The following is a 60022-nucleotide window of genomic DNA, read 5'->3' as shown; positions in this document are numbered from 1 at the left end:
CCACTGCTAGAGATACGCTATGATGTTAGCTGGTACATTATGATGTCACAATGTCATTGTGAGCCTGCATGTGTGCATTTGTTAGTGGCTCCACCCTCTCGGTCTGTCAGGCAACAGCGTTTTTCAAACATGAGTGGAGTAAGTCTCTGGTAGGAGGTGACTTGCTTTTTATTTTGGGAATCAGAACTTCAGATGAGAATTACTAGCCTAGTGAACTAGACCAAATTCTTGCTTTGCAAAGTTTGGTCTAGCAACGCTCCACTGGAACCTCTGCAGCCCCAACAGCATTCTGGCTGGCCAATCACAGCTCTCTAGAGGGGTTTCAAACACAAAGAGCTGTGATTGGTCCATAATGGTGGGCCAATCATAGTGCTCTATCTGCTCAGTGAACAAATCACAGAGCTTTATCCGCTTTGTGGGCCAATCAGGGCACTCTATATGCCTGGTGGGTGGGATGATGCAACGAGTGAAACAAGAGTATGTCACATTCATTGTCCAGTAGCATGTGGAGATCATTTGAAAGACAACGGTAGAACCCGCCCCAAAACCAAGAGCCGTCAATGGAGCGTTGCCAGACTAACACATTTATTTAGTCTGGCTTGCCAGGCTAGAGAATTACAACATTTAATTTTAAAATCTTTAGAGGCTAAACAGTAAAATGGCCTGTTTAGCAGCTTTGGAGTCCCTCACCCTTCTTCCCCAAACACTTAAGACAAGAACATCATGCAGAACCCTTTCTGACTAGATCAGGAGCATGACCTTAGGGGTGGCAGAGCTTCTGGTAAAAGGAACAGGTCAGACCTGAAACAGTCAGTTAGGGTGGAGCTAAAGGCAGTTTGTTCAACAGCCTGCTGAGAGGTTTCCATCTTCACGTGTTTCAGGTTCTGGAGCTTCTTCCTGTTCAGGTGAACAATCAGACAAAGTGGCTGCAAAAAACCGGAAGTGAGGGTCAGAAGATAAGCAGGTTAACTTTTCTGAGAGGAAACAGGTTTTTTTTTAAATATTCCCGAACACACATTATTACCAAAGCATTGATATGTGCTTAAAAGCGTGTGACACAAATGAGCTTCATGATGCAAAGGTGGAGAAAAGCAGCGCGTGAGGTGATTCAGGAACCTGTTGCCATAACAACTGGATGTTAAAGGAGTCTGACACAGATTTAAAGATGTCAGTGTTTTTGCTGTAAAACCCGGAGCTATGTTGAGAGGATGACATAACGAAGATTATAACACGCGCGGATTCTCTAGAGGCTCGGGACGCGTTTAGGCCGAACCGAACCGCTGCAGAGGAAACAGGTGGAGGATCTGCGCTCACCTGGATGAGGCTGAATCTTTGAAGCAGTCGAAGCTGAGCGCGGCGAGGATCCTCCAGAGCAGGTCCATGCCGGCTCCTCTCATGGTACCGTGCAGAACCCAGCAAGCTGCGTGCTCATGAGCGGCATGTTGGGAGAAAACAGCGCGAGGCTCTCTAAATCAGGACAAACACGAGACCCTTCTCCTCCTCACCCGGATAAATAAATAAAAATTCAATAAGTCCAACAATCTGCTCCCACGCGCTCACTGAAGAGGTTCCGTCGCCTTCATCGTCCTCTGCTGTCATCTGAAGGGAGGAAAACAAAGCGCGTCTCTTTCTCAGCTGCAGTCGATGCTTTCTCCTCCCCCTCCTGCCCCCTCTGCAAGGAGCACACATGAGGCCAATCTGAGGTGATTCGCCTGCGTTCCTCCAATGAGCTCCAGTGGTGCAGGATGATGCCAATAAAATACATTAAAATTGTATCTTATTAAACCAAACAGGTAGAAGTAATTATTTACTAGTTTGTTTGTTCATCTACTTATTTTTTACAAACACGTGCAACTCGCTCACACTGTTTACAGTGGGGATGGGGAGCTGCTGACGTCAACTGAGGCTATAGTCGGACGGTGGAAGGAATACTTTGAGGAGCTCCTCAATCCCACCAATGCGCATTCCGAGGAGGAACCAGAGCTGGGAGGCCTGGGGATGGACTGTCCGATCTCGGGGGCAGAAGTTGCTGAGGTAGTCAAACAACTACACAGCGGCGGAGCCCCGGGGGCGGATGAGGTTCGTCCTGGGTATCTCAAGGCTATGGATGTTGTAGGGCTGTCATGGTTGACACGTCTCTACAACATTGCGTGGTCATCGGGGGCAGTTCCTAGGGAGTGGCAGACCGGGGTGGTGGTCCCCATCTTTAAGAAGGGTGACCTGAGGGTGTGTTCCAACTATAGGGGGATCACACTCCTCAGCCTCCCTGGAAAGGTCTACTCCAAGGTACTGGAGAGGAGGGTCCGATCGATAGTTGAATCTCAGATAGAGGAGGAGCAATGTGGTTTTCGTCCTGGCCGTGGAACTGTGGACCAGCTCTATACCCTTGCAAGGGTGATGGAGGGGGCATGGGAGTTTGCCCAACCAATCCACATGTGCTTTGTGGATTTGGAGAAGGCTTATGACCGTGTCCCCAGGGGCACCCTGTGGGGGACGCTCCAGGAGTATGGGTGGCTTTCTGTTAAGGGCCATTCAGTCCCTTTACCAGAGGAGCGTGAGTTTGGTCCGCATAGCCGGTAGTAAGTCGGACCTGTTCCCAGTGAGGGTTGGACTCCGCCAGGGCTGCCCTTTGTCACCGGTTCTGTTCATCACATTTATGGACAGAATTTCTAGACGCAGCCGTGGTGTGGAGTGTGTCGAGTTTGGTGGCAGGAGAATCTCGTCTCTGCTTTTTGCGGATGATGTGGTCCTCCTAGCTTCATCCAGCTCTGACCTTCAGCTCTTGCTGGGTAGGTTCGCGGCCGAATGTGAAGCGGCTGGGATGAGGATCAGCACCTCCAAATCTGAGACCATGGTTCTCGACCGGAAAAGGGTGGCTTGCCACCTCCGGGTCGGGGGAGAGGTCCTACCTCAAGTGGAGGAGTTTAAGTATCTCGGGGTCTTGTTCACGAGTGAGGGTAGGAGGGATCGGGAGATCGACAGGCGGATTGGTTCGGCGTCTGCAGTGATGCGGACGCTGAGCCGATCTGTCGTGGGGAAGAGGGAGCTGAGCCAGAAAGCCAGGCTCTCGATTTACCGGTCGATCTACGTCCCAATCCTCACCTATGGTCATGAGCTTTGGGTAATGACCGAAAGAACGAGATCGCGGATACAAGCGGCCGAAATGAGTTTCCTCCGTAGGGTGGCCGGGCTCAGCCTTAGAGATAGGGTGAGGAGCTCGGACATTCGGGAGGGACTCGGAGTAGAACCGCTGCTCCTCCGGATCGAAAGGAGCCAGTTGAGGTGGTTTGGGCATCTGGTCAGGATGCCTCCTGGACGCCTCCCTGGGGAGGTGTTTCGGGCATGTCCTGCCGGCAGAAGGCCCCCGGGTCGACCCAGGACACGTTGGAGAAGTTACATCTCCAATCTGGTCCGGGAACGCCTTGGGGTCCTGCCGGAGGAGCTGGTGGACAAGGCCGGGGAGAGGACGGCCTGGAGCTCCCTGGTTGGGATGCTGCCCCCGCGACCCGGACCCGGATAAGCGGAGGAAGACGAGACGAGACGTTCATGTTGGCCATGAAATTGACTCTAAATAATGATGGTTATCTTTCTTTTAGTTCCGCACACATACAAATACATAATTTATTATTATTTCTCTCATTAAATAAATTCCCAGCTCACCCTCCGTGGATGGTCTCATCTTTCCAAGGTTGAGTCCTCTACCAGAGGCCTGGGAGCTTGAGGGTTCTGCGCAGCTGTTCCTAGAACTGCACTTTTCTGGACTGAGATGTCTGATGTACAGTATTTTCTGGGATCTGCTTTTGCCACTACAGTTTGGGGGTTACTACCCCGATGACCACAGGCGCCACCAATGTCTTCACTCTGAGATTTCTCAAGTTCTTCATTTTCCATTTTCTTGATGTTGCCATCACTTGGCATTGCCACATCAACCACAACGGCTGTCTTCTGTTTGTCCACCACCCAAAGTCAGAGACTCTTGGTCAGCTTACTTCTCACACCAAACCCTCTGTCAGGAATCTTGTTGTGACCTTTGACCCAGCTTTCACCCTGGATTCTAATGTCTTGTTCGCTCTTCCTTAATTCATCTCAGGAACATTGCTAAGCTGAGTCCGATTCAGTTCCGCTGTGAACTTGAGTTATCCACACCTTCATCGCCTCATGCTTAGACTACCACAACTCTTTTCACGTGTCTGAGCAGAACCTCCCTGAGCCGTGTATAGGTGGTTCAGAATGCCTGTGCTCGGCTTCTGACCAAGTCCTCCAAACACACCCACATCACCCCGCTTCTCCTCCAGCGGCTGCCAGTCAACTTCAGGGTTCATTTCAAGATCCTAGTTCTGGTCTATAGAAGAAGAAGAAGAAGAAGAAAAGATCTTTTCTATAGCGCCTCTCAAGATAAACATCATGAGGCACTTCACAAAAACAAAAAATGTAAAAATATAAAAAATAATTTAGAAAACGATTAAATATATTTAAAATAAGCAAAAATAGACAATTGTGATTAAAAATGTAAAGAAAGAGAGAGAGTGAATAGGAAAGAGGGAAATCAGTGGTCCTGATGAAGGTGGAATAGGTGGGGAGAGCAGAATAAAGAGAGAGTGGTGAAGAAGGTCATACAAAAGCCAGCTTGAACAAGTGAGTTTTCAGCTGCTTTTTAAAGGAGACCACTGAGTCCACTGATCTCAGGCTCAGGGGGAGAGAGTTACAGAGTCTGGGGGTCGCAGCAGCAAATGATCTGTCACCTTTGGTCTTTAGCCTGGTGCATTGCACAACCAGTAGGCTTTGATCACTGGGGCTGCATGGTGACACAGTGGTTAGCACTGTTGCCTCGCAGCACGAAGGTTGCAGGTTTGAAACTCGGCTGCGGCCTTTCTGCATTGAGTTGCGTGTTCTCCCCATGCATGCGTGGGTTTCCTCCGGGTACTCTGGTTTCCCCCACAGATCACAACATGCCCTACAGGTTTGAAATTGCAAGTCGCTTTGGATAAAAGCGTCTCCTAAATGAATAAACATAACATAAACATCACTGGACCTCAGGAACCTGCCTTACATGTATAGGGCATTACATGGACAAGTACCATCATACATTGTTGATCTTCTCAGTCCTTACACCCCCAGCAGGTCCTTGAGGTCCAGTAACCAAAGCTGGTTGTGCAGGACAGGGTGTGACACATTCAGACTGGTGCCTTGGAAATTTAATGAACAATTGAATACGATGAGGTTTTTTCCATTGTGGTGGACCATGTGATGCGGGATGTTCCAGGAGTTCATACTTTGCTCCTGATGAGAGGTGAGCTTTCTGATATAGCCCGCATCTACTAGTTTTTTGATCTCACCATTTTCTTCAGTGCAGAGATATGCGACTGGGGTTAATGAAACGTTTGAATTGGGCTCTAAGTTCACGTGACAGCTTCAACAAAAGACGTGAGGTATGAGACCAACATTCCAGCTCAGTTCGTCTGTCGTTCCCTTGCTGCTCGAGCATTCCAACGAGGGCTCAGACTTTCAGTGCGAAAAGGCGGAATCCATGGCTATCACCGCTCCTGACTGGTGGTTCAGCTAGGACCTCTTTGATATGCTGTAGTGCTAACTTAAGAGGTTGCCCATACAGCTCCGTTAGAGAAGCCATAGTCTTTGTGAAGGGAGTTTGACTATTGCTATATGAATCTGCTATGAGCAGAGCATCCTCTAGCTTAAGGTGGTCTACCAGTATCTGATACTTGAAACGCTCTGTTGCGTCTTTAGGTAAAATATTGTCCAGTGCTATTTTAAGATGAGCAAACTGCCGCGGCTCATCTTCAGCAAAGAGAGGGATGTGAGGCTTTGGTCCTCTGTACACAGTTTCTGTTGTGGTCACACCGGAAATGGGTGTGTATGGTGCTGCATAACAGGGAATGTCAACAAACCCTTTTTCATCAGGATAGGGATATACAACTGGCGGTGGAGGTAATGGTTCATTAGATGGAGGAATGGGACTTTCCTCGGGCCATGGCAAGTATGCTGGATTATCCATCTGTTTGTTGTAATATGGATTAGGGGTGGATGTACTTTCTGGATGGTAGTAAGGCACATATGACCCAGCCATATTATCCGGTTGCACAGAATGTCTTTCGATTGGAGGCTGAGGAGATGTTCTCAGAGAAAGCTTGCTGAGGATAGTACGCATTTCCCATCTGAGTTGATCATTGTCCTCCCTCATTTCCTGCAGGGCTGATAAGACTGATTCTGAGCTGACATTGGGACTCACTGGTCTTTCTGAAGTGAAGACTGGCGAAGGAGGTGGAAGAGTAACTCCTTGTGCGAATGGTTCATGGAGTGAACTAGAAGGGAGCTGGCGTCTCGGAAGGGTGACCATGAAAGCATCAAGGTAGTGAGGTTGACGTATTCCACGTCGAGGGCGAGCCATCATTGAGCTGAGGGAACTGAAGATCTGGCTCGAAGGACCATGTAAAGAAGGGTTTACCAATGTAAAAGATTTTACTCTTCAATCCCCTCTGGTTGTCCGGCCAGAACAATAATGAGAGACGCCAATTCTCTTCACACCAATCTTTATTGATCTTGCTTATGGTTTCTACAGACAAGGGAATGCACAAGAAGTGATTAAAGAAACAACAGTCTCATGGACGCATAAACCCAGAAAGAAACAGTGTCTCAAGGAAAAAAAGGTCAGAAAGTTGAGACAGAAAAAGATCACCATCAATCGATAGCTGCTACCTGCAGACTGGTAAAAACCAAACAAGAGAATGGCGCGGTAGAGAGTTAATTGGTTGAGGGGAATACTGTTGTGATTATTATGGGATGTTGGTGCGTTCAGGATCTCCGGAAAGGGTAAGACTAAACCTTGCTAACACACGGGCCAATTTGGTCCAAAACCTTAAGAATCAAAGTGGTTGTGAGAATATCAACAGGGCATGAAGATGGTTTCATGTTTTTCTGAATGAGACGTATGTCCTGGAGATGGTCAGGAGTAAAGAAGGACCATGATTGGGAGGAAGGTGGTTGGATGGCAAAACAGGAAGTGGATGAAGTTTAAAAACTTACCCTGATGTTTCTGACTTTATTCTCAAAAAATGCAAGAAGGTTGTTAGAGTCAGACCTTGAGAGGCATGTGAGGGGAAACAATCTGGTTTCTGGTGTCAAGGAAATTTTGAAAGGGATCTGCCCGCTGGCACTTGATGGTGGCCATGTGTTGTAGAGGCCCAAATCATGATATGCCACACTTCAACAACAAACAAACAAACAAACAAACAAACAAACAAACAAACAAACAAACAAACAAACAAACAAATAAATAAATAAATAAATAAATAAATGAATAAATAAATTTTGGGGTGATGTTGGGGTGATCACCCCACAATCATGATATAACTCACTTACCATAGCCCAGCCGGTTGTTTTGATGCAATATTTGTGGGGGTGCATGCTGCCTGTGAGGCAGGTCCCTAATAAATCATTTTTGTATTTAATATTACAAAAATACAGTTTAAAGTAACAATAGTTGTCTGGCACAAGCAGGGAAATTTCATCCTTACTTAGAACGTGCTGCCATCTGGTGGAACGTACACACCACAGATTTAGGACAGTTTTAGTTTATGTATATACAATTATGTATAAATTTGATTTCAATCAGCAAATTTGTTTAAAATGAATTGTTGTCAAATGACAGTGACACATTTATAGGATCGTTCAGGTAAACTAATATTTCTAAAAAGTCTAAAAAGTTTCTAAAACTTTCAGGGAATTCTCTAAAAGCTTCTTAGTTATTAAAAAAAGAAATGATATGCCAATAAATATAAAACAATAAATTAGACTTTGTTGTAAGTAAAGGGATATTTCATGTTGTGCAAATTTCATTTAATTGTTTTGAAGTAAATGAAAAATAAAATTTTGTTCTCACTTCTCACTTGTTTCTCCTGCATTTTTTAAAATTCATTGTCAATGTGCATCAGGATAATCAGAGATCTTAAACATCTGTTTCTCCACTGGCGTTCCTTTTTAGTGTTTACTTTTCTTGTGTTGGGTTTAATGTAACATAGTCAGGTGCAAAGAACCACTTCAGAGGGCAGAAGGGACACATGCAGCCCTGGAGCCACAGATTAAAGATCCTCTAACATCTCAGATTAAATGCTTTTGTGAAACCAGTTGTTGGGAGTCTTTAGGCAGAATTATGAGTGGCGTACAGAGATGGAATTAGTTGTTTATTCAATAATCTGAGGTTTAACAGACCTTCCAGGTTTAGTTTATGTGTAGAAGCTTTATCGTGGTAAATGGTAAATGGCCTGTATTTGATATAGTGCCTTCTAAAATCCTGGAACCCCCCAAAGTGCTTTACAACACAATCAGTCATTCACCCATGCATGCACACATTCACACCCTGGTGGGGATGAGCTACAATGTAGCCACAGATGCCCTGGGGCGCACTGACGGAAGCGAGGCTGCTGAACACCGGCGCCGCCGGTCCCTCCGACCACCACCAGCAGGCAAGGGGGGTTAAGTGTCTTGCCCAAGGACAAACATTGGGGTACGAACCTGCAACCTTCTGATTACGGGGCGAGCACTTAACTCCTGTGCCACCGTCACCCCTCATTGTACCTCAGAAACTCATGCAGGAGCTAACATTTGGCTCAATTGATCCCATTCAAGCTCAGACGCCATCGATTCTTAATGTGGCCACTAGATGGTGACAAAGTTCACTCTGAAGCCAAACCTAAGACTCACAGCACATCTATAAGGATGAGGACATCATCTTCACATAGAGTACAATAGTCAAGGCCTTTATTTCTTGTACTTATGATGATTATGGTTAACAGGAAATGAAAACATTAATTTATATGTCTAAAAAAAATTTTATGTAACGTAATCCTCTTCAACTGTGACTTTTTATGACCTCCCCTCTTTGAGGACAGTGTCCATTACTGTCTTCTGGTCATGTGTCTAGTCCTACTGAGACCATTTAGAGTAGGGTGGCCAAATCCTGGTCCTCCAGGGCTGCTGTCCTACATGTTTTAGTTGTTTCTCTGCTCCAGCACACCTGGTTTTAATCAGCAGGTGATCAACAGACTTCTGTGATGATGCTGAACAGGTGATTCAGTCATTGAATAAGGGTATTTTTGTAGCAATGAAGCAAAACAAATGCAATTTCTCAAATTCTGATTAAAATTCCTGCAAAACACAGTGCGTGTTCTGTTTTAGCACAATATGCACATGGATTATTTTTGAAAACTCACATCAGTGACTTCAGCTGCTTGAATAGGTGAGTCACAAATGAAGCTCATGCATCATTAAACCAGAAATAAGAAGCATGAGAGAAAGGTCAAAGTTCAGAGAGGACACACTCTCTAGGTACTGTAGCACAGGTTACACTTTGGAGGTTTATTTCTATCTAATCTGTGGATAGTTTCCTGAATGGCCTCAGTTAAAAGAAATAGAGCTTACATTCTAGGACAAATGAGATAAAGACTCCAGTCTCTCAGATTTCACAACAAAAAACCAACTTGAAAATAAAATCATCCATCCATTTTCTGTCGGAAGCTTCTTTCATTAAATTGTTGCCGATTTGCTGCAAAGCCGAGGCGACTTCAGAGTCTTGGTCATTCATAAGTGGACAGATCATGCTGGTAATGTGGTGAGACCATGTGCTTTTCACAAATTATTACACAGTGGTGGTAAGGGGGTGTGGGGGTGGTCTCTGCATTGTCACAAACTTCCTTTTAGCTTGGACACAACTAGCTTTTACTTACGCGCTCATGAAGCTTCGTTCACGAGCCGCTCCTAAAGGTGTCTGTCCTTCACATTCCCTGGGACTGTCCGGTGATCTGAGCTTCGGCTCTGACGGAGAATCTCCCAGAGCTCTGCTTTGCTTCGGTTTCCAGTCTCATCTGATTCTGTTTACAAAGCAAAACTTACTGTCCGTATTTACTTCATGTTCAGAATCAGAAGGTTTTATTGCTATGTGTGTGAGAAATCACAACATTAGGACATTTCTGCGGTACTTGGTGCAAAAAAGAAAGATAAAAATAAGAGATAAGTAAATATAGGAATTAAAAATATAATCATGATGAAAAATATATAAAAAGTGGTAATAATTAGAGAAAATGCTACTAAATACAAGACAGTGTAGGTTGAGCGGATCAGTTCAGGTACAAACACAACACAGGGTCACGTGACTAGAACCAAGCGAGTGGAGTGGGCAGACCTAAAGGATTGTCATTCACGAGTCCAACAGCAGAGGGGAAGAAACTGTTCTTGTGGTGAGAGTTTCTGGTCCGAATGGATCTGAACCTTCTGCCAGATGGGAGCAAGTCAAAAAGACTGTGTCCAGGGTGACACAGGTCAGCTGTTTCTGATCTGCACCCCTCAATGTCCTGGAGGTGTACAGGTCCTGTAGGGAGGAGAGTTTGCAGCCAATGACCTTCTCAGCAGAGCGTACAAAATGCTGCAGCTTCTTCTTGTCCCTGATGGTGGCTCCAGCGTACCACACGGTGACAGAAAAGGTGAGGATGGACTTGATGACTGTGGTGTAGAACTGCCCCACTGACTATGATGGCAGGATGAATTTCTTCAGCTGCCTCAGGAAGTTTATCCTCTGCTGGGCCTTTTTTATGATGGAGGTGATGGTGGGCTGCCACTTGAGGTCCTGGGTGATGATGGTGCCCAGGAAGTGACATGAGTCCATGATGGGATTGTCAGACAGGGTTATGGGGGAAGTAGGGCTGTGTGCTTCCTAAAGTCCAGAACAACCTCCGCTGTCTTCTGGGTGTTTAGCATCAGGTTGTTGTGGCTGCACCAGGACACCAGCCGCTCGACCTCCATTCTGTAGGAAGACTCATCCCCGTCAGAGATGAATCAGATGACGGTGGTATCGTCTGCAAACACGATGAGCTTGACAGACTTGTGGTTGGAGGTGCAGCTGTTGGCGTACAGGGAGACGAGCAGTAGAAGTGCAATATAGTTGCCAGCTGGGGCTCAGCAGACAATCCACCCATGACCAAGACATCACCCTCTGTTGCACCAAGGTGTAACCTTCATCCACAACTCTGGTGTTGCAGCAATATTACTGCCAAGCTTTGCGGCATGAAAGCTGCAAAATTCCCAAAGCCCCATGCAGCCATGGCTCTTTCATAAGACACACCGTGACGGCAGCATTACGCTGATTAGCTGGAACGTTGCATCTTATGAGAGCAGCTAATGCAGTGGCACTCAATAGGTGGTGCACCTCTTTGTGGCCCCCGACCTACCAGCACCCCTTTGTTTCCTTAAAGTCACAGAACTCTGAAACGACCCATTCTTGAAGTCACTGAAACTGTCAAGAATAAAGGTGCTGGAACTGCATGTGATAGTTATCAGTGTGTTTACATGCAGCCAGTAACCCTTTTAAAACCCGAATATTCACAATAACCCGGTTCCGCATGGCCATGTAAACACCGCCAAAACCCCGGATATGCTCATAATCGGGTTTTTAAAAACCCGGTTGCTACACCTGGGGTAACCCTTTTCTAACCCGAATGCTTGGTCGTGTAAACGCATATCGGGATATCCCCATCAATGCGTGTGTTCTGTGCATGCTCTGTTCGCAAGGAATCTTGGTCTTTTGAGTAGCGAGACGTCTTATATGCACCAGAACACCAGAAGTAAACAACAAGTTGGGAGCAACATGGCGAGTCGCGGCACAGCACCACACTTTTGGAGTGACGAGGAAACCTGTCTTCATCGGTGGGTCAATACCAGCACTAAAGCGCAAACAAACGCGGTCGCTATCTCTTCCGAACTGGGAAACATGTTGTTTTCACGGATACCGGAACAAGAAGAACTGGAAATGACGCATATTGCGTCTTGACGTAGTCCATACGTCCTGACGCTACCTCAACGTCCGCATTTAAATCGGGTTATGAAAGTTAGGGGTAACTCTTTCTATTTATGCTTGTAAACGGGTTATTCTGATCAACTCAGAAACCTGAATACCGACCTTAACCCAATCATAACCCGGATATTGGCTGCATGTAAACGTAGTCTGTGTGTGTGTGTGTGTGTGTGTGTGTGCGTGTGTGTGTGTGTGTGGGGGGGGGGGATCATGATTTGTTCCCTTTAAAAAACAACAGCAGTGTAACGATTAAATTTACATATTATTTCATAAACCATAAGATGTGAGATTCCGTAGGAAATATGAAATCAATCTTATGGATCTTTGGATAACTTAAACCAGAAGATTGGAACTTTTTATTGCAGGGATTATGTAACCACTTCGTATGAACTCAGAGACAAAAGAAAGAGAGTGTCACGGTCCGTGGTGAGCTTCCTGCATGTAACCCTGTTTTCCTCTGAGCATTGTTTCAGGTGGGCGTGTCTGAGTTTCCAGCTGCAGCTAATCCTGTCATCAAGGTCCAGGGGATTTAAGGAGCAGTGTGACACTTCACTTCGCCAGATGATTACTCTGTTTGGGTAGCTCCAGCATTTTACCTGTCTCGATCCCGTGGTTTTTCTAGTTCTTGTGTGCCTTACTTGATCTTGTGAATTTTTGCTGGATTTCCTGCCGCCAGAAAACCCTGACTACTCTTCCCTGCTCTGCTCCAGGTTTCGCTCCACACTCCACCATCTCCATAACCAGCTTGGGCTCCTGCAACCCAGATCACGCTGTCTCCTCCACTGGCCGCCCGCTCTCAGCCGCTCACCTGCCCTCACCAAACCTCTGCTCCTACCTCCCCTCTGGTTCAACAGTTACTTCACCTTCTGGATCCTTCCTGCTCACCTGGACCTGACCTAGCCCTCCCTGGGCCTCTCACCACTACCTACAATCAGTAAGCTCCCTTCCTAAAATTATCCTCTATCATTCCCAGCAAATACTCACTCTGTCTCCCTCCTCAGAATCTCCTCCTGGAATCTTGCTGCCAGTCCTGCACTGCGTCTGTTCCCGTTTTTCCCGTTACTCATTTAATTATGACGTTTTTACGTACTTACGGGTTCTCAGTGTTGTGATTCTGTATGTCGTGGGTCAAGAAACTGCCACCCACCATGACAGAGTCAAGTTTTAAAAGTTTAAAAGATTTATTACTAAACAAATTAAAACTAGTCTAACTTTAAACACTATAGTGTAACCAAGGTGAGGTTAGACTGAGAATGGTGTATGTGTGAAATGTTCAGAACCAGCAAATCCGGAGAAACGATTAGTTCTGATGGGAGTGAAGATGATGTTTCGCACTAAGCTTTTGGTTTGGAGATTTATAACACACATTGAGACGCCATTCTGCCGGCCTACGTACCCTTTTCGGAAGTCCCCGTTAGATCAGGAATGTCGAGGTCCAGCTTGACCGTCTCTGGAACCGAAGCGGTAGGAAAAGCAACGGTTGCTGACCAGACCAGTCTTTGAGATACTTCCGGGTCACAACAGTTTTATTGGCATCTAGCGAGACCCAAAAGGGTTGATGGTTCAGCTTTTATTCTGAAAAGAACCGTTGCAGCAGGTGGAACAGCAACAGATTTATCCAGCTTGTTGTTAGGTTCTTTCAGCTGAAGAGGAAAGTTACGGATTGGCCACTCCAACTTCTCTAGAAAGCTTTGAACTGAAGTTTAAGGTGACGTGAGCATAGTTTTATAATTTGGATGTTTTGATTTACGGTCGAATCAAAAAGGGACAGGTTTACCAAGCACCACCAAAACCACGCCTCCGTCAGATCTGGAAGATCCTGATTGGATCAGAAAATGGAAATGTGTCATGTGACTTAAACCTTACGTGTGATCAGTCTCTAGATCAGTCTGCTGAGCTGTGGTGGCCTCATGGAGGGGGCCATCGACTAGCACACTGCTGCTAACCACTAATACATTCTCTCTCTCTCCTGATAATAACTTTTTGTTTTCATTGACTTTTGATGTGCTAATACTAGTTTATCCGTTTAATTATAGATCCACTAGGATAAATACAATAAATTTTATCTTTCACCAAATACAATATTTACTAAGACATCACAATATAACTATAGACACATTACGTGTGTGTGTGTGTGTGTGTGTGTGTGTGTGTGTGTGTGTGTGTGTGTGTGTGTGTGTGTGTGTGTGTGTGTGTGTGTGTGTGTGTGTGTGTGTGTGTGTGTGTGTGTGTGTGTGTGTGTGTGTGTGTGTGTGTGTGTGTGTGTGTGTGTGTGTGTGTGTGTGTGTGTGTGTGTGTGTGTGTGTGTGTGTGTGTGTGTGTGTGTGTGTGTGTGTGTGTGTGTGTGTGTGTGTGTGTGTGTGTGTGTGTGTGTGTGTGTGTGTGTGTGTGTGTGTGTGTGTGTGTGTGTGTGTGTGTGTGTGAGATGGCTGCTTATACTGAGCCAGGATTCTCTGGAGGTTTCTTTTTTGTTAAAAGGGAGTTTTCCTCTCCACTGTCGCTGCATGCTTGCTTAGTATGAGGATTGCTGTATAGTCACTGACACTAGTCAGTGACTTGATGCAATTTGCTGGGTTCCTTATATAGGAAACATTATTTCTGATTGGCTTAATGAACTGTGAATTGGAATGTTTATTATATGAAGTGCCTTGAGACGACTCTTGTCGTGATTTGGCGCTATATAAATAAACTTGAATTGAAATTGAATAGTGGAAACATTTAAAGTTATATTACTTTTTATAACTTACTAATCATAACATTGTCATTTCACAGATTGGTTCACATTTTATTATTGACTGACACTTTGTTTAATTAGCTTTATTAAAAATACAGTTCTTCTGATTTATTAAAAGAAAGAGTTCTTTGTCTGAGCTGGAAAGGAAACCGTTTAGAAGCAGATGCATGAGACCAGGGGTGGCGTTAGGCCCGGCTACTTGGGCTCAAGCCCCGAATATTTATGAAAAGCCCCAGATCTAAATCGTGGAAGTAACATGCAGTACCAAAGTCCAACAGAGACGGAGCAGCTGGCAGTAGTTTGTATTAGGGGTTGTACGAACTAGTCGACTAGTCGACTTCACGGCTCTGTAGTGACTTTTTATGCCTGTCATCAACTAGTCGCTGTCACGTGATAATGACTGACAAGATGCAGTCCTCGGAAAAGACAGCAGGTGATGAGCCCCTGCGCGTCTGGATCAGGCAGAGGCGACGCGCTGTGCGGTACTGACACCGGCGGTAAAACGGACATTTAACCAAACTGTGACCTTTTCCCTCTTGCAATTTAACCTTCCCCTCACCCCCATCCTAATCTTAACCAGTTTGTGCATGCAAAACTCTGATCGTTGACGTGCGCTCCAGACATTGCGTCCTGAGCACCGCCACATCAGGTGTCACCACCTCAAAAACAAATTAAACACGCGATCGTTCATGTCGGCTCATTTCCTTTCATTTTTTCTGTCTGTTATTTGTGCCTGATGCATTTCGCTGCTGCGGAGCGAGGCGCATCACCTGTTGTCCTCCGGTGACGCACACCCAAGATTCCACTATCTCCACTCCGCTCTGGCCTGAACTCCGCAGCAAAAACGGTCCCGTTGTAGTCGGCCGGCGAGCAGCGCGCACTCCGCTGTTTTTGCGGTCGGTAGATCTTTTAGAACTGCAGTTCAAAGGTAACTCATAAGGTGAATATATATGAACCCAGGTAGCAGTTTCTCTTTAGGATTGAGAGGAGATGCAGGAAGATAATAAACAGACAGGACAGAAAAATAGTCAAATAAAAACAAGTTAGGTTTTGTACCTGCTGGTTGCAACAAACAGACACCATTGAAGGTCATCAGAAGTGAGGAACAGAAAATGAAATAATTATTTTAATGTTTAGAGCAGCAGGAAAGGGTGCAGGCGCATCAGTGAGTTTGCGGCTGCTGCGCAGGGGGAGGGGGGAGATGACTGAAGTAGGATGCAGAAACTACCATTGTTAAGAGATGTGTTAACTTAGAAAATGTGGGCGCAATTTTAATTGTCAAAAATTATGGGGCTGCATGGTGGCGCAGTGGTTAGCACTGTTGCCTCGCAGCACGAAGGTCGCAGGTTCAAAACCCCTCTTTCTGCGTGGAGTTGCGTGTTCTCCCCATGCATGCGTGGGTTTCCTCCGGGTGCTCCGGTTTCCCCCACAGATCACAACATGCCCTATAGGTTATAAAAAAAAAATAATAATTGTACGTCGCTTTGGATAAAAGCGTCTGCAAAATGATTAAACATAAACATAAAAACTCCAGCAAACCTACCGACCGACCCCCCCCCCCCCCCCCCCCCCCGCTGCTTCCGGCGTATGACGTCATCAACGACTAGTCGAAGTCGACTCGACTTTCATTACTTGACTGTCGACTTTAAAAAAAATAAAGTCGTGCAGGCCCTAGTTTGTATACAGCCTGCCTGAGCTTCCACTACTGAAGAAGAAGCCCTTCAGCAGCCGGCTTCTACAGTCTCTGCCTGAAACGCAAATGTAAAGATGGACATAAGGACGTTTTTTAGACAAAAAGTACAACGACAGAACTCCAGCTTTGAGACTGGTGCTGACTCAGGTTTGTGAGTCTTATTTGAAAATATTTGTTGTGCTGCTGGTTTGCCTAAAGTTAGCTCAGGTAAAGTTGTTAGAGAAAGAAAGGGAATATTTACTACCATCTCACACTAAACACTAACAGGAACAATACTCTTCCCTGAATATGCTGAATATGTAGCTTCAGATTAAAATTATGTGGTACAAGACATATATATATACATGATGTTGACTAGTGTGTGTCACGTGTGTGCACGCGCGCGTGTTAAGCCCCGGATCTTCTTCAGTCCTAAATCCGCCCCTGCATGAGACCTTGAGCAACATCTCATGCAGATTAGTTCTGTGTCAGAGACATCTAAGGAGAGAGGGTAAATAACCTTCGGTGGAATAGCTCCTTCATCACGTTACAGCAGATACATTCAGTGATTCTTGTTCGATGTGGTATGCAGGGCCGGATTTAGGAGGATGTGGGCCCATGGGCTTCAGTCAATTTAGGTGGCCCCTTTTTTCAAAATTGTTGCATAGACGCACGCACGCGCACACACACACACACACACACACACACACACACACACACACACACACACACACACACTTATAATTTTACTATTTTATTTTAAGGACTACAAATTGAAACTTTTTTTTAGATCACACATCTTTAATAAACCAATTCACACACACTACAATAATCCTTGAATGAATAGATTTGCATTTTATAGAAAGAAAACGTTATTTCAACTTTGGCTTCTAATAGCTGTGTGAATCAATAACCTAACATTAGGTCGTCATTTAAACATTGAACATTTTAATACAATTCAAACTCTGTTTTTGCTGTCAAATAAATAACTTTAACAAAAATAAACAAAAGGCAAAAGCACACTTATCTGCCACTAAGATAGAAGACTGTGCTCAAAGCTGTATGGCTCTCTATGGGAAGAAATTTAAGAAAGCGTTCCTGGGAGCTCCCTTCAGGTGACACATATCTCAGAATAAATGTTAACTGATCAAGGTGGGAAACATCTGGTGTGGTGGAGTCAGCAGAGATCGAATAGTATTTGGCCATGTTTACTTCACCAACTATTTCAGACAGAACACGATTACCCATCAGTTGAACAAACTCTTCACATATTTTAGAAGAAAGATATGAAGGTGTCCCTGCACCTGCATTTCCATATTTCTCTATGTGAGACTTCAAAAAGGGATCAAACTCACTGATTAACTCCAGAAGGCCCAGGTAATTACCATTATCAGTCCTGCCAAAAACATGACTAGATCCTCTAAGAGGAAGTCCTCTCTCTGCCAAAAACTTCACAACAGACACAACTCTTCTCAAAACTTCAGTCCAATATGCACTCTCAGATTCAAATTGTTTTTCCAGCTCTGAATCTATCCTTCCAGCAGCTGACCCAAATGTGATATATGTTAGCATAGCTTTTCTGTGATGTTCACTGTTTTCATGCACTTTCATCCGGTTTGTGGCATGTTTCCAGCTGAAACCAGTTTCAAAGCACGATTTGCTTTGAGCATCACTGAAAATGCAGCATGCAAAACAAAACACAGCTCCGGTAGATGGAGAGTAAAGCAGCCACTGTCTTTGGAGATACTCACCATTGGCGAGTCTGCGTTTAAAGTGCGATCTGGAGAAGAACCGCTTCTGCTGTTTGTACACTCGTTCGGACGCTTTAAAATTTACGTGCATATGTTGGCAGCTCTGCGGTCATCGCTCAGCCCAGTAGGCACGCACAGATGCATCACATTTTCCCCAGCAAGCTGGATCCGTACTGTAACAAGGTTCATCCAAAGTTTCAATCCGTGGCCCAGACGCACTTTCGGTCGCCAGTTTTCCACAATCACTCTCCGATGGGAAAAGATAATCCATGGAGGACGTGGTGGTCTCAGATGCCTCCAGGTCGAGCGTCTCTGCTGCCGGAACATCCGCCGCGGATTCAGCCGCCAATTTTCCACAATCACTCTCTGACAGGAAAAGATCATTCGTGTTGTTGGACGTGGTCTCAGCAGGTGCCGTCGGTGCCGCCGCATACGGGGGTATGTCAGGCTGCAAACGCCCGCCGTGATGTAAGAAGTGTGAGAAAACTTGGACCAGTTATAAGCAGTCATGACAGATGTTTGCCAAAACAAATCCCAGTGCTTCTCAGCTAAAGGGTAGCATCTTGTTACAGAATTACATACAAAAAAAAAATGCTTTGTGGACCGAGGGCGGGGCCTCCAGCACACAGGGGCCCAGGGCTGTAGCCCAGGTAAGCCCATGCGAAAGTCCGGGGGTGGTGGTATGCGCATGATAGCAGTGTAGCGAGATGAAGGTTCTCTGATGTGTGGCAAAGGTCACATTTGCCCAGCTGGGTCAAGCTGGGACAAACAGTACTTTTTGAATACACAGAATAACCCAAGGAGCCATGATGTCTGCTCAAGATCATAACATCATATCTGCTGTTCCGTCCCAAGAAGGACACTTCAAGCCACGATGATAATAATTAGATAATAATTAATAAACTCATTGATTTTATTACTGTTTAATATAATCATCATAACATGATCACTTGGTTAATATAAAGGTATTTTAATTACATGAAATGGATTATTTTGCTTTGGGTAATAATAATAATTATTATAATGATTAAAGATGTGTTCAGCAAAGAAGGTCAAGTTCACCTTATTCAGCTAACACAGAGTTCAGATAAACAATAACTGCATCACATGTTTTGACGCATGTTCAAGCTTTCTTCCAGAGAGAGTGGGAGTGGTCCTGAGAGCTTTTGGTAAAACTAACCATCACAGATTCAAGTTCAGTTCTGAAACCAAACATCATCCGAGCCAGGGACGGCCGCCCTGACCCTCTGCCTGCTGTTCTAGTCACGTCGACCAGAATAGCCAAAGAATAAACAAAACTGTCACCAGCTAACGAAGACTCTACCAGAGTCATTGATTTCTGAAGTTAAGTTAAAGACGAGAACGTTCATCCGCCAAACGTTTCATACATCAAGTGACCCAAGAAGACATCTCAGGACCGATCTGGTCGTGCCAGAGGTTTTTCTACCAACCTCGTGCCTGGAGGAAACCCATCTCCACCTGGACACATGGGATCCAAACGGGGGGTCTTCTGATTGGGAGAGGTAGACCTTGACAGAATGCATTTGATGCTGTTTCTCTCAAAAATAACTCAGTTATCCGCAAACCATCATTTCCACCCAGAACGCTTTCATTCTCTCTGAAAGAAACCTTCTGAGAACTACATTCACACATCCAAAACTCACCATTCTCATTTTAGCTCCATTCAGTCACAGGTTTGCTTTTAAACAAGTTTAATATCAAAACTGTTAAAATTGCCATCCATGAATTGTCATTTTATAATTGTCGTTTCAAATCTTTCAGTTTAAAATAGTTAGTAATAAAATTTCTTCATTTTTAAACTTGCCTCATTATTGAAACGAAACACAGAAAAGGGTTGCAATTCCATTTATCGAATGAAAAGAGTCTTACTGAATCTTCTGTTCAATAAATAAACTTTTGCAATTAATTTATCTTAAATTAGGTATTAATCCGTAGATTGATCATAGACCAAGCTCGTTGGTGTATAATCTTCTATCGCTTATATTAATATTTTATATTGATATTTGATAGAAGCTTCATATATTAACTAGTTTGTGTCATCCGAGGTCTAACATTGAATAGCACAGTGTTAGCGCTGTGTGTGCGAGGTTTCACTCCATTACAGCAGCAATTTGCTTCAGTGCCCTGACTAACTGTTAGCTCATCAATCAGGACAATTACTCTAAACAGAGGCTGTCCATGAAGCTGGAGGGCAAATTAGGAAATATTTACACATTTTACACAAGTACACATCTAAATTTTTTGTGATATTTTATCAACATTGCTGAAATGTTGATTCCTTGGTATTTTTCCATGTTAAACATCATTTTAATGTTTTTCTGATCATAAAGTCAACGTGTAAACTCTAAAATACCAGGAAGGAAGCCACCAGAGTTCCTCCTCGTGCGTTTTTTGTCTCTCCATTAGCTCTTCTTTATCCCATCCGCCATTAATTAATAGGCTTTCGTTTCTCTTTCCACTTGGGGCATCCTTCTGAAGTCTAACTGAGCCAATTACATGCACGAGCCCAAACACGTGCGCGGAGGGGCTCGTCTGGCACACTTCACTGCACCAACCAACCATTTAAATAACCCACACCTACAGTTTAAATCATGAGCACGAGTTCATCTCACCACTTTTATCAGTCAGGTTGAAACAGCTTCGCCTGCTTTCACGAGAACCCTCCTCCTCCTCCTCATCCTGTTTCTGGGAGGAATGGTGTGGACTGGAGGGTGGAGGAGGGGGAAGTGTCTGTATGCAGGAAGGATGCTGTAGTAAAGTAGAGGAGGAGAAACTGAAGGGGAGGAGTGCAGCTCCCACGTCAGCGTCCATCAGAGGAGCGCACAGGAGCCGCTTTCTCCCGAAGTACCGGGTGACTCCCTGCGCTCAGACAACCCCATCATCCTAAAATGCGCTGACCTTCTCCCCAACAAAGGTAAGACTAGCTACAATCTGTCTTAATCTCAGTTTCACACCTTAATCTCAGCTGCTATTCCACCGAATCCGCTCCTGTCCGCATCCGTGACCGTTTTCCAGCAGCGCGGGGCACATTTAGGAACATTTACGTGACACATCAACATTTATTTATTATTTAGGAGTGTTTGTGGGCCTGCGCAGCGCGATGACCCCTAAACCTGTCCCAGAAAGGGGTCAGAGAGACGCCCGTGCAGATATGAATCGAGTAGATTTGGACGATCAGATCCAGTTGATATTTTTGATCTTCTGGGCGCAGTTTGGTGCGAAATGCGCTCTCTGCTGTGGTTTCTGAGGGGAGATCTTCCTCTGCGCTAAAGAAACAGACATTCTGCAGAGGACTCCTATGGAGATGTGCTGGAGGAGACAGTGTTCTGTTTCTGGTTCTTAAACATCTCACCAGAGAGCTTCAGTTTTTGGATCCAGTGCTTTAGCGGCGGTTTGGGCACCGATGTCCTTGTCTCTCCGTTTCCGCCTTCGCCCTCAGCGCCATCGCATCTCTGAGAAAAAATATCAGAAGTTTCTCCTCCTTATCTCGTGTGATATGTGGGGTATGAGGTGGAATGTGGGGTTAAATTCGCTCCTCACAGCAGGAGATTCTCCTGCGTCGTGCGTCAAAGTGACCTTGTAAAGACTCACCGGGGAGGATGACAGGAAGGAGTGATGAGCAGTTTTTTCCTGCTCTGCTCGTGATTTCTGCTTCTCTGTGGTGGAAGTCTGGTGTTGCGAGGACTTTCCTAGCTTGCTGTTTGTGTTCAGATGAGGGATGAAGGCACAACGCATGCCTCAGAGCTGCTGGATGAGGAATTCATGAATTATTCTCGGTGTGTGATACATTTTACAACTTTTCATGTCTGATGCTTTCGCCCTGCAGACTGGCAGCCATGACTGCAGAGCTTCTGAGCTGAGATGCTGCAGCATCACCACCAGAAAAGGCACAAACCAGTCAGTTGTCCTCTTGTTTGGCTGAAAACAAAGTTTAAGCTATCTGAAAGAAATCTCGACATGCTGCTGCGGGAAGAAAATATCTGTGGTGCTTTGGATGTTTGGATGTTTAGCCCAGCCTCATAGTTTAAAAATACAACTTAGCACACAACGTCTATAGCTGCTCGATTAGAGAAAACCAAAATCACAATTATTTTTGCCACTATACTGAAATCAGGATTGTTTAGTCAAATGCACGTTTAAGGAGCCTGCTGTCACCAATTTAAGTCAGCAGGTGGCAGAGCTGAGCAGTTTAATTTACTGGAAATAGTACTTGGTAACATTCAGACTTAATTTAAAACTGTAATGCAATCAAAGCAGAAAAAAGCTACAGGAGCCCAGAAGGTCCAAACAGAGGATCGGCGAAAACGTTGTTTTTCTGTGACTGGATGTCACCACACAAGGCATTTTTCAAAAATAATGGAGGCGTGTCTTTGATGCTTGACTTACCCTGCCAGTGTGTTTTGCTCTTATTCTATTTATTTAAAAACATGAACATATACCATACCATACCATACCATACCATACCATACCATACCATACCATAACATAATTTATTTGTAAAGCACCATTTCAAAATAAGCAGCTAACCAAAGTGCTGTACATAAAAGAGCCAAATGTTTGAACAAGTGTGAGTTTTGCTTTCAGGAAGGGTGACATGAGGATCCTTTGGAGGGACAACAAAAAGTCATGACTGGAAAGTGGAATTTGACCAAGTAGCCAACGGAGTATTCCATTTGTGCCATGATTTTTGCGATCATTTGGAGCTCAAACAGAAATTCATTTACACACTTGATTGATTGTGTTGTCGTGTTGCCCTAAATTATTTATTGCTGCAGATTTGAAGAAGAATGTTGCTGCAAGCTTAAAAGAACCAACCTGGTTTAGTTGTTATAGTAACTGGCATAAATACTGAATACTAGAATACTCATGGTGTTTTCATTTTTGATCCTGAGATCTTTCCACCAAAAAACCTGGGTCTGGTCTGTTCACATCATTCCCACCCCAGCATAGCTTCTGGTTGTCCTCTCCAGAAGTCAACTATTATTCACCTGAGGGGCTTAAATAGTGTAAAATAAGCCAAACTCTTTATATCTTGTGCCCTTCTCAGCCTCCAGGAATCATTTGAATATTTATTTTTAGAAATGGACTTTGGCTTCCTAGCTGGACGAGAGGAAGCCACATTGCGTTTATTGGACCCTTTTTGGAATTTATATTTGTGTATTTATAAATAATTAGATGCACATTATACATCAGCTGCTAGTTGAATTTGCCCAATATTGAGCATCTCTTCTCGGTCCAGAATGATCCAATTCTGAGGAGTGGTGCTGCAGATTTAAAGCTGCTGTAGCAAATTTGGAAAGTAAATAAGTTTAAAGCAATTTTTTCTACTTCTAAATATTGTAGAGAAAAAACATAAAAAACAATGAAGTGGTTCTCTCACATTTGTCTAAAAACCTCCGTTAATAACATGTTTTGAACCGAAATCAGCCATTGGACCATCTGGTTGTCGGTCTCACCGAACGCCATACTTCCCTGGGTCCCCCACTCATTGTGCACTTGTGCATTTAACAACAGAACACCACTGCTGTGAGAGGATCTGCACTCAATAATACCAGAGGAGGAGAAACAGCCGGCTGCTACCACTTCACCTTTAGGACAACCTACCAGAGTCCCTAAAAGAAAAACATGATCTGAAGCCACGGACAATAAAAGACGTTTGGATCTAGAAAACAGCGACTGATGTGTAGCACTGTCTCATATCCATGATCACATGATTCCATGTGATGTGACACAAAGGTTTATAAAAAATTATCATATTTTATGTGAAATTTAGAAGACTGGAGCTGCTTAAAGATGATGGCAACACAGTTTGGTTTTCAGTCTGACTAGCTGTTAGCTTATCAATCTTGTTAATATAAACTCTATGTTTTGAGCCGACGTTCAGTGAACTATGGCAGATATAGTCAAAGCTATTCAAAACGTTTACTTTATAAAATAGACCCTTTGAACTCCACTGTAGCTCAGTTGTTTGTAAAATAAAAACTTTATTTCCTATTTTCTTTTAAAACAGAGAATCTGAAATAACTTGCATGATACTCAGAGGTGTATTATAAATGTTTGGCTCCAGATTATTGAGTTTTAGTGGAAACCAGGAGCGGTGCCGCTGGTGGTTCTGTTTGATGTTCCTATTTTCTGCCTGCTGCCCTGCTGATTGGGCCATGCTCCTGTTTGTCCTCAAACATTAGCCCTGTCACAAGTTACAGCGCTCCTCTCTCCGGGTTCTGCACAGGAGGCTCCGTGATGCAGACGATCCCAGCTGGGCTGCTCCGTCTGGGCGCCGTCAGGAGCAGCCATTAGCACAGCTGTTAAAACATATAGATATGATTTTCAGGACTGGGCTGGGTCGTTGTTTTTCTAGAAGGATCCGATTTTGGATTCTACAAATGAAACACTCTGACCTGCTGATAGGCAGAGAGGTGATCAATGGTCTTTCTGCCATCTGCACATGACGGGGGGCTGAAGCAGCACTTAGTGTCAGACTCATAACACACTTTTAATATCACACTGTGTCTTTCAGAGGAGGTGTCTGTGTTGCTGTCATCTGGTTTTTGAGAAAAGGCTCATGATTAATATTCAGTGTTTCTGTCAGGATAATGTTGGGATTGTCAGCAAACAAGGTTGGCTAAACAAATCCCTGACTCCTGCTCCGTAGAGGACTAAAATCTGGTCTCTGGATGAGTTTTCAGTCAGGATTAAGTAACGGGGCATCTTTCTTTTTCACGTCTTTAATAAACCGGCACTGGCTGAGTTAAACTGAACTGGTTTGGATGAAAACAGGCTCGGCGTATCACAAAACACTTTGATGCTAACAGAAGCAGGAGTGAAGCTTGCAGCAACGATCAGATTCAAGTAAAAAACATCACACTTATTGTTCACAGAGATGCGCTGCAGCAGAGAATCTGCAGCGTGAGGGCTGCATAAGGAGTTCGGTCTTATTTTAATCTCTGCAGGACATTTCTGGGTATCAAGAGGAATTTAGCTCTTTATAAAAGCAGAACTGCACACATTGTTCCTTTATAAGCTGCCTTTAATAAATAACAAATATACAAACAGACTTATCAGCTTTTTGTTTGTTTTTCTTATTTCCTAGTTAGCATCTCAGTTGGTTAGCATTTTCAGGAAATGGTGCACTGCAAATATGATAAAATGTCTTCAAATTGTTTTAAAAGTGATTATCAACTTGAAGCAGCACACACAAACACACGTTTACGTCACAAGCATCCATTCACTCTCACCGTGCAGCAGCCCTGATCACGTCATCTGCTGATTGTTTACAGTGAAATACTTTAAATCTCTTTTTAACAAAATACAAGCTTCATTCAGGGTCGTTATTTTTAGTTGTTGTCCAGCTTCAACCTGCTAAAACTGATTTTTTTGACTAAATGAATGAGACAACGCTTACCTGAAAAAGATCTGTTGCCTAAATGATAATGGTGCTTCAGAAATCAGATTTGCGGGTTTCAGATGAGCTAATCACAGATTTAAGCCGCCTATGCTGAATAATAACACTTAAATAGATAAAAGTCTTCTAATTTTATTGGCCTTCAGCTAAAACTTCATGTAAAAGTAGCTGAAAATCTGCCATAATGCTAACAGATCAGGCAAGAACTTGTGGTTTTGCACACGGCAAGCTTGGACTGAGGAAGCGAACTCTAGGTTTGCTCAGTGTAAGAGACTCTTATGATTTGTTGGTTTTATTTCCAGTTGAAACTTATGGACAAGTCCCACTAACACCAAACACGAATGGAGAAAATCCCAGCCAGAGCTCTGCTTCTTACAGGATTTAAAAAGCACCCTGCTGAATTTATTTTGCAGAGAGTAAAGCCAAAATGGACGGAGAGCCCTGACGTCACAGAGCCTGACATGGTGTTGCTAGCTGACGTGGTGCCACCAGGGTGAGGGGAAGAACAACGTTAGGATGCAGATTCTCCCTGAGGAGACATGAACATGCAGAGCAGGAGCTGTAATGTGGAGCTGCATGCTCCATGAGCTACAAATAGCCAGCCATCCCACCTGCCTCTCCGGTCCTTTTTGTGTATTTAGCCATGGATCGGCCTGAGGACGTGCAGCGGCGTGATGCAGCTGAATAGCTGTCACTTCCTGTGTGAGTCTGTGCAGCTGTCACAGGGTAGCTGCTGCAGCTGGGAGCGGGTGAACTGGACTGAGGCTGGTTTATGATAACAACACATCACTGCTGAGTGGGTGATGCTCACTCCCCCGTCCTTGTGGCCAGAAAATAGGACGTGAATAAATGATAGAGCTCAAACCAGAGGAAAGGATGATGGACAAGGATGGAAGGACGAAGCCATTGGATTCAGAAGCATGAGGAGGAAAACTAGTGTGTGTGTGTGTGTGTGTGTGTGTGTGTGTGTGTGTGTGTGTGTATTGGTGGATGGGGTTTACCTGCACAAGGCTCATAGATGCAGTAGTTTGAATTAAGGAAGGAAATAAATTATTCTATAAATTGAATTTTGAGCCACCAAATGTCAGTAAACCAGGTTTCACTTTTCTTCGCTGACATTAAGGACTTCCGAGATCTGCTTGTTCCCTTTCACCCACAGCATCATGGACCTGTTTTCCAGTTTGGCTGGTTATTATGGGATGAATTGGATTTGCTCCTGTGGTCTGAGTCCATATTTCCAGCCGGCTGTTTATTATGAGTGTAGGTGTTTGTTAACCGAGCCTGCAGGGAGGTATTCAAACAGAGCAGGCGTGTACTGACTTTACCCAGAATGCAATGCTCCTGCCGTGTTTAGAGGGCAGAACTAAATCTATGAGGATGATGAGAGAGTGAGCAAACATACATCAGAGGGCCTCAGAAATCATTTTCAATCAGATTCAGGTGGAAATGAAAATCCTAAAAAAAGAAACAAACAGATAATGTGATAGCTGAAGAGATCCTGCACAACATTTCTGTATAAAAGTTTAAATAATTAAAGAGCTTTCTGAGAGAAAAAGAGTTTAGGTCCTTGAGGACTGATGAGCTAATGGCTAGTCTGATTGCAACCAGAACCCAACTGTCCTTTTAGGGCAGCTTCAGTCTCAGTTCATACAAATGTTATGTTTACAGATGGCAGCAACAAGGTTTCAGGCAGACTAGCCGTTAGCTTATCAGTCCTGGAGGATATAAACTCTATTTCTCCTAAATGAGGCTGTTCAGGAAGAAATGTACAAACATGAAATGTCGGTGATACTCGAAATTCCCTCCTGAATGGAATTCAGAGACTGGAGCTAGAGGAGAAAATTCTCTCTGCATGTGAGAAATGAATCCTGCACTGCATGATGTTACAGCCATCTGCAGCTCGGATGGAATCGTCTCCTCTACACACACACACACACACACACACACACACACACACACACACACACACACACACACACACACACACACACACACATATGCATGCATATCCACACACACACGTAGCTACACACACACACATGCAAAAACACACACCAGGTGGAGGTGTCAAAAATAAATAAAAAAAATTAAAATTTACTGAATGAAGAAGCTGCAGAGGAAAGGAGAAAACAAACGAAACAAACTAAACAAAAATGTAAAAATGAAACAAAACAAACAATCAAAGAACTGATGGAAGAACATGAAAGGATAAAAACACAGTGAGTGGATGAGATACAGATGATAACAGTCACGCTGACAAGGAAGGATCCAAGACAGGAAGTAACAACATAAATTAGGAAAGAAAAGTTTTCCTAATAAATCAGGAACAAGAACCCCAAAACAAACCAAAACCTTGAAATCCTACAAACAATGGACTTTTTTTTTTTTACTACATTTTATTGTTCAATACATTTTTCTCCATTTACTGTCAAGGATTTTCATCTATATCAAACTGAAATTTATTATTGGAACAAACCTGCTGAAAAGCTTTGAAAACGCAAAGAATAATTATATAAAAAGCGTCAAGTTTATGTCAGGTCTCAGGGAAGAGGTGGGGACGCCTTGGACAGGTCTCAGTCCAGCAGGGGCACTCACTCACTCACTCACTCACTCACTCACTCACTCACTCACTCACTCACTCACTCACTCACTCACTCACTCACGTATGTCTTTGATCTGTGGAAACTGGAGTACCTGGAGAAAACCCTCATGTGTTCGGTGGAGAACGTGCTAACTGCTTCCAGAAAGGCTGCAGGCAGGATTGGAACCAGCAACCTTCTTGCTGTGATGCGACCAGCTGCATTTTTAACATGACTAAACCAGAGAAAGACAATTTTTGTCTTTTAAGTTGGTGCATTTAGTCACGAGAGCATCGTTGATGATAAGGAAGAGTTTAGATTAAAGCTCATTTATCCAGACAAGGCTGTTTAGAGCTGATGCTGATGGTGCTACAGGCTGATGTTCTTATCGATTTCTTCTCTCTCGTCCATCTCCTCTGAGCCCATAACGACTCGTCCCTTCTCCCTTAAGTTAAACGTCTTGTTAGTATCTGTGATGCCCGATTGAGAGAAGAGGATAAAAGCTCGATGCAGACGATGCTTTCAGTTTGTGTGTGCTCTAAACGGCAGCTGTTAAAGCCTCAAGGACACAAACGGAAGTTATGAATGGGGTTATTCACTGGTGTTGAATGAGCTCATGTTTCACTTTTTGTTTTTGATTATTTCAGTGGCAGATGGGATTCTCCAGGGCTCCACTGAGGCGTAATTAAAAGGGTAGATTGTCTGCAGATGACATGAAACCCTCTCAGCACGCAGAAAAACGGATTCTAGATCAGCTGCACTCACCTGTATGTTTTTCTGCAGCATCATCAAAAAATCAAACCCTTAAACTCTTAGAAATGTTTCATTGGCCCTACATTTACAACACTTTTAGAGTCAGTTCAGTTCATAAATGCTGTCACTGCAATTTCAAATGGGAACACAGAAAAATGTCTTTAATTTAATCCATTTTTAAATGGAATAACATTTACCTTAAATTGCAGTATTTGGTATGGCTGATAACACATATAAATGCTAAAAGATCCAGTAAGATGCTGCAATTTTGTCCAATATGTCTTGCAGAACTGCACGGTCTGACCAAAAACATAGTCGCCACCAAAGAAATAGTCACACACTAATACTTTGTTTGACCACCTTTAACCTTGGTTACGACACACGTTTGCTGTGGCGTTGCTTTGACAAGCTTCTGCAATGTCAGCAGATTTATTTCCATCCAGTGTTGCATTAGTTTCTCACCAAGATCTGATGATGGGAGAGTCCGACCGCTGCACAAAGCCTTCTCCAGCACATCCCGACGATTCTCAGTGGAGTTAAGGTCTGGACTCTGGTGACCAATCCATGTGTAAAAATGATGTCTCATGCTCCCTGAGCCACCCGTTCACTATTTGAGCCTGATGAATCCTGGCATTGTCATCTTGGGACATGCCCGTGCCATCAGGGAAGATGGAATAACCTGGTCATTCAACATATTCAGGTAGCCAGCTGACCTCATTCTTGGAGCACATCCTGTTGCTGAACCTAGACCTGACCAACTGCATCAACCCCAGATCATGACACTACCCCCACAGGCTTGTACAGTAGGCATGATGGGCGCATCACTTCATCTGCCTCTCTTCTTACCCTGATGCACCATCACTCTGGAACAGGGTCCATCTGGACTCACCAGACCACATGACCTTCATCCATTAATCCAGTGTCCAATCTTTATGCTCTCTAGCAAACTGAAGCCTATTTTTCCAGTTTTCCTCACTGATTAGTGGTTTTCTTAAGGTCTCACAGCTGTTCAGTCCCAATCCCCTGAGTTTCCTTAACACTGTGCAAATGGAATGAGTGAATGAATGAATGAATGAAAGAATGAAGTTTTATTTAAGTGTCATGCACAACATGTGCCCAGCCCCACGGGCTTATTAAACACTATTAACAAACAATAAAACAATAGATGGCCATACATTTACAAAATAACAATTAAGGCTACAGGATGAAGTGCAGATTGTCGATATACCCACGCCTTTTCTATAAATTTGGCCAGGACAAAAATTCCCCTGTTAAAAAGCAAACTTAACAAATCACCTTCTGATAATCAGAACAAATTTGGAATTTTATGCTGGATCTTTTCAAACATGGAACTTCTCAAATCAATGTATAACATTCAGTAAAACAAAAAATGAAATTCATCCTCAACAACATCTAGATCGCATAAAACACAGACGTTGCTCCTTTAATAACCCTTCATATCCCCCCACTTCAAGAGCAAGAGGCAAGGCCCCTGAAATGGTCTTACTTTCACTATTAAACATAGTCCTGAGTTCTACTGTTGCTTTTCTTTGACTTGATTTGACCAAGCATGATCAAACAGGAAATCTTTCAGCCACATTTCTTCCTCGAAGACAGAAGGTCCCCACAATCCTTTCAGTTTTTAATAATGTGTTGGAACAGTTCTTTACCCAGTTTTAGTCATTTCTGCAATCTACTAAGATGTTTCCTCTGCTTGAAGCCGATGACCTGACCCTTCTCTAACAGACTAACATATTTTCCACGACCACCAGACATGTCTTTCCACATGATTGTTTAAGAGATGAGTAGCTTTGACCTGGTTCAAACAGCAAGATATTCATGCCGATTTTTCACTCTCTTTTGACAATCTTAAAGACATGTTTGATTACCCAAAGATAATCTTGTCAGATATTCCTGCAGTGTGTGGTGTGTTAAGAGCACTCCGGTCTACTCGAAAGGACATCAGGATATTCAACACGATTGATTGTCTTGGCCTGATATTGCAGTGTGTGTGGTGTGACCCAAGTACAAACAGGTGTGCTGCCTGTTAACCATGATGTGTAGCCAATCAGATCTCAAGAGGTTTAGCAAGATTTCCTGTCTAATCTGGGAATGTTCATGAGTGAAGTTGGTTTGAGTGAAGTTTGTGTCATACTACACCACACACTGTAGAACTGAAACTCTGTGTGATTTTTTTTATCACCACTCCACCACAAATCCTTTTCACCAAACAAGCTTACAATTCCTACACAGCTGTTCCTTATAGATGACTCTAGCAAGATGACTGGTTAGAAGAAGCCCTCATGTTTTAACTAGGCTGGAACACATCAGGCCATCAGCACCTGAACAAAGCAGAAGAAGGCAGAAAGAAACAAACAGGTGTGTGAACACCTGCACTAACAGATACCTCAGAGATACTCTAGTATTTGCTTCAGATAACTTTTGTTTTTGGGAACTTTGTTCACTGCAGTTTCCCCAAATAACATATTTTCTTCATGTTCTTCCGTGCTGTCCTCATTCAGGTCCTCACTTAGTATTTTGTTGATGCGTGTATCTGTGAGATTGTCTGATATCACCAACTTTTCCCAGAGTGCTTGCTTCCTCAACTGTAATAAATGATCGATTCACACTTCATCAGCGTTTGTGAAGTCGTTTCGTTTCTTCTCAGGATTCTATTTCAGAGTAGATGGATGCATAAAATGTATATTTGCTGGATGGGAACGGAGCAGTGAGACAGTAACCAGAGTTGTGCCGTAACTCTACTCGTGCACACTCTGAATCTATTTGTTATTCAGAGATGAGAGAGCTGCTCTCCTCTCTGGATCTCCGGCTTGTGAAAGGCTAAGCAGAAGGTGATGGGATGCTTCACAGTGAGAAGAGCCTCCAGAGTCCCTGGCTACAAATGTTGTGACCATGGTGACGAAGGATGATCAGACTCAAGGAGGTGTAAACAACTGCGTCACAGAGCAGAGTAAGAGAGGAACGCTGCAGGTCATATTCTGCATCACATCCGAAAGTCGATCAAATGAACCATTTTTGTGCACTCCTCACCAAACTCTAACCAATCAGCATAGAGCTGCTCAGTAATCTGAAGCTTGACCTTAAGTCTTTAATTCTGCACACATCGTTAAAAATGTTCACTTTCTGTTCGTGAGTGAGAGAGGCAGACTGAGGAAAGCTCCAGCTGCCTCCCTGTGGTTCAGACATGTGATAAAAATGACCACCTGGATCCCGGCAATGCCTGCTGGATCGATTCAGGAATGATTTGTTTCTCCTGGCTGGTCTGGGAGCAGTTGGGTATTCCCTTATAGAAGGCAGATGGATGTAAGGATGGGACCTGAAACAGCTTTTTTTGTGAGAATTTATATCATCCATGTTAGATGAATTAAAAAGAAAACATCTCAATTCTTAAATTCTGGATGCAATTTAGTTTCTTTATTGATCTTTAATAATTAAGTCTTCCCCTGGCAAAAGTTTTGTGCAACAAACACACAGATTTTCTTCCACTATCAACGGTGGCGCATAACAACTGAGTATGTTAAAATTAGTGCATGCAGAAGAGTTTTACGAGTTCATGGGTGAGCATCATATCTGGCTTCCCACAACGAGCTTTTGGAAGGATTATATCGGCCAAGATTTTAGGAACATGGAGGGAAGGAGTTAAGACTCCAGAAAGAGATGCTTGCATGAATTTAAAAGCAGAAGTGTCCATTTGAGAGCGAGTGAAATGATTAGTTCAGAATTTCATATCTGGATAAAAACAATTTCTAACGCAGTTAAAAACCCAACTTGTGTAAAATTGTCCGTTTCCTGTCGAAGAGCTAAAGACTGAGGCAAGCGGATTTCCTCTGTTTGGCTCAGTTATCCGGGAGGGGCTCGGAGTAGATCCACTGCTCCTCAAAACTGAAAGGAGCCATTTGAGGTGGCTTGGGCATCTGGTCAGGATGCCTCCTGGACGGTTCTCTGGTGAGGTTTTCCGGGCACACCCAACCAGGGATACACCTAAAGGAAGACCCAGGACACGCCGGAGGGACCATGTCTCTCGGCTGTCCAGGGAATGCCTTGGGATCCCCCCAGAGGAGCTGGTTCAAGTGGCTGGGGAGAGGGAAGTCTGGGCTTTCTTGCTTAGGCTGCTGCCCCCGTGACCCGCCCCCAGATAAGCAGACGATTAATGGATGGACGGATATTTTTTGTGACAGAATTTATTTAAGAGTGTCTTTTTTTCCCCACATCAGAGTTTGTGGTTAGCGTTAAACGCACTGGTAGCCTGCAGCAGACCTCTTCTCCTCAACTCACCTTAACATGCCCCTCCTGTCTCTACCCCCGCTTGTCGCAGGAAAGAGTGAAAAACATGTAGATTATTGGGGAAAGCCCAGATTAGTTAGATTCATTTCACCTTTTAACTGGTTTAGAAATGACCTACTGCTTGTCTTTGCTTGTCCGGTACTGCTTTGCCTTCACTGAAGGAGCAGTTACTCTTCTGAACTGGAATTCCTGATTTTTTTTAACCCAAACAGTAAAGACAGGATACATAATATCATTGATCACATCGCACAGCCTTAACTGGGATTTTTAGATCAAGTAGGATGCGGCTGAGGAGATAACAAATCTGCATCGTATTTCCTGCTAACACATCCTTCTTTCATTGCTTTTCTCCAGGATTTGGTGTCCCAGTGCTTCAGCCACGGTGCAGGGAGCCATCCAAGACCCAGACTTCATCAGACCTCAGAAACCTCTAGCACACTCATGTGCTGATCCCTCCTCTTCTCTGCAGCATCTCAGCACCACCTCTTCACATCCAAGATGGACGATGATGGACGCTACCGAGACAGCCGCTCAGACTTCATCCGTGGCGCCAAGGACATTGCAAAAGTCGCCAAGAAGCAGGTTGGCAAGAAGGTGGGACGTGGCATGGACAAAATGACCGATGAGTACACCAGGCGCTCCTATAAGCGCTTTGAGGAAGAAGATGACGACGACGACTATGCGGGCATGCCCAGCAACGATGGTGGATATTACCGCAATGATAGTCGAGCCAATGACGATGAAGGCCACAGTGACTCCACTGAAGGACACGATGAGGATGATGAGATTTATGAGGGCGAGTATCAGGGCATCCCACGGGCCGACTCTGGAAAAGCAGGTGGCATGGACGGGGTGGCGGCCATCGAGGCACAGCAGTTCAGGGACCTGTCGGCCTTCGAGGGCGAGAGGAGGAAAGACCAGGAGGAGCTGGCCCAGCAGTACGAAACCATCCTGCAGGAGTGTGGTCATGGCAAGTTCCAGTGGACGCTCTACTTTGTCCTGGGACTGGCGCTGATGGCAGACGGCGTGGAGATCTTTGTGGTCGGCTTTGTGCTGCCCAGTGCAGAGAAGGACATGTGTCTATCTGAGCCAAACAAAGGCATGCTGGGTAAGATGTCCAGATGTTATTTCCTGTTTCCTGTTAGAGTTAAAAGGAACTTTTTCAGCTTGAGTCAGAGAAGGTGGACACGGCTGGGTAGAAACTTCTTTAAGGCTGCTGAGGAGTGCATTTATTTTAACTTTAGTGCCTCTTTTAGCAGTTTAAAGCCCCTCTTTGCATCTAGTCTGCTTCCCATCTCAGCCATTACCGTCACAGCTCATCTCTCAGTAATTGATTCTGTTTATGTTCTTTCCAACCACATCTACGTGGGATTTTAACAGCGTGTAGAGCCTCCATACAGCAACTCCCACTGGCGTCTGTCTCAGATCAGCTGTTTTATTGTGTGTTTCTGGATCTTTTTCTGTTTAAGGACCAATCTCTCTTCCTCACAGTGCCGTCAGCTTGACTTTAACTCTGTTGGTGTTGAGTGTGAGGATTTTCCTACCCTGAGGGTTAACGTCTAATTAGAGTTCAAACCTACATGATCATCTGTCATTAGCAGCACAGCGAGGACAGTGAGAGCAAGAGCAAGAGGCAGAGCCCTGCTGGGAAATTCAGCATTAATTATTTATGAACAAAATTTATCTTAGCGTCAATTTCAGCTTATAAAAGTCCAGAGGACCAGATGTGACCATTTCCTTTGGACTTTGATGTGGTCCAAGGTAAAAAAAAATGAATGAAAATGTAAAAGATAATGAATTTAATCATTATTTTGCGACTCTTAAATGCCTGAAATGTAAAAATATTTATTTAGTGATGAGCTGCGCCTGTAGAAACTAATGAAGGCCGAGGAGACATTTCAGCTGTCAGATTAAGGTGTTGAAAAGACGAACGCACAGCGAGGAGACGTGTTTCGCTTTTGCTTTCACTAACAGAACACTAGGGGGCGCTAAAAGCAAGCCAAAACTGCCTAGACCAACAAGGTTGTCTTTTGATTGTTGTTGGAAAAAGCTGAAGCAAGGTCTTTTAGTGAGAAGTGTGTTTGAGCTAGACATGCTCAAAGTTTCTAAAGCTAACTGAGTTATAGTATTTTTCATTTGCTAATGTTGATTAGCTGTGGCGGCCATCTTGAATTAGTTTGGTTTGGCATTGCTTAAAATATTCTGAGAGTTTAATTAACACACAAATGTGCAAAAATGGTCATTTTTATTCTTTCCTTTCCCCATTTTTTTCTGGTGGAAACACATCTTTAATCTCTAAGCACAGCGTGACACTTTACTGGAGGAGTGGTTTTTAGTCACTGAGACACGACCGGCCTCCATCCTCTCCTAGCTCCCGTTATGCAACGTGCCTGACTCATGCTAAAAAGCCTTATTTCTGCTCTGACTTCTCTGCATCCCATGAGTCCTTCTGTTTTCTCCCTCAACCCCCACCCTCACGCTCCATCAGCGTCATCTGAACATGCTCTTTAACCTGATGCAACGAGGTGGAATGGTGTGTGAATGCAGCACCAAGTGGGTGATGCTGAGCGTCTGCATGTGTGTGTTAGCTGCAGAGCGCGAACCCCTCACAGTTTTCAGACGATCCACATCAGACGCAGTCATTAGACAAAACATCGTCTCTTCTGCTTCTCCTGCCGCATTCCCACCGACACACACATGCAGACTAAAGATGAAAATCAAAATCAGGGAATCCAGACTGACACTTTTGACTTACACCCTGCTGCAGCGTCGATGCTGGACGAGCAGAGAACCTGCTTTCTGGCTGTCATTGATTTGTCCTTCTGGAGCTGCAGTGGTTGCAGCTGAAGCATTTGGGTTGTCATAACGGAAAGAAAAAACAAAAACAGACAGGAGAGAGATTTGTGGAACAAAGCTCAAATGTTTTTGAAATCACATAAATGTCATGGTGCTTTTCTATCCTTCTAGCAGAGGCTTTGTTTGGCTGTACTGTGTACTTCCAGGGTGTTGTCATTGCTGCTGAATTTCAACTCGTTCTTTTTCGTGCTGCTCTGTTTTCCTGAGGCAGTCAGCAGCCTTTATATATTATAATGCTACTGCGGCCTTTTCACGATTTTAGTAAGTGAAATCAGGGCTGAAAGGAAACAGATGGGTAGAAGCAAAAATGGCAGAACTAACTGGGCCTGTCTGATTTACTGGTTCCTATGGGACACGCTGGTTGAGGATGATTAGATTGGAGGCTGTTGTGTGTGAAGTATAGTTAGAAATAACTGTTTTGATGCATTTGCTGTAGTGGAAGTGAGATTTATTTTGCTTACCTTTCTCAGTGGCCTAGTGGTAGAGTGTCCGCCCTGAGACTGGGAGATCAGGGGTTCGATTCCTGGTCGGGTCATACCAAAGACTTTGAAAATATGGGACCCAATGCCTCCCTGCTTGACACTCAGCATTAAGGGTTGGATTGGGGGGTTAAACCACCAAATAGTTCCCGAGCGCGGCTGTGTCTGCAGCTCACCGCTCCCCCAGGGGATGGGTCAAATGCGGAGAACAAATGTCGCACACACACCTGTGTGTGTGACAACTAATGGGACTTTTAACTTTAATATTCAGATAAAATTAACATAATACAAGCAGTAACCAAAAGCTTTTAGTATAAAAACTTCAAATATTTATAAAATAATACATTTTTATTTGAACAATTTTGAGTTTGAGCCAAATGTCGTTGAAGCGTTTTGAAAAATCACAAACTTATCTGGTGTAAACAACTTCCTAATGAATGGCCTTTGTTCAGGGAAATAGAGATTACTTTTGAAAGGACTGCTGAGCCACAGTGTTGATGTGGCCGTAGCTCCCATCTTCCAAATTTTACTTCATGCAGTTGTTGTGTCATTAAACTGTTATATTTTCATCAGTTTCAATGTTTGGTTATTTACTGGTGTACATGTTACAATCAGCAGCAAAATGAAGCACTGCTGGTGCGACCAAAGTTCCCCCCGCACATACAGCAGCAGGACATATAATTAACTCACTTTCTTTTCTTTTACTGATTTGTTTTTACATTAATGAGCTGTTATTATTATTATTATTATTAGTTACTAGTTCCTTTTTCTGAAATTTGTGCTGAACATTATAGTGTAATCTTGCAGCGAACCGCTTCCTCTCATGTCACAGCGGCCTGAGCATCCCTGTCTTCACACCACTCACAGAGGCCGCTAAGTTAAAGTTAAAACTAAATAGAAAACCCCAGATTCACTTGATTACATCCACACATTTATAAAACCACATCCTGGATTTGGGATTAGGGTGCAGCAGCATCCACATCTACAAGTACGATAGAAGTTATTTTTAGTTTTACACAGGAACAAACATCAAAGTGGCTAAAAATTACCCAATAAACACGTTTCTCTTACAGTTAATTTAGTCTGATTGTCTGAGAGAACCTCTCATTCAGCTTCTTGCAGCACGATGAATTTGTTGTTTTGCTGATTTTATTTGACAGCTCATAGCTTCAGTTAAGAAATGATGCTCTCCTCTAGGAAGTAGTTCAGACCCTCAGCTTGTTTAAAACAACTGTGTGCTCTGAGAATGGGGAAAACCAGCTATTTATAGTACCTCTGCTCTCACGTGCCTCCCCCCTTACTCACCTCTCTCTCTCTCTCTCTCTCTCTCTCTCTCTCTCTCTCTCTCTCTCTCTCTCTCTCTCTCTCTCTCTCTCTCTCTCTCCTGTATCTACTATCCCAGCCCCTTGACGATCCTGTATCTACTATCCCAGCCCCTTGACGATCTCTGTGACATCACAACCCCATCACACCTCACACATACACTTACTGCTGAGGTGCTCACCTCTCCTCTTTAGCACATCATCCAGCTCATCTCTCCATTCTTACCTCACTTCTTATTTAAAGTCTAAAAATGCCTTTTTTCATTTCATTAAAAATGCAGATCCAGCTGAGTTCCCAGCTAAAACCAATTGTCTTTTTATTTTTATTTCCATGGAAACTCTAATATAAAACAAGTGAAATACCCTAAACACTTGATGCAATGTTTAAAAAGTTTATTTGGTAACCATCATGAGAGAAATGATTATTTTACAGCTGCCAGGTGGATAGAAGGAGATTCTTTTGCCCACACGAGCTGAAAAACCTAAAAACTTTCAGCTGAAAATTTTCATCCCACAGTTTTAGATTCAGATCTTCTTATTGCACGTTACAGTAAATTCAGATTCTGTGTGATATGTTAACCTACAAACTGACTTCTAGGTAAAATTTAAGCATCTGTATAATTAGTTTTTTTTAGTGTTGAGTGGTTGTTGTGATATTGAATTAATTTGACACCTATGGCAAAATATTCCAAGATTTACAGGATTTAAACTCCTGACTGTGTTCTGCATTGCACCAGTGTGCTACCTCTGTAAAGCATCTCTCAGGTATTCCATGTCGCAGCTCATATTCTGCTGCAGTCGCTGAGACTGGTGACCCCATTCAGGCTCATCAGAGGGTAGAACAGCAGTACAGGTACAGAGTATAAAAGCCACCAGGCGTTTGTGGAAGTGACATGTTTATTTTTAAAGGGCATGTCACCCCCAAATCTACTTATTTTGCTGATAAACTAAATAAATGGGTGTCTAATTGTGCTGTAGACACCTGCAGTCAGTAATCTGGCACTTTAGTGCATCTTATTTAAAATAAAAAAAAATCTGCATTAAACTGTCAGTGTTGTGCCCTCTTCAGGTAAAAACTCTGCACTGCATTAGAATTTCAATCTGCCATCACTACTGGCTAAAAGGTACATTATGACATGAACTGGTACATTATGATGTCATTGTGCAACACGTTCTCACACCCGAAGAGTCGAAAAATGACAATGGTGATCAAGTGTTTGTTTCCGACGCGTTGGGAGCCCCAGCGCGTCGAGAGGTGACGCACTGTGCCAGAGCGTCATTTTTCGACTGCCGCGGTAAAACGGAGAGTTCGCCGAATTGTGACCTTTACCCTCTTGCTATTTAACCTTCCCCTTACCCCCATCCTAACCTTAACCCTCTTGCACATGCAAAACTTTGTCTCTGGCTGTAACGTCCCTCTCCAACACGGTTAACGGGAAGTTTAGAATGAGAAACTGGGTTAAGGCTAGGGTGTGGGTGAGGGGAAGGTTAAATAAAAAGAGGTTAGAGGTTAAATGTGCGTTTTTACCACGGCAGTCAGAAAGCGATGCCGTGGCACAGCAAGTTGTCAGCCTGTATGTGAATTTGTTAGCGGCTCCTCCCTCTCAGTCTGCCAGGTGACAGCATTTGTAGCATTTTTCAAACAGGAAGTGGGAGTGGAGTAAGACTCTGGTAGGGGATGACTTGCCCTTTAATAATGGGAGCTTTGAGGCTGTTTTGATCGTCAGATACTTTTCCGGGACAGTGGGTTACATTTTTGTTTATCTGTCATTAATTATTGTTAATTGACAATAATTACTTAATTTTAATTAAGATTTTTATGTCTAATTCAAAACATTATAGTGTGATCTTCCTTTTTCTGAGGTTATTTTGCTCTAAAACCCCCATGGATGCAGGGAGTTTTGAGCCATATTTTATTTTATTAGTGAATAACCGAATCATTCTTTTGCTAATGTGGTGGTAAAGTACTATTAAATGTGTACATAAATGTGTACATTCAGCCAGAAATACATGAAACCACTGGGCCATGACTGTTGCTGACAATCCATGAGCAAAATATCTGAAAGGTTTGCGGGAGTTCTCGGTTCCCTTGCATTTCCTCCCAAAATAGTCAAAACTCACCTGGAATTTGTCTGGAAACCTTCTCCGTTTCATTTCTGTGAGTCTGGGGTGAGGGAAATTAGAGAAGCAGTTGGTAAACAAATACAAATTATTTAAATGTGAATTAATGTAAGGAAAAGACATTTGCAGACACACAAATTTAGTTTTAAATTAATACACAACTAAAACTTTCCACAAAGGTGTCATCTGACTCAATTCTGGGTGATTCAAACAGGGTATTTGGGTTTTTTTCCCTCAAAAATGTAAAACTGGTCAAAAACTATCACAAGTTGGGTCATTTAGATGCTTTAAGGAGCCACCATCCAGGATGTCCAACTGATTCAATGACTGAATCACCTGTTCAGAAAGTCCTGTCATAAGACTATTTTTCACCCTTTGGTTTAAACCAGGTGTGTTTGTGCATAGAAACATGCACTAAGTGTTTTCCTCCAGGACCAAGGATGGACAGCAGAAGTGGTTAAATCTTTTCAATCTTATTATCGTTAAGTAAGTAATTTAAACTCTGTTGATGACAGCTAGACTTTCAATCAAAGATAATTCTTGCGGTATTTATTCCTGGGCTGAAATGCAGCTGATGATTTATTCCAGATCTGCTGACAGCCATGGGGCGCCGCATGGTGATGACAGCAGGAGAGAAAATGATCCAGTTAGATTGATCGGTGAGAAGCTGACGGGTCAGCGCCACAGTGCCTGTTGCTGTTGTTTTAGTTGCTGCTGCAGTGCTGTGCGTTCACTGTCCTTTCATTTTTCATTACATTAAACAAGTCTTCGGACCGCTGGGTGCAGCACACCCAGTTATTAGGTGGGTTCATTAGTTTACGACCAAACTTTCAGTGATTTCAAAATGCTCTAAAGTAGAAAATTGCTGTTTCCACAGGGTAATTCCACTTGAGATCAACAGTTTACAACCCCACAGTGATACCATATCAATATCGTCATTCTGATGTTGCCTTCCAAAATAAAGGCCTTTTTAAATTTCCCATATACGACCAAACTTTCAGTGATTTCAATATGCTCTAAAATGGAAAATTGCTGTTTCCACAGGGTATTTCCACTTTAGATCAACAGTATACAACCCCACAGTCATACTATATTAATATCAAGTCATTCTGATGTTGCCGTCCAAAATAAAGGCCTTTTTAAATTGTCCACAACTGACCTAATTTTCAGTGATTTCAAAATGCTCTTAAGTAAAAAATTGCTGTTTCCACAGGGTAATTCCACTTTAGATCAACATTATACAATCCCGCAGTGATACTATATCAATATCAAGTCATTCTGATGTTGCCTTCCAAAATAAAGGCCTTTTTAAATTGTCCATATACGACCAAACTTTCAGTGATTTAAAAATGCTCTAAAATGGAAAATTGCTGTTTCCACAGGGTATTTCCACTTTAGATCAACAGTATACAACCCCACAGTCATACTATATCAATATCAAGTCATTCTGATGTTGCCGTCCAAAATAAAGGCCTTTTTAAATTGTCCACAACTGACCTAATTTTCAGTGATTTCAAAATGCTCTTAAGTAAAAAATTGCTGTTTCCACAGGGTAATTCCACTTTAGATCAACATTATACAACCCCACAGTGATACCATATCAATATCAAGTCATTCTGATGCTGCCTTCCAAAATAAAGGCCTTTTTAAATTTCCCATATACGACCAAACTTTCAGTGATTTCAATATGCTCTAAAATGGAAAATTGCTGTTTCCACAGGGTATTTCCACTTTAGATCAACAGTATACAACCCCACAGTCATACTATATCAATATCAAGTCATTCTGATGTTGCCGTCCAAAATAAAGGCCTTTTTAAATTGTCCACAACTGACCTAATTTTCAGTGATTTCAAAATGCTCTTAAGTAGAAAATTGCTGTTTCCACAGGGTAATTCCACTTTAGATCAACATTATACAACCCTGCAGTGATACTATATCAATATCAAGTCATTCTGATGTTGCCTTCCAAAATAAAGGCCTTTTTAAATTGTCCATATACGACCAAACTTTCAGTGATTTAAAAATGCTCTAAAATGGAAAATTGCTGTTTCCACAGGGTATTTCCACTTTAGATCAACATTATACAACCCCACAGTGATACCATATCAATATCAAGTCATTCTGATGTTGCCTTCCAAAATAAAGGCCTTTTTAAATTGCCCAGTAGAATCTGTGATGATTGTTAAAAATATCAGTAAACTATAATAAATCAGGCTAAATGGTGTTTAAAGATGTTTGTGTCCAGAATCCACTGTGAGAAAATGCTGACTTGTAACTAAAAATAAAACCCTGCTGAGTTAGCTCTAAAAACAGCCTCAAAAGTGAACCCGACACCTTAGAATGAAGACGCTACCGTAATGTCTGGATTACCTGCTCACTAATGTTCGAATAAATCTGTTTCACAAATTCATACAGAAACTCCTGCAATAAAACCAGGAAGTTAACGGTCATTTTCTGGATGCTGCAGCTCCTGCCTCTGAAGCGTGAGTGAGTCATACCGAAGAACAAAACAAAGAAATTAATCAGCCACCTTAAAGTGCTTCTCCTCTGAAAGAAAAGGTAATTTTCCTTGTTGATATTAGGGTCGGCGGCGTCCATCCTGAAGGTTACTTGCAGGTTTTTCCACATGCGTGTTGTAAAGCTCATGTTTACCTGTTTGACTTTCTCATTTTGCTAAAACTTGAATATTTAAATAACTGTAATTTGTGCAATAGTTAAATTTTATCTTTAGAATCACCACACATCAATTTTTCCTAATAATGAGCAGATTAATACATAACATCAGAATCCATAAAACCTGACTAAGGCAGTGAAAACCATCTCCTTGGTTTAATAAGAACTAACAAGAAGCCAATCAGAGACTAATTGTTCATTATTTTATAAAAACCTCATCATCTAATTCTGTTAAATAGCAATTGTTATTGATTAGGTCAAAGTCAAAAGAAGTCGGCGTGCAACAAATCAGGATCTAATGGATCTATTTATTAATTGTTCATTAAATTACAATCAGGGTTTGCTGGTTGGAAATATTTAACCAGTAATTAGCTGATTTGTTTAGTTAGTCAAGCACATTTATTATAATATGTCACCTTAATCTATAAAAGCCCCCAATAACACACACCAAAGCTGCTCACAACCCTACTGTAGAAGTCAATATTTACCCTCCCAAAAAAAATCCTAATTACCCTGAGATTATATTATTTATAGTCTTCCCCAGGAAGTAGACTGTGCCAAAGGGACCCAACATCTGTGTCCCATCTGTTTTACGAGTTACAGACCAGGTTTAATGCATTAGGAAAGTGTATTTTTTATGTTTGTTTTGTTTAATAAAACATAATTTAGATATTTACCGGGATCTTCACTGGGTCCAGGTTTTATAGTAATTTGCCTTCAGCATGAAACTCGATTCATCAAATTTATGTATGTGAAAAAGAAAACCAAAGTTATTCCATTAGGCACAAAAACAAATATGGTTTCTCATAAAACCACATTAAATTAAAGTAAATGGTGCATTTAAAAGAGCTGTAAGCGGATTTGTCGTTCCAGGCCTTTTAGCATTTTTAGAAAGCAGATGTGGATTCTGAATGTTCTCAGTCATCCAGGTCATGGTAGTCCAAAGGGGTTCAGATGAAGGCGACGGGACTTTTTGGATGTTTTGCTTGTCATCTGAGGAGCTTTGTCAATTCTGACTGGAATTTGGGAGGGTCAAGCTTATAAACTATATGTCACGCTGGGAGCCAGGGGAGTATAAACTATAGCTGTCTGTTGTTGCTTAATGAGCAGAAATTATTTATGAGTACCCCTCCTCTCTACCCCCTAATTAGTCAGGACAATAAAGGCTAACTTTAACAACAAGGAATAACTCTTTATAGCACCATCTTCCTCCTGTCCTTTATTATCTCCTCCCATCACGCCGCACATCTTTATCTCCCTCATAAACCAACACTTTCTTCCTCCCTGTGCACCCTGCAGGTTTGATCGTTTACCTGGGGATGATGGTCGGAGCCTTCGTTTGGGGCGGCCTGGCGGATCGAATCGGCCGACGACAGACCCTCCTTATTTCTCTCTCCATAAACAGCGTGTTTGCCTTCTTCTCGTCTTTTGTCCAGGGCTATGTCTCTTTCCTGTTCTGCCGCCTGGCCTCTGGTGTTGGGTAAGGATAGCGATGAGTCACACGGGTGCAGCAGCCTGGGCTGGGAAATAGTCACAACAGCTGTAACGCAACTACATCAGCTTATCTGATGGGTTAATGTGTGCATGAAGTGGAGCATCTTCTTTAATGCAGGAGCTGCTCTGAAATAAAATATTACGTCCATTTGCCTGATTGTTCCTCTGACACCGTCTCACATCATGCACTCAACTCTTTTATTAACTGCTACATTGGAAAGTGAAGACAGGCAGCAATGTTGATGTGTCTCCACAGCATTGGTGGCTCCATCCCGATTGTGTTCTCCTATTACTCGGAGTTCCTGGCCCAGGAGAAGCGTGGAGAGCATCTGAGCTGGCTCTGCATGTTCTGGATGATCGGCGGCATCTATGCCTCGGCCATGGCCTGGGCCATCATCCCACACTACGGTGAGAAACTCGGATTGTCATGTCTGCTTCAGCCATTTTTATCAATAAGACAAAATAACAAATACTTTGTTCTTTTCATGTACATATATGTAGAGCTGAGCAGGTGCATTGCATGAACGGTGTCAAGCAAATGTTCATCACTGCAATTTAAAACGTCTTTTGCAGGAATGCAGTGTTTTAGCATACGAAGAGATAACATTTTAGCTGCTTTAGTCAAATATTAAACATATAATCTGTGAAACAAAGAGGTTATGGTGTTTTTTGTGTTAAATAAGCTGTTTCTCTGGGCCTCTCCTTGTGTAGGGTGGAGTTTCCAGATGGGCTCAGCCTACCAGTTCCACAGCTGGCGCGTCTTTGTGTTGGTGTGTGCCTTCCCCTCAGTGGCGGCCATCTCTGCCCTCACCACCATGCCTGAGAGCCCACGCTTCTACCTGGAGGTCAGCCCATCATTTCGCTCATGCTGTGATGAAATCGTTTCAAAGAGAAAGAGTCAGCATGTGTATAAATTACTTATTTGTGAGCTCAAAATTGAGATAAACTAAATGGTTGGAGAGAGAGAGAGAGAGAGAGAGAGAGAGAGAGAGAGAGAGAGAGAGAGAGAGAGAGAGAGAGAGAGAGAGAGAGAGAGAGAGAGAGAGAGAGAGAGAGAGAGAGAGAGAGAGAGAGAGAGAGAGAGAGAGAGAGAGAGAGATCCATGCATGGTGATCCAGCATGAAGGATGGTGGTGTGTGTGTGTGTGTGTGTGTGTGCGTGTGCGTGTGTGTGTGTGTGTGTGTGTGTGTGTGTGTGTGTGTGTGTGTGTGTGTGTGTGTGTGAGTGATAGAGTTTTGTCCAGTAGCTGTTTACACCCTTTAAAATGTCTCCAGAAGTTTTTGAGTTGGTTATTTTGTTTCCCTCCTCCAGAACGGGAAACACGATGAGGCGTGGATGATCCTGAAGCAGGTCCATGACACCAACATGAGGGCCAAAGGTTACCCAGAGAGAGTCTTCTCTGTAAGGAATATTAAACTTTAATGTGTGCCAACACCGGTGGGTGCACGTGTGCCGAATACAAATTCTGCAGAAGCTTGTGGGTTCTGTTGGTCTCTCTGCAGCACAGAGATGTGATCTCATGTTAATTACAATAGCTATAATCTCTTATTATTACATCGTATCTGCATAATTTTTAATATTGACTTGTATGTTCTAAAAACCTGAACATGAAATGGAATTTTAAAGAGCTGCTTGTGTTATTTTTATTTTTTGTCAGGTGACAACCATTAAAACGGTGAAGCAGCTGGACGAGCTGGTGAACATGGGTGACAGCGCCGCCTGGCATGAGAAATGGAGGATCAAGCTCTCAGCACTGTTTCATCAGGTGATGATGCCACGCCTTTGTTTTCCCGCGTGACCCGTTTCACCTGCTCACACACACACACACACACACACACACACACACACACACACACACACACACACACACACACACACACACACACACACACACACACACACACACACACACACACACACACACACACAAAAGACTCAAAGGCAAAACATATTTCAAAGTAAATTAAATTAATGTGATCAGAGATTTTGTCTTTGTGGAGGATGATTTGTTTGTCATCTGGCTTTGTTTACTCCTCACTGCTGCAGGGATTCTGGGATCGTGTTTATTTATTTCCTACAGCTAACGGAGGGGAAACTTGTTTTCAGGGATGTCTGGAGTCTGTTTGCTTTCTGACTGTTGGTTATTATTTTCTCTTTTCCACCGCATGTGTGTGTGTGTGTGTGTGTGTGTGTGTGTGTGTGTGTGTGTGTGTGTGTTTAGGTGTGGAACAATTTCCAAACCGTTTTTTCTCCTGAGTACCGCCGCACCACCTACATGATGATGGCCGTTTGGTTCTCCATGTCCTTCAGGTACAGTCCGGCTCTTGAAGTAATAAAGTTTCTTTTTGCTTATTTTCTTTAAGTCAGACGTTTAGCCTTCCTCTTCTGTTCCTCCTCCTCCTGCAGCTACTACGGGCTGACGGTGTGGTTCCCCGACATGATCAAGTACCTGCAGAAGCAGGAGTATGCCTCACGCACCAAGGTTTTTGTCAAAGAGAGAGTAGAACACGTCACTTTTAATTTTACGCTGGAGAACCAGGTCCACCGTCAGGGGGAGTACTTCAATGACAAGTGAGACTTCTCCTCTTCCTCGTTACGGTCTGTCTGTTGAGTTTCTGTTAGACAATAAGAGTCCCACACTGGTGAGTCAGACTAAACCTGCTGATTTTACTGTGTTTCTGTCACTTTTAAAGCCGAGGTTCACTGAGAAACACGTGTTCCTTTTGAGACACTGAGTTTAACGTTCAAGCTGATTGTAAAAATAGTCTTCTACCACTACTTCCTGCATTAGCCACGGATAGAACATAGACAGGGAAACACTCTGATCTACATCACACTGTAAATACACATTTATGGACTCACCCATCTGAAGTCACAGCCAGGGATGACGAGTCCAGGAAAGAGAAGAGCGTGTCTCGACTAGAAGAAGCTAACCATTAGCAACAGCAATTCCACCACACGGCACTCATTTTTTTGTGGAGATAAAACATCAACATTGCAAAGTAAACAGTCAGTGGTAGAGTCAAATTGCTGTTAGCCAATCAGAGGCAAGATGATCAAATATCATGACTGTTACCAAGTAAGGCTCCCAAATCCTGCCGTTGTTCAACCCCCGCGCTCCTCTGACTAACTTCTACTTCCTGAAAAGGGAACTTCACAGAGACCACAGGAGATTTAATAAAATAACAATCTTTTTCTAGTCCTTTTGAAACGTTTCACTCCCGCTTGTCCTCTTTTTCCAGGTTCATGAACATGAAGATGAAGTCGATGGTGTTCGAAGATTCTCTGTTTGAGGAATGTTACTTTGAGGACATCACTTCCAGCAACACCTTCTTCAAGAACTGCACCTTCATCGCCACCCTTTTCTATAACACTGGTAGGGAACACACACAAAAAATTGACCCTTGCCACCTGTAGATCCTCCACCAGGGGGCAGTCAACAGGTACACGAACACACGACTAGATGGCAAGTTTCTGATGAAAGTAGTAATCCTGATGCGTCATCTGGATGCTTTAAGGACAGAGGAGCTACACTCAGATGATTTTACTTGGATAAAAAGAAGTTATAACTGTTTAGGTCCAACTTTGACATCCATAATTGATCTTTTTTGCACGATCTGTTAGCTCCTGTATTATGACATGGTATTGTACGTCTGTGTGAGTAAAACAGCCTGTTCTGCAGAGACCAAGGTGAAATCAACTCCAAACGTTATTCAGCTGCAGGAATCATCCAGGAACTCCTTCTTTTAACCCTCCCACTGTCTTTATGGGTGCCCCCACGAGGAAAGTTGACCATTGAGCAGGATTGATGGTTTATCCCTTGAGGTCCATGTGGCAGGGGTGAGGTGGTGCTCACTCCTTACCCCTGCCACATGGACCCAAGGGATAAACCATCAACTCGCTCAATGGTCAACTTTCCTCACGGGGTCACACCCATTAGGACTGTGGGAGGGTTACGAGATGTTTTGCCAACAGAAGAGCGAGGGTTGACTCCAACAGTTCATGTCAAAGGCATCTCATTCTGTGTAGCACTCCGAGTATGTGAAGGGGATGAATCTTAACTAACGACACACTACATTTCAGATCTGTTCAAGTACCGGCTGATCAACTGTAAGCTCATCAACAGCACCTTCCTGCACAACAAAGAAGGCTGCCTGCTCAGTGACATCAGTGATGAAAACAATGCCTATATGATCTACTTTGTCAGTTTCCTGGGTACCTTGGCAGTGTTGCCAGGGAACATTGTTTCTGCTCTCCTCATGGACAAGATCGGACGGTTGAGGATGCTCGGTAAGGCTGGGGGTTGAGAAGAATGGGACATTTAACCCATAAAACCCCATAAAGATTTAAATCAGATTAATGAAAGAATGCAGAATTCTTACCAAAACAAACTGAATCTGTCCATCTGTAAAAAGAAAAATATCAAAATTCTCACAAAACTGCCCAGACAACCAAGAGATCACCTAGCTATTTGCTCTGGCAAGATTTCCGCAAAGTGAAATGTCGTTTTTTAGGAACCTTGAGGGGAAAATAGTCTATTTCTGTAAATTATTGAGGTTGGATTTACAAAGATCAGTGCTGTTTGTCGTAAATACAGAGATATGTGTCCTGGAGGGAATGATTCAGTTTATCTCCCAGTACTGTGTGTCTGGGATTGTTGCAAATAAGATCTATAAATAGATAATTAAAAAAAATCATATCACTGCAATGTTTTTACATGAGTCTGAATAGCAGCACGACCCTTTCCTGACCCTGCTTCTCCATGAATCTCTTCATCTGCAGCCGGCTCCAGTGTCATCTCCTGCGTCAGCTGTTTCTTCTTGTCTTTTGGCAACAGCGAGTCGGCCATGATCGCCCTGCTCTGCCTGTTTGGTGGGATTAGCATCGCCTCCTGGAACTCTCTGGACGTTCTGACAGTCGAGCTCTACCCATCTCACAAGAGGTAAGCCGATACCCTAAAATCTCCTCGACATCACAATTGCAGCACTGGTGCTGCTGAGTCTGGTGTTAAATGATGTCGTAGGCGGTGCTTCTTTGTGATTGGTTGGCTTGCAGGAATGTATGACATTGTGGGCTAAAATCCTTGTGATGGAAAGCTCATGGTCTTTTTCATTCTAGCTTCCTAGTGTATAAAACAGGAAATCAAATGCAGACGAATTTGCAAAAATCTTTTAGGAAAAGCAGCTAAATGTATATGTTTTTTATCCAATATCAGTTTGCAGTTCTGATTATAGGAGAAATAACACCACCTTGTGGTCTGGTTGAGCCACTGCAACCTTCAAAATTTCTAAGAAATTGTTTTTGTTTTGTTCCTCTGGTTCTTTGCTGGCACAAAGCTGTGTTTTATCCATCTGGTCCAGTAGATCAGATGCTTTCGACAGTTGTAAAATGTTGCTGCAAATGTAAAGAAGAGCTCTAACAGTCACTGTCTCACACTTTTATAACCCCCCCCCCCCCCCCCCCCCCCCATGTTTAGCTCAGTTTGAGATGCTGCCAGCTGTTTTAAACCCTCTCTGCTGTGGTTAATGCAGTTTTGGTTCGTTTGGTTTTGTTAGAAGTCTTACAGCAGTTAGGTCAAGAGCTGTTTTTATGGTGATTATAAGTTGGGATATACACTGCCTAAAGGATTATTAGGAACACCTGTCCAACTTCTCCTTAATGCAATTATCTAATCAACCAATCACATGGCAGTTGCTTCAGTGCATTTAGGGGTGTGGTCATGGTCAAGACAATCTCCTGAACTCCAAACTGAATGTCAGAATGGGAAAGAAAGGTGACTTAAGCAATTTTGAGCGGTGCCAGACGGGTCTGAGTATTTCACATTCTGCTCAGTTACTGGGATTTTCATGCACAACCATTTCTAGGGTTTACAAAGAATGGTGTGAAAAGGGAAAAACATCCAGTATGCGGCAGTCCTGTGGTCAAAAATGCTTTGTTGATGCTAGAGGTCAGAGGAGAATGGGCCGACTGATTCAAGCTGATAGAAGAACAACTTTGAAATAACCACTCGTTACAACCGAGGAATGCAGCAAAGCATTTGTGAAGCCACAACACGCACAACCTTGAAGCGGATGGGCTACAACAGCAGAAGACCCCACCGGGTACCACCCATCTCCACTACTAATAGGAGAAAGAGGCTACAATTTGCACGAGCTTGCCAGAATTGGAAAGTTGAAGACTGGAAAAATGTTGCCTGGTCTGATGAGTCTCAATTTCTGTTGACATTCAAATGGTAGAGTCAGAGTTTGGCGTGAACAGAATGAGAACATGGATCCATCATGCCTTGTTATCACTGTGCAGGCTGGCAGTGGTGGTGTAATGGTGTGGGGGATGTTTTCTTGGCACACTTTAGGCCCCTTAGTACCAATTGGGCACCGTTTAAATGTCACGGGCTACCTGAGCATTGTTTCTGACCATGTTCCTTCATGACCACCATGTACCCATCCTCTGATTAAGGGGGACTTCTGTCTTTCTTTCATTGGAACACAAGAAGCCATCCAGTTTTGAACTGGAAGAACAGGGTCTCTCTGGAACGTAAACCTGGCAATCATCAATGAACTAGTGATGTTTGCGAAACGGTGCACCTAGCGGCAGCAAATAGAGTAAAAAAAGCAGAGGGCCCAAAGTGCACCCTTGTGGCAACCCCTAGGCTGGATGAGTAGTTGCTCATCCGAAAACGGACTTCACCCATTTTAGGGCTGAGCCTGCAGGGCCCACCAATTGTTTAAGTCAGCTGATCAAAATTCCATTAAGGTATCAAATGCTGCTGTCAGGTCCAATAGCAAAAATATCATATGTTTATACATAGAGATGATTTAATAAATACATTTTTATTACTTTTTTATTAAAATAATTTCTCGCTATCAATTAACATTGTATTATAACCCCCATTGCTTCAAATCATTACAAAACAGATGATGTTTACACATTTTCTTCCTTTTGTAGAAGTTAATTGGTTTAAATTCACGCTAAGAAAAAAGCTATTTCTTTCTTTCTTTCTTTCTTTCTTTCAGATCAATGTGCTCCAGTTAAAACCAGAATGTAAAAAGAGTTTAAAGAAATCATCAAACATCAAACTGACTCTGCTCTCTCCTCTTTCCTCTTTCAGAACCACAGCTTTTGGTTTCCTCAACGCTCTGTGTAAACTAGCGGCCGTGCTGGGTATAAGCATCTTCACCTCATTCGTCGGTATAACCAAGGCCGTGCCCATCCTGTTTGCCTCGGGGGCGCTGGCGTTGGGAAGTTTTCTGGCGCTCAAACTACCAGAGACGCGGGGTCAAGTGCTACAATAGAGTGAATCCAGCAGATTTGCAGAGGGTAGAAAATGTTTGTTTTATTTCTTCTGTCACACTGAGAACACACAGGTCAAGAGCCCATCATGTTCTGCCCTCTCAACACTCCCAACACTCACGTGAAAAATGAAAATCTACAACACAGGTGTGACTAGCTGCAATGTTTTCCCTAAAGATTATTAATAATAGTCATAACATAAATGTCTTTTTGGTTAATGATACAAAATCAGAGCAGAAACCACAAAACAAAAATAAAACTTCATTAGACCCCCCCCCACCCCCGTTAGTGTAAACAGGGTCAGAGGTCAGTGGATGGTGGTCTTGATAGTGAGCCATGCACATAGACTCATAACCACAACTGCAGACTCCTCAGGCTCTGCCTCCCGTCCGTCTGACCTGACCTAGTTCATCTCCAGAGTTTGCTTCCGTTCTTACTCAAACTTTCTGCCTTTGATCTGAAGCTTTTTTGCCTCTCCTGTCCGAGACGTCCTCGTCCTGTCTGGACGTCCTCACCCTGTCTCTCCTTGGGTCTCGTGTCGGCGTTGAGGAAAACTGCCATTTTGTAGGTAATAGAACATTCCGGTTTAGATTCTATTAATGTTGCAACTAGGAGATTTCTCTCCCTCCCTTTAAGGCATCGGTTCGGATCCCGCGGACAAGAGCGGGCGGCGGGCGTGTTTCCTGTCTGTTTAAAGCACAACCATCCATCGCGGAACCTTTTCTTAGAGAAAATGTTTAAAGCCTCACCCTCATACCTCCCATCGCTCTGAACATCCCTTTTTGTTTGGTGGGAATCGCCTTTGTCCTCTCCTCCAGAACTATACACTATGTTTGTGTTGGAGGGTGTTATGCATGTCACCAAGTATGAACTCTATGTAACTTGAAACCTGAGATTACATGTAAACTACTTTATTACATTAGCTCTAAATTGAATTGCTGTAGGAATTTGACATTTTTCTCTCATGAAACAAAGACGAGTTTGCTCGGAGACACTTTAGAACACTTTCACAGGGTTTTCAGAGGACACGGTACAAAAGGAACACACATTAATAAAAGTTTTTTTTCTTGTTTAAAAGCCGTGTGGAAAAAAATATCAAGGATATGAAAGAGTTTCTGAAATTAACTCCACTTTACGATGGATTTGGGCAGCCATGTGTTATTTTTTCTGTGTAAATTGAATGTTTATATTAATGTGTGTGTGTGTGTGTGTGTGAGTGTATGTTATTGAAATATTGCACCTTTGTGCAATATTAAAATATTTCTAATCCTTTATTTAACATTTTATCATTCCACCATTTGATTTTTCTAATGGATGCTGAATAAGAGCACGGTCAGCCTACCTTTTATGAAACATGAGCTCAAAATCAGGAAGGTTCTCTAACAAAACTGTATATATTTTTATTTATTTTGAAATTGAGGGTCTTTATTATTGTTATAGCCATTAAGGCTTTGGAGAGAAGGATTCTGCTGACGGGGCAGGAATTTAACATAAAGTTGGACCTTGTTTTGATTTGAACGAAACCAGATACCATGATAAATTCTCCGCCATGAGGCATTTATCATTATCTACACTAGAAAACAGCTGCAGGTCCTGGAAGGTTCAATGGATATGTTAACAATTCAATGGTAAAAACCTAAAACAAGTATGTCAGATTTAATGCTTTTGTCCAAACTGCCATTTTGTAGGATAGCAGCCATATGTAGATTTAAGACATTTAAACAGCGGCACCACTACAACCGTGCACCTCTGAGGTCTTTGACACACAGAAATGTGATGAAAAGCTACCAGAGTGTTTAGCCAGAGCACAAATTCTACCAAATGACAAATCCTACACACTGTAGTTTTTTAAGGCTTACAAGGACCTGAACCAGGAAAACGACCAATTTTTTCACCTTACATCTTCATCATCTGATTGTCTCTGAGTGTGCCAAGATCTCATTAATTATTGCCAAATATTTTGTATGGCCTCAGTTTACACGTCACACCATGAATTCTGTTACAGATATGAATATATGTAAATAAAACAGATAAACATGTTGCAAATACACTTTGGACCGCTGATCCATAAAATACTGAAGTGAGTTTTTCATGTTGAGCAAGACAACCTTGAATTTCTCCCCGTCACTCATCCAAAAGTCACCGTTTAATATTTCAGAAGGCAGAAAGCTCAGTTAGAAGCACATGAGTATACACACAAATATTACCTGCCCTATTCACTGTAAAGTGTTCAGTTTTCTCCATGAATTAAAAAATGCAACAATGTGAAACTCCTATTTTAGCAGAGAAAGCTAATAATGCTAACATGTCTCAGTTCAGGCTGAAGTCGAAAGCGTCACACGTACATATCTTATGTTACAGGTTATTTTTTGTGATGTGATTATCTTGTTGCCAGGGCAACGATCAATTTAAAGTGCATAAAGTTAACAAAGCAATAAGTGTTTTGGTATTTGTCTCTTCTGAGAATAGAAGCACACGGAAACTTAACGACGACACATAAAGGAAACGGCTGTGTGTAACTCTCTACAACCACCCCGAGTCCGGAGGGTCCTGTCAGTAAATCTGCATCATCATTTATTAAATGTGAGAAGTGTCACTGTGCCGTGCTGTAGAACATGTAGCTGACTGTAAGTATAGAACTGTGGACTCAAAATTAAAAAAATAGTATAAAAAAGTGTAAATGAACCATGTTGTATGTTGTCTTTGATTTTGTGTATTTTGTATCTGAGAATGAGATATACAGTAAGTAAACACATTGATGTGAAATACCAGTTATGAATCATAGTTAGACTAAATGTTGCAACATGAGTTTTGTTTAAAAGTGTGTGAGATTATCTCATTGTTGACTCTTGACTGGGTTTTTCTTTGCTGTGACCCTTTAGAGTCGCAACGAGTGACAAAAAACCACAAATAATAAAGAAATGGAAAACAATGATGAGAAGTTGTGTGTTTATTTTAATTTTTAATTTTTTTTCCACCTATTTCTGTAAAGCAAAAACCAGACACCACCCTGCAGTATAAATCTGTTAACAACAGATTTCACATAAGGACACTAGACAGAAAAGACAGCATTCACATATACACCCACTGGCCACTTTATTGGGTACACCTGTCCAACTGCTCGTTCACGCAAACTACAGATCAGCCAATCACATGGTGGCAACTCAATGCATTTAGACATGTTGACATGGTCAAGAAGATCCGCTGCAGTTCAAACCGAGCTTCAGAATGAGGAAGAAAGGTGATTTTGAGTGACTGAACGTGGCATGGTTGTTGGTGCCAGACGGGCTGGTCTGAGGATTTCAGAAACTGCTGATCTTCTGGGGTTGTCACACACAACCATCTCTAGGGTTTACAGAGAATGGTCCAAAAATGGGAAAACATCCAGTGAGTGGCAGTTCTGTGGGTGAAAATACCTTGTTGATGCCAGAGGTTTAGAGGAAAATGGCCGGACTGGTTCGAGCTGATAGAAAGGTAACAGTAACTGAAATAACCACTCGTTACAACCAAGGTATGCAGACGAGCGTCTCTGAACACACAACACATCAAACCTTGAGGCAGATGGGCTACAGCATCAGAAGACTACACCAGGTGTCGCACCTGTCAGTTAAGAACAGGAAACTGAGGCTACAACTCACACAGGCTCACCAAAGTTGGAAAATAGAGGATTGGAAAAATGTTGCCTGGTCTGATGAGTCTCGATTTCTGCTGTGACATTCAGTTGGTAGTGAGGGAATTTTCAACAACATGAAAGTATGGATCCATCCTGCCTTGTACCAACGGTTCAGGTTGGTGGTGGTTGTCAGGGGTGGACTGGCCTATCTAGCATTCTGGCACCGTCCTGGTGAGCCGCTTAGCCAAGTGGGCTGCATGCCCAGCTTGGACACAACCAACATGCTGATTCTCAACCCAGCTGCTTCACAATCGGCTGCAAACCGCACCAGCGAAAGTTGAAGATCACGTTCTGATGAAACCAACAGGACCACATCATCTGCAAAAAGCAGAGACCCAATCCTCAGGCCACCAAAACAGATCCTCAACACATTAGCTGCACCTAGAAACCGTGTCCATAAAAGTTATGAACAAAATCGGTGACAAAGGGCAGCCTTGGCGGAGTCCAACTCTCACCAGGAACGAGTCTGACTTACTGCTGGCAATGCGGACCAAGCTCTGACACCGGTCATACAGGGACCTAACAGCCATATCAGAGGGCCTGGTACCCCATACTCCCGTAGTACACCCCACAGGGCCCACCAAGCGAAGAGGTCGAACGCCTTTTCCAAATCCACAAAACACATGTAGATCGGTTGGGCGAACTCCCACTCACTCTCCAGAACCCCCCCTAAGGGCATAGAGCTGGTCCAGTGTTCCACGGCCAGGACAAAAACTGCATTGCTCCTCCTAAATTTGAGGTTTGACAATTCAATGGACCCTCCTCTTCAGAACCCCTGAATAGGCCTTACCAGGGAGGTTCAGAAGTGTGATCCCCCTGTAGTTGGAACACACCTTGTGGTCCTCCTTTTTGAATAGGGGGACCAAAGGGTGTGTTCCAACTACAGGGGATCCCTACCCGGTCTGCCAGTTCAGTGGAACTGCCCCCGATGTTCACGCAATACTGTATAGCTGTGTCAGCCAACACAACCCCACAACAGCAGGAGCTTTAAGAAACTCCAGACGAATCTCATCCACCTCTGGGGCCTTGCCCCCGAGGGGCTTTTAGACCACCTCAGTGACCTCAGCACCACAGATTGTAGAGTCTAGATTTTGCTTCCTGTCTGGAAGATGCACCAGAGGGATCGAGGAGGTCTTGGGAGTATTCTGCTCACCGATTTACAACATCCCGAGTTGAGGTCAGCAGCACACTGTCCCCACTATAAACAGTGTTGGTAGGGCACTGCTTTCCCCACCTGAGATGCTGGATGATGGACCAGATTCTCCTCAAAACCATACTGAAGTCTTTCTTCATGGCGTTACCAAACTCTTCCAATGCCATTTGTTTTTGCCTCTGTGACCATCCAAGCCGCATTCCACTAGGACTGTCATTGTAGAAGCTAAAATTATAATAAATAAAAAAATTGTAAGAAAGATTAAAGATTAAACCGCATTTTAAAATTATGCAGAAAATGTTCACAATACTCAAAAGATTAAAACATTTAAAAAACTGGATACATACACATTTTAAAAATAAAAAGGCTGTGTGGAAAAAGATGGTAGAGTATTTACAAGGAACGGAACATGAAGGCAAAAAAGATGATAACAATCTACTATGCAAAAAATTTAATTATTAGATCATTATAATAATTATAAATTATTGTAAATATTTTTATATGAGCAAGAAAGGGGAAACGAGGAAAGGGTGACTGGATATTTGACTCATGTCCAGCAGATGGCGGTGTCTTAACTTCTGGAACATCATCTGCCGTAAAACGTCACGAGAAGAAGAGTCACATCAATTTCCGTTAGAAGGTGGTGAGAACTCAGAATTTCTTTTTAATTTTTTTTTGACACCGAAGTAAATGTAAATTTATTTGTATGTTGAAAGTTAAAGACTAATTTTTAAAATATCTGCCCAATGTAAATATTTGTTTCACCGTTGTAAAGCACTCGCGTGTGTCGCAAACTGTAAACAGTTAGCAAAGAATGCTAGGAAACTAACTTGAAAAGGTAAAATAATATAGCTACAGTTGCTAAATGATTCAGAAACTCAGCGACGGAATTACGCATTCCACTTACATTCCATAGTAAGTTCAGACACGTTTGTATGTATTATATTAGCGTTAAAAGGTTGATTTATGGCATCTGTTTATTTATGCCTGCGCGTGCGCTCTAGCTTTGTCTCACTGCATGCAGTGACATTTAAGAACTGACGATCCGACCTTCCAGCTGAAGGACTCATCAGTTTAAAATCCTAAAGGTAGATTTTGCACACTAAATTCCAGAAATCATTGCCAAGTTGTAAAACAGTGGGGTTCAAACAGGAAAACAGAGTTAGAAACAAACATTCCTGATAATCAAATGCAAATCAGACTTTAAAAATGTGTAACCCGAACTTCTCATATTTTTGTTATTCTAGGTGGAGTCCTGCCACAGTTTCTGATGCTTTCCAGTGCCTTCCAGTGTACCCGACGCATCACCGCCTGGCCCTCTTCAACCAGACCTCTGGCTCATTTCACAACACACATGGACCCGGATGCCAAACGGCCTGTTGAGAGGGCTATCAGAACCAAACTGACTAGCATGTTAAAACCAGACCACGTAGAGGTCCACAATGAAAGCCACATGCACGCCGTCCCTCCAGGATCTGAATCCCATTTCCGCGTCCTAGTCGTCAGCTCCCAGTTTGAGGGTCTGCCTTTGATTCAGCGCCACCGTTTGGTGAATGAAGCTCTGAAAGAGGAACTCAGTAGCTGCGTTCATGCATTGGCAATCCAAGCAAAGACCCCAGAGCAGTGGGGGAAGGACCCGTCTCTTGGGAAGAGTCCATCCTGCATGGGGGGGTCGAGGGACGACCACACCGTGGAGGAGAAACTGAAGGCTGGACGGGAGTGAAACTGAATCCATGCTGATATTTAAACATAAACTCAAAACAAACAGTAGCCCCTTGATTCCATGTAAACCAGTAAAACCAGCATACACCACTAGTTTCAAAAAGGTGAAGTCAGAATTCCAGAACATCACATGTGTTAGATGGTTGCTAATTCCATATATTTGCCATAAATACTACAAGACATGAAAAAAGTTGTAGTTAATTTTAAAAGTCATCCGGTTGCTGATGCTGCTCATGTCTGATTCTATAATGTGTTTTATAGTTCAGCTTGTTACAACTGGAGTAATAAAGGAAGCTGTTTGCAAAGCTCTGACAATAAAAACACTGTAATTACACAAAGTTACATGTTTGTCCTCATGACTGCACGTGTGATCTCACATCAAAAGAAAATCGTTAATATCAGAGCCTAGAAGCCACAAACTAAACCAGTCAGAAGGAACTCCTAAGTCACTGTTAGTAGTTGTAATTGAAGTTGATTCAGTGATGCTCCCTGATGAATTAATTGTAATTATTTGGGAAACATTTTCTAAATGTTACTGGTTGTTAAATGTGTTTTTTTTTCTAAAACACAAATCTCAGCTTTATTTTGAAGTCTGAAACAATCAGCAGTTCCAGAATGATGGTGCACCAGCAATAAACTCTTACTCAACATTTACACAGTAACTAGTTTTAGCTTTTACTAAAATATTTGAGCCTGACTACATTTATAAAAAAAATGTTTCTTTTTACATTAATTCACCCTAATATAATAATTATTGTACCATTTAAAAGCTAACAGAATATTTTACTTAGACCAAATGATAAGATGTCAGATTACTGAGCATCACATTTAAGACTTGAGCAGGATTTGATAGAAGACAGGATAAAATAGATCAGTTCCCAACTATGCAAGCAAAGCGGTTTTCTCCTTGTTTCCACGTTAAGGTTTATTAGACATTATCCGGCTCTTCTCTTACTGAATTTGTTGGTTTTTGCAAATAAACCTAAAGATGATCATGAGATTTAGTGATAATAATCCAGACATGTTTGCAGTATTTAATCAAATTGACTGTCGTGGGAGCAGCTGGAGGACGATTTTGTGGGAGATGTTCCAGGAAACACAGTGGGTGGGTGACAACAGTAGCAGTTCAGACATTCAAGATACTCTCAGCTTGTTGGAGGAAGCTGTTTATTAAAGTCATTGAGTGATGATATTTAATAAAACTATAAGTCTTTAAAAGCTGAATGAAGTGATATTTAGACGGTTTAACATCAGCATGAAGTAACTCATGGTTTATTGTGTTTGGGATAGTGGTTCTGCTAACTGACCACAAGAGGACGGTGTTAGCTCAACTTATGTTCTTTGTAAAATTAAAAAATGTATTTGCTAAAAACTACAAATTCAACTAGCTGAGTTGATTTGATTGTAACAAATGCACAAACATTAGAACCTCAAACTAGAGACGAGACAGGACAAAGTTCAGGTGTAACACGTGAAAACTGAAGTTTTATTATTTTATTTTTTAAGAAACACTAAAACAAAACAATGGAAAAGTGAAGAAACAGAAATTTTTATCTTTTTCTCTATGATAGTAATTTTAATAAAAGTTCTGAAGAGATAATTAACTAAATTAATTATAAATTTGCTTGATTGAGTTTAGAAAAATATTGTTTTAAATCCACAAAAGGAAAAGTAGAAACCGCTGTGGACTTTGTGCTGATTTTGAAGATCGTTCTGTTCAATCCGTTCTGAATGTGGGTTGGCGTTTATTTTTGTCCTGTGTGTCGCTGCAAAGGTCTCAACTTTAACCCTGATGATGGCCGGCAGTCACCCTTCAGACTTACGAGGAAGAGAGGAGACAGCTACGATACATCAGAGCCATCCCTGGGAATTAGAAGCAGCTGTTCATAACCATCATGTTTTCTCACAATTATTGTGATTTTTGAACATTTGAAACAAAACAATGAGCCAAAGCGAATTTTAATGTCGAGCCACAAAACAAGTTATTTGGTGACAGCAGGCCTACAGAGGAGTCTCCTGAAGGTGATGCGTGTCTTCAAGGCCTGGGACTGACAGCCTGTCAGTCGCCACAAAAGGCTCTGGTGAGGAGGGTGAACAACTGGTGTCACTGGTTTGGGAAAAGGCAAACAGGAACACAACCACTTTATGACCCCTGTCGCT

The 60022-nt window shown here is 42.9% G+C and overlaps 2 protein-coding genes across 5 annotated transcripts; both read left to right on the top strand.

Annotated features, from left to right (window-relative positions):
- The first annotated feature begins 20808 nt into the window (after window positions 1-20808).
- Window positions 20809-51352, top strand: sv2a (synaptic vesicle glycoprotein 2A). The gene is made up of 13 exons (XM_054740850.2): window positions 20809-20952; window positions 33432-34185; window positions 43830-44010; window positions 44281-44432; window positions 44736-44869; window positions 45336-45425; window positions 45682-45789; window positions 46246-46334; window positions 46431-46595; window positions 47267-47400; window positions 48108-48314; window positions 48807-48966; window positions 51133-51352. The coding sequence occupies exons 2-13, from the start codon at window positions 33576-33578 to the stop codon at window positions 51314-51316; spliced, it is 2214 nt and encodes a 737-aa protein (XP_054596825.1). The 5' UTR covers window positions 20809-20952; window positions 33432-33575; the 3' UTR covers window positions 51317-51352.
- Window positions 51353-56677: 5325 nt separating this feature from the next.
- bola1 (bolA family member 1) lies at window positions 56678-58204 on the top strand. Of its 4 annotated transcripts, none has more exons than XM_015949740.3 (2): window positions 56678-56780; window positions 57388-58204. In XM_015949740.3, exons 1-2 carry the CDS (start codon window positions 56690-56692, stop codon window positions 57861-57863), a joined length of 567 nt encoding a protein of 188 aa, XP_015805226.3. In that variant the 5' UTR covers window positions 56678-56689; the 3' UTR covers window positions 57864-58204. The 4 variants fall into 4 exon arrangements, with proteins under 4 accessions (XP_015805226.3, XP_015805227.3, XP_070407928.1 ...); XM_015949741.3 differs by having other exon boundaries at window positions 56717-56783; XM_070551827.1 differs by lacking the exon at window positions 56678-56780 and adding an exon at window positions 56858-57055.
- The last annotated feature ends 1818 nt before the right edge of the window (window positions 58205-60022 follow it).

This window comes from Nothobranchius furzeri, chromosome 5 (genome assembly GCF_043380555.1).
Source record: "Nothobranchius furzeri strain GRZ-AD chromosome 5, NfurGRZ-RIMD1, whole genome shotgun sequence".
Taxonomy (NCBI): domain Eukaryota; kingdom Metazoa; phylum Chordata; class Actinopteri; order Cyprinodontiformes; family Nothobranchiidae; genus Nothobranchius; species Nothobranchius furzeri.
Note: the sequence above shows the minus strand (reverse complement) of the source record. Positions and strands in the feature narration are given on the sequence as shown.

Excerpts from the sequence above, each read along its gene's own strand:
- bola1 (XM_015949740.3), top strand. The coding sequence starts at position 56,690 with ATGTCCAGCAGATGGCGGTGTCTTAACTTCTGGAACATCATCTGCCGT. Across the intron at positions 56,781-57,387 it reads ACATCAATTTCCGTTAGAAG|GTGGAGTCCTGCCACAGTTT; the intron begins GTGGTGAGAACT and ends TTGTTATTCTAG.
- sv2a (XM_054740850.2), top strand. The coding sequence starts at position 33,576 with ATGGACGATGATGGACGCTACCGAGACAGCCGCTCAGACTTCATCCGT. Across the intron at positions 44,011-44,280 it reads CGCCTGGCCTCTGGTGTTGG|CATTGGTGGCTCCATCCCGA; the intron begins GTAAGGATAGCG and ends GTGTCTCCACAG. Across the intron at positions 45,790-46,245 it reads TCTCAGCACTGTTTCATCAG|GTGTGGAACAATTTCCAAAC; the intron begins GTGATGATGCCA and ends GTGTGTGTTTAG.